The following is a 72089-nucleotide window of genomic DNA, read 5'->3' on the forward strand; positions in this document are numbered from 1 at the left end:
GTCACCAACTTTCTGCAGAGTCAATAGCTACAGACCTCCAAACTTTGTGTGGCCTTCAGATTAGATCAAGAACAGTGCGGAGAGAGCTTCATGGAATGGGCTTCCATTCGAATGGCTGAGCAGCTGCATCCAAGCCTTACCTCACCAAGTGCAATGCAAAGTGTCGGATGCAGTGGTGTAAAGCACACCACCACTGGACTCTAGAGCAGTGGAGACGTGTTCTCTGGAGTGACGAATCACACTTCTCTCTCTGGCAATCCGATGGATGAGTTTGGGTTGGGCAGTTGCCAGGAGAACAGTATTGGCCATTGTGCCAAGTGTAAAGTTTGGTGGAGGGGGGATTATGATGTGGGGTTGTTTTTCAGGGATTTGGCTTGGCCCCTTAGTTCCAGTGAAAGGAACACTTAATGCTTCAGCATATCAGGACATTTTGGACAATTTTATGCTCCCAACTTTGTGGGAACAGTTTGGGGATGGTCCCTTCCTGTTCCAACATGACTGCGCACCAGTGCACAAAGCAAGAGCCATAAAGACATGGACGAGTGAGTTTGGTGTGGAGGAACTTGACTGGCCTGCACAGAGTCCTGACCTTAACCCGATAGAACCCCTTTGGGATGAATTAGAGCGGAGACTGCGAGCCAGGCCTTCTCGTCCAACATCAGTGCATGACTGACCTCACAAATGCGCTTCTAGAAGAATGGTCAAAATTCCCATAAACACACTCCTAAACCTGCTGGAAAGCATTCCCAGTAGAGTGGAAGCTGTTATAGTTGCAAAGGGTGAGCCAACTCCATATTAAAACCCTACGGATTAAGAATGGGATGTCACTAAAGTTCATGAGCATGTAAAGGCAGACGTCCCAAAACTTTTGGCAATATAGTGTACTCTTTCAAACATGAATCATACAAACATTGCTAACTTCACAGCCTGGCATATCTGTTTTTTTATTTTTTTTATCAGTAGCAGGCCTGGCTGAAATTTACGTCATCTGCACTGTGTGTGAGACATGGCCGCAAACAAACAGTTTCGTTTTTTCCTCAGACAGAGTGACAAACTAGATTACAAAATTGATTGCTGTGGACTGAAGAAAAATTAATAATATATTAATGTTTTTTTTCCTGCCCAAATAATAATGTATATTTGTTTAAGTATCTACATATATAGTTGTTGTTTTTTTTAATAAAGTCTACTAACAGTCTAGTCTAATATTAACTTATGCAATTATTTGTGATTTATATGATTATTTAATCAGCATATCATTTAAGTAATTTGATTATATTTTGAATCGATAGACAGGCCTATTTAAAGCTTAGAGGGTAATACTTATCAGACATTTCAGCCGAAAACATTCAGTGCCGCAAAGCCCTTTAACATGGTTATGAGAACTGACTATAGACTCCGTGAAAGGTGGGAGTGAATAGCTAGATCTGGGCTGTTCGGCGGTGACATTTACCCAGCGTTAAATCACACAAAGGGCTAAGATGACCATCCACCTGATGACTTAGCCCTGGCTCTGAGCACCTCACCCTGCGGTCCTATTCAACTCAAAGCCTCATTCGGTCGACTTTCCTTTAGCATGTACCCTAAATGGAAGAAGCGCACAATGAGAAATGAGATACTTGCCCCATTCAATGTGATCTGTGGATTATAATGTGAGATCCTTCACATGGAGGAGACAGTCGCCCAAGGCAAAATAAATGTGGGACCTCAGCACATTGATAAGAGGTATGCTCATGTAGAGATTAACATAAGCAATTTGTCATGGAAAAGTCCAGCTTTTGATAGGGTTACCCCATTCAAATGTAGGATTATCACATGCCTTCCTCGGTACAAAGGAGAAATATTAACCATTTATGCCACTGAGATTCAAGGGAGATTTACTCAAATGACATTTTATTGCTAGAAGGAGTCAAAGCATCTTTTCTAAGTGGAATGGAATACTGATTAATATATTCAACATCAACGTTTTTAAAAATGCATTTCGGATTTCATAGTTTGACTATTCAGTGAATTGAATAAACTATAAAGCAGGTTAGGCACAGCTCATACATCTCTAAACCTTTAGATTCCCCGAAGCTAGGTCAGTGATTTTCCATGCTTAAGCATTCAGATAAAAAGGGAACAAGGCCAATGAGAATTGGAAGTCCCTTTGGGAAAATTTGGGAGACTGTACATGGGTAAGATGTGAACTGTGGTGATACCACACATGGCTGCACAATGTGCACACAGTGAGGCCTTTCCTCTGTAAAACGCCAAGTCTTCCGCCCCCGCTCTCCGCTCTGCCACACAAGTGCAGAAAGCCACAGTGTGTCACAACCCTGCACATAATACACTCATGGGGTTATTTCCTTTTTTTCTGAGTCTCTTTCTCCTCCACTTCCCTCACATTTGCTCTCTTAGATACCTCAGATCTTTAACCACATTGCCAGTCCCTGAATGCAACTTCTAGCCGTTTTCAAGTCATGCATCTGTGATGTCTTGTAAACATCCGATTATGGTTCTTTGTTATGAATAATAAATGTTTTTATTTGAACTATTATTTGATAAGTTATCTTTTGCACAAAGAAGGAACAACATAATGGTCTCCTATCCACTGAGACCTTTTTTGTATGACATTTGTCTTTTATTTTCAGTGCTGTGTCTTTGGACACTGAAACCATGCCAGATCTTAAGCAGCTATAATAGCAACCTTACTTTCTCTGAAATAGTGCCGTATATGCGGGCTGCATGCATAAACAGCAGTTATTGATCTGCATCGCTCAGGGAAATAACGAGGGTTACATTATGATACAAGACCTAAATCCACAGAGTGTCTCACCTCAAACAAGCATTCATTCAAAAGGCACAGCCAAAGATGGTGAAACCAACTAAAAGCCACTGACTAAGTATTATGTTCCATTAACTAATCAGTAAAGATATTGACATACTCTAAGCAAAAACAAAAAATTGACACATTAATGGACAGGAAACACTCCAGTATATAAGAATGCCAACCACTGGCCAAAACAAGCAATTAACCCCTCTGGGCAATCTGAATGCTCTGCCAAATTAGTTTAAATGCAACATCCTCTCACTTACACAACAAGATACAGGCGAAACATGGGCAAGTTGTCACACCTTTTACTCCACTGAATATTTCTTAGAGTAGGTTTAGTTTTAAAAGTAAGTCAAATTTAGACACAAACCTTAAAATCTTGACTACAATAAGGTAATTGAACATTTACATTGTTATTGCCCATGAAAAATTAAACATGTTGATCAATGGCCAGGCATGTTGTACTACTATATGGGGCAAGTTGTTAAATTGCCGTTAAACTGCTGATCTCACATCCTACTAATACTCTAGTGAGAGTTAGACATGTAGGTGCAGTGTTACTTATAGTCCAGAGAGGGACAATCAAAATAAAGTATTACCAAAATTATTTAAAGGAACACTCCACTTTTTTTGAAAATAGGCTCATTTTCTAACTCCCCTAGAGTTAAACAGTTGAGTTTTACTGTTTTCTAATCCATTCAGCCGATCTCCGGTTCCACTTTTAGCATAGCTTAGCATAGTTCATTGAATCTGATTAGACCGTTAGCATTGCGCTTAAAAATGACCAAAGAGTTTTGATATTTTTCCTATTTAAAACTTGACTCTTCTGTAGTTACATCATGTACTAAGACCGGCGGAAAATGAAAAGTTGTGATTTTCTAGGCCGATATGGCTAGGAACTATACTCTCATTCAGGCGTAATAATCAAGGAACTTTGCTGCCGTTCCATGGCTGCAAAACTGTTTAACTGTTTAACTCTAGGGGAGTTGGAAAATTAGCCTATTTTCAAAAAAAGTGGAGTGTTCCTTTAATACCATTTTAAAGTGTCTGAAACCTACGTACAAAACCACTGCTAGAAAAAACAAAGATTTGTGCAATTGTACTTTTAACTCAAATCTGTATAGTTTCTCACACTGTGACAACTAGCCCCTAACTATAGGGCCCTATTTTAACGATCTAAGCACATGGTCTGAAGTGCATGGCGCAGGTGCACTTAGGGCGTGTCTGAATCCACTTTTACTAGTTTAACGACAGAAAAAATGGTCAGCACACCAGGCGCATAGTCCAAAAGGGTTGTACCCGGTTGTACCTCGTTTCTTAATGAGTCATGTGTGTGTTTTGACTGTGCAATAAACCAATCAGAGTCTCATCTCCCACTCTCTTTAAAAGCCAGTTGCGCTTGCACCATGGCGGAATTCGCTATTTACAAGGTGAAGTTTGTAAGCGAAAAGACTGAATGCTTCTCCATGAAGAAATCCCTTTATTTTGAATTTTTGGCATGTTTTCGTGCTGCTGCGTGTCCCTGTGTGTGTAACAAGCAGAGTGTACGCGCACTGTGCACCCGCCTATAGGCGCATATTACTAACGCGTCCTTTAAATAACAAAAAAAAAAAAAAAAAATACTGCGTCATTGACTTTAGACCAGGTTTTTGTTGGTCAATGGCGCAGTCGTTTTCAGTTACCTCAAAATAGCAATGCGCCAACAATGCGCCTGAACACACCTCATTTTCAGACCATCATGCCCATGGGCGAACAGATGGGCGAGAGTGCATTTGCTATTTAAACAACGTGCTGCGGGACGTGAAAATGATAACTGCATCGGGCTGAAAATAGCAAAAAACACTTGCATTGCACTTGGCGTCGCATTGCACTGGGTATATGATAGAGCCCATAGTCTTTGTTTGACACAGTTGTAGTTCATTAAAAAAGCTTAGCATGACAAAACATCTGCGACAGACAGTAACAGGCTGCTCAATAACTTTTTGATAGCTTTACTGAACTGTTTTTAAAGTTATGCTCTGAGACCTTTGAACAAATTACTTGAGGAAATGAACATTGTCAAATGAACATAAAGTGACAACACCTCATCATCAGAAGTTAAACACAACCCTAGACTCACAGACTAGACTTCTTCTTCTTTTTTTTTTTTCTTTTTTTTGCAAGTCGATATTCTAATCATATATTTTTTTCCCCCAAGGCACATTTTATCAATTCCAAACCACACCAACCTTAAAGGGTTAGTTCACCCAAAAATGAAAATTCTGTCATTTATTAGGCTACTTACCCTCGTGCCGTTCCACACCCGTAAGACCTTCATTAATCTTCGGAGCACAAATTAAAATATTTTAGTTGAAATCCGATGGCTCTGTAAGGCCTCCATAGGAAGCAATGGACACTTCCTCTCTCAGTCTCTAGATCCATAAAGGTAATAAAAACATATTTAAATCAGTTCATGTGAGTAGGCTACAGTGGTTCAATATTAATATTATAAAGCGACGAGAATATTTTGGAGCGCCAAAAATAACAAAAAAAACCCGACTTATTTAGTGATGGCCGATTTCAAAACACTGCTTCAGGAAGCCTCAGAACACAGATGAATCAGTGTGTCGAATCTGCTGTTCGGAGCGCCAAAGTCACGTGATTTCAGCCGTTGGCAGTTTGACCTGACACGCGATCTGAATCATGATTCGACACACTGATTCATTTATGCTCCGAATCTTCCTGAAGCAGTGTTTTGAAATCGGCCACCACTAAATAAGTCGTTATTTTGTTTTTTTGGCGCTCTAAAAATATTCTCGTCGCTTTATAATATATTGAACCACTGTGCTCACATGAACCGATTTAAATATGTTTTTAGTACCTTTATGGATCTTAAGAGAGGAAGTGTCATTGCTCCCTATTAAGGCCTCATGGAGCCATCTGATTTCAACTGAAATATCTTATAAATTTGTGTTCCGAAGATTAACAAAGGTCTTACGGGTGTGGAACGGCATGAGGGTAAGTAATAAATGACAGAATTTTGAAATTTTTGGGTGAAGTAACCCTTTAACAATACTATTATTAATTTTGTATATAATCATTTATAAGCAGTGTTGGGGGTAAAACATTTCAAGTAACGTGAGTTACGTAATCCGATTACTTTTTTCAAGTAACAAAAAAATTTGCCTACGCTGTTGTTCACATAGTAAAACCACTGCAGCACTTCTGGGTTCTGGTTCTACATCAGGACGCCGCCTCAGTATTGGCCGACGCTGTACACAATGCATGTGTGTGATGCTGATGCAAGAACCGGCCAATAACGAGCCGGCATTCTGATGTAAAACACAGAAGCACTGCACTGATTTCACTACATGAGCAGCATAGGAGACTGACATGGAAGAGAAGAAATGTTGAATAAAGCTGTTACTTTTATTTGTTTTTTTGTGCACAGAAAGTATTCTTGTTGCTTCAAAACAGTAAGGTTGAACCACTGTAGTCACATGGATTATTTTAACAATGTCTTCAATACCTTTTTGGGCCTTGAAAGTGATAATAACGTTGCAGTCTTTTGGAAGCCAGAAAGCTCTCAGATTTCATCAAAAATATCTTAATTTGTGTTCAGAAGATGAACGAAGGTCTTACGGGTGTGGAATGACATGATGGTGAGTAATTAATAACAGAATTTCCATTTTTGGGTGAACTAACCCTTTAATAATTTTTGACTTTTCAGTGTGTTCAATCTTCTGTAAAAGAAATCCTGCTGAATAATTACGTACATCTGAATATAAGGCATTTTTCACTTCCAACCCTTGTTAACAATTATATATCACTTAGAAATGATTATATACAAAATTAATAGTAGTTATTAAGATTGATGTGGTTTGAAATTGGTAAAATGTGCTTGGAAAATAATATGATCAGAATATCGACTTCCCTAATAATTATGCACACGCTTTATTAAATTACATTATTTTGTCTGATACTACAAATCATATTTATATTTTAATGCAGCTACCTATGCAGTCAGCATTCATCTCGCTCTGACTTCACCATGCCTATTTTCAGTGACTGTGTCAATATTGTGTTAAACAGTAATTTTCCTCTCTATGGTGGCCTCTTTGGCAAGAACAGCAACCTTTGTATTTGAGTCCAAAGGGGAGATGGCAGTTTGTGCTTCTCACCCCATATCCTTGTTTGCACCTGCCTGCCCAGAGAGCCTTTGCTCTTCCTGGCCATTGAAGGTTCAAGGGAAATCAGTGGAATCAAAGGTCATTGTCTCCTGGCAGACCTAATGTTTTCCTTTGTGACCGTCATATGCTGAGGCCAAAGTCCCTTTGTTTTTGCCTCTGCTCTCTGATCTGGGATCAGTGTTTGAACTGCTATCCGTTTCTAGAGGCACACAGAGGAAAAAGATGTGCTATTTAAACTGATATTGTCTTTCTTTTTTTCAGTCAAAAAGAAATTAAGGTTTTTGAGGAAAACATTCCAGGATTTTACTCCATTTAGTGGACTTCAATGGGGTACAACGGGTTGAAGGTCCAAATTGCTGTTTCAATGCAGCTTCGAAGGGCTCTACATGATCCCAGCCGAGGAACAAGTGTCAGAATTAAAATTATCAGGAAATTTTAATTCTGAAGTGAACTAATCATATAATTTTCTAAACAAATAATACTACTATATTGGTTTTACACTCTAGTACACAATAGGATGGACTATTTTTTTCCTTGAAAAAGGAAACTGTTATCACTCTGCAATATGTTAAAAGTTGAATATATAGTACATCCTACTTACCTGCATATACTCACATAAAGCAATATAGCAAATCACAAACTATATTATCAGCCAGGGCTTTATATAAAGTTGGATATATAAGTATGTCCAACTTTATCTGCATACATACTTGTGTAGGGTGATATATTGCATATCTCAACTGCTTGATTGCTTGAACCATTGCACAATATAATCAATATTAATCAGTATTATTATCAGCCAGCTCGAATCTGCTAAATGTGACTATGAATATGTTAATATATTATTAATATTAATATCATGATTGTCTGTGAAGCTGCTTTAAAACAATGTGCATTGTGAAAAGTGCTACACAAATAGATTTGACTTGACATGATTTGAGTAACTGAACATTTCACTTTAAACCTTACACATATTTAGTCAGAGCATTTAAAAAAATGTGTAAACATCACACAAGAGCAAAAGGTTTTTCTCACAGCTTGTCACATAGTAGTGAAACATGTGACTATCTTGGGAGGGAGAGGGAATCAACTGTAGTAAGGAGGGGCAGCTGGGATGTTAACATCTCTTTGTATGCAAGAGAAAGCTGTGAAAAACTTGATGGCTGATACTATGTCCCATCAGGATATAGCCCATCTGTAACCTCAGCGGGGCATGTTTACTCCAGCCAGAACCGTTGACTGGTCATATGGGGTCCCAAAAGGTGTGAACTTGGTGTAAAAACTGAGACTTCTTAAAGGCTGAACTAGGCAGGCAAGTCAAAGTGTAATGTTTTTGCATTCATTTTAACAACAGCAAATAAAATAGAGTATTTCTTATTATAATAACATTACCAATAAGTATGTAGAAATGAATTCAAAATAATAAAAAATCTAAATAAAGTTACGTGTTCTAATATATTTATGATATATAGATAGATAGATAGATAGATAGATAGATAGATAGATAGATAGATAGATAGATAGATAGATAGATAGATAGATAGATAGATAGATAGATAGATAGATAGATAGATAGATCTTTTGTTTTATGGAGAAAAAAAAAAAAGGCAAGGAACGACCTCTTGAATCTGAGAGTCATGTGTGCACCTCCTCTGTGCTGGTTACCTTTGATCATAAAGTCATGATCTTATTTAAAGTCCAGGGTTAGGAAGAGGACAGATCTGTGGCTTTAAGGGTGGCGTCCATCAGCATTGTGAAGTCCGATTCTTCTTAGCGATTCGATTTGCGCGGTGATTCAGTGAACCGATTAAAATGATTCAATGACTCGAATCATTACTCAAAAGTCATTTTACACTTCTTTGATTTGTTATTGTTGTAAAATACAGTTAAATATGGGCAAAAAAAAAAAAAATGTATAACCAAATTTATGATTAATTCTAGACTATTTAATTTAGGCTATCAAATGTTGTGTTAACATGTCTCCCACCCCACAGATTTTTCAATGGTGACCACTGTTGCAACAGGCCACTATTGTTACTTTAATAAAGTTAAGTTAAATTGGTGTCAGCAACCAGCTATTATCAAACATGCAAGCAAATAAAAAGAAAAACTTATCCGAAATAAGATAGGTTACTGCATTTGAGGAAGATCCCATCTCAGCTGTTAAATCCAGTTTAAACTGGTAGGCCTATGTTTTAACTTGTTTTTAGCTTTTTCCAATCTAGCTTTAAGCTGGCCCTGTCTTGCTATCTTTAAAACTAGCTATCCTGAGATAATTTATTATAGTGTTAGTGGTTATTATTGTTGTAATTATGGTGTTTTGGTGTAAATGTGGTTACCATAGTGTGTGGTGATTTACAAACGCTTTGCGAATCGGTTCGGCTGAATCATTACAAGAATGATTCGTTTTCGAATCGAATCTCACTAGCGTCCATGAGGGTAGGAGGAGTGAGCATGGCATTGCAGAGTGCCGGGGATACCTTGAATAAACAATTCAGTCAAGCGACTGACTGCAGGACTCAAGAGCACTAGAAAACCGCGCATGTGGGGAATAGACGCTGTCAGCCCCAGTCATCTTCCCGTTTTTACATCTGAATTGTTCGTACAGAGAAATATCATATGCGCGTCTCTGACTATTCCCTAAATGCAGCATAATTTTCAACTGGATTCTCTTCATCCGAACAGGTAAGGCTGTGTGTGAAAATACGATTTCTGGTTTATTTTTTCGTCAACAATGCATTTGCAGCAAAGCCAGAATCCGCTATGTATTTTATTGGCTTGTGCGTACTATATAATATAACCAGGGAATATAGGGTGGTGGGAGCTGACGTTTCCATTTTGAGTCTTCATTTATTTCATTGAATGTTTACATGCAGACATGCACGTATAATGTGTGCGGTTGTTTTAAAAAATGCATGTGATCAAACGATTACATGAAAGCGACCAGGACTATACGCATCCTATATCAGAATATAGTTACACATGCACATTTTTAGAGGGTTCGCCGGCAAGCACGTGAAATGTGATATAAAAGAGTGTTGTTGTGCTAATAGTAGCCGAGCTCAGTTAAAGTACTAGATACATTGTTACTGTGGTTGTGATAAGAGGATGACTCTGGCACCTTGCTTACCTCATAGTTTATGTTTAGTCTAACCGAGACTCTTCAAGTGCTTGTGTGGAATCTTTAAAGTGCTTCAAGACCTTGCACTGAGAAACAAAACATCTAACGTGCTATAAAAATCTTTTTTCTGAAATTCAGCGTTTATGCTTACTGAAAATAATGTTTTGTTCGGTGTTGCGGTTTGTTCGGATAGTAGTTTATAATATTTGTAAGAAGAACATTACAATATCCATATTAATTCGTTGAACATGTGGGTAGTTTTACAAATTAAACCACACTGTTGAAATAGCATTACAATTACTTACACTAATATGAGACTTCAGCCGTCTTTATTTTTATTCTATGTGGAGGTGGTCGCCCCCTTATGGGCGCAGACATGTTGCTGTCACATGACCAGTTGGGTCATGCAATTGATCAATTTGATACTTTACTATTAGATTTTGTTAACATTTTTAAAAAGTAGGTTATTTACAAAGCATAAACATTAAAGGAAATTTGTCAGCCACTGTTCCACCGAGAGAAATCGTAACAGTCTGTCAGCTGCGTAACAGCATGTACCACCAACAACGCATGCAATGCGATGCAATTGAATCCAAGAATATGTATTTGTGTAGTTTGTATGAGACAGAAAAAAAAAGATAAACAGATTTGGTCTGTAGTGGCAGCAGTTAGTAAACATACTACATGCCTCCAGGCCAGTAGGTGTCAGTATAAAGTTACTGAATGCACCTTTATTTATTATGTTTAGGCTTCTGGCCTTTGTTGCTTTTCTCAAATCAGTGTGGAGCTGTTTAACAACATGACCTGAAGTATATAATGTTCGCTTTGTTGACTCATAGGTATTTTAGCATAAATATACCTTATGATATAATTAGACAGTATTGAATGAGCATAGTGTTGTCATTAGCTCAGCTGTAATAAATAATAAAACCTACTGTATATTATGATCCGTATGGACACTCTCTTTTTTAAGCACATAATGCACTGTATGTGGGAAGTTGTGTTGATGTTTATTTTTGTGTTAAGCATGACTAAATCAAAACCGCCGAGGTGGTTCTCTTCTTACATCAGATTTTACTCTGTTTGTTCTAGTTTAAAAAAAGTACCAAATGTTTGCATTTTGGGAGGATCAGCTTGCTTAAGATCATGATGACATGTAACCCAAAAACCTGAATACCCACTCACATAATGTTAAAGTGTACTTTGTTTATAGTGTGGTTTTGTTTAAAATAATGCTCTTAGGCTTTCTTAAAGAGCTGTGAAGTAAGCTTTTGTAAACAATCTTGTCACCGAAGTCTATATTAAAGTGGATATCTTGGATAGTGATAACCAGTTAACAGTAATATTTGTAGACTCTGTTTTCTGTATTTGTAAATGGATGATTTCATGTAGCATTTCTTATTATTAAAGGGGTAGTTCACACAAAGATTAAAGTTCAACATTTACAACACCCCGATTTTGCTTCAAACCTGTATGACTTTCTTTTTTCTGGGGAACACTTTTTTTTTTTTTTTTTAACATACATTGAAAATCAGTGGCATCCCTCGTTGTTCTTGACCCCAGTTCGTTCATTGTATGGACAAAAGCAGTTTTTAAAAATGTCTTCTTTTTAAGGCTTAAATACCAAGAATCAATCTTTTAGTCTATGCTGTTTTCAGTTGATGAATGAATGAATGAATGGAATTGTAATGTGCATCCCATCCATTAAATTGCAATAAGCTTTGTGCTTTGTTACTTCGATATGAAACAAAGTCCCAGATTTCAAATTCTGTCAGTTTTATTGTGAAACTCCAACAATACTGTTTTGGCACTGTTTAATGTGATGTGATCAAGCAGATCATGTCTTTCGCTTTACTACTAGTTACGGCACAAAATAAACATGAATGAACATCAGAAGGTATGTTAAAAAATACAGCTTAGAGAAATCATTATGTCTCGTGTAATCGCTTGTAAACAAGCAATTTTTCATTTACCTCAGAAAAGCCGTTCTGTGACCATAAATTTGTTGTAAATGAACTATAGAGAGGAGCATTCCGTTAAATATATGCACTATATTACATATTCATTATATTTTTACTGTTTTTCAATATTTCATGTATGTTTAAATGTGAAGTTTTTATGATGGCCACTATTTTAAAAAAATGAATTGAAGTAAAAAACATAACTATGTAATTATAAAGTTAGTATTGTAACTTTATTATTAAAAAAAATCCTTATGTGTAATATAATTGTTTGTTTACAAATCAGTTAACTTGATCCTTTTAGTAATGTAGTAACAACTAGCATTAGTTGAGAGATTTTTTTTCTTTGAGAAAATTTGCTATGTACCTGATATATCTAAAATAATTGCAATCGAATCAGAATGGAGTCGAATCACAAGCGTGTGAATCGAAATCGAATCAAATTGTGAAATTTGTGTCAATACCAAGCTCTCTTGTGTTCACAGAAGAAAATGTCATACAGGTTTGGAATAATTGGAGATTTGAGAGCGAATAAATTATGACACAATTTTAATTTAATTCATTAGACGGTTAGAGTCATGCAAGTCAAAAGATATGGATATCTAAGTTGATTTTTGTTTATTTAAATTTGTTTTTGATTATGCATAGAAGTGCCAGAAGTTTTCTTATGTATTTGGTTGGACTCCCAAATGATGCTCACATAGTCCTACAGAGATGTTTGCCAACTTTTGCTTTGTTTTTTTCGTTGTTCTGAATAATATTATGTCAGTTCATCATATTACAAATTGAATTTCAAAGCTCATGTAACTGGGCTTTGACAGAGTATGGTTGGCGTAGAGAGACAAAAATACTGTCATTTTACACAGGGTGGAACAGTAAATGCCATCTGATCATGTGGAAAGAAAGCCAGGATGAGGAAATGGAGGGATGAAGTGAAAAGCTGAAATGGTTTGTGTGTGTGTGTGTATGTGTGTATGCATATGGATGGCTGGAAGGGGTTCATTGTTCATGAGATAATGGCAGGATCATCTACCAGACAGGAGGTCACCACGCCCCTCAATCATAACCCATAATTGATTGACCATAATGGAGATTGAAGTACATTATTCATAGTTTGCGAGAAAAAAATTACAGCCAGCCCACTGCGAGATCAGGGTCAGATAAATCAGGAGGAGAGGTGCGCATGCAAGCAACGGCTTGTTGAAGAGACAACCGGCTGAACGTGATCTTGTAAACATCAGGGATCAATGAGATCTCAGCAGCGCACCAGCTTTTAAGAAAAAGACATTTACAGTGCCTCTTAAATTGGCTTGTGTTGTGGTCCGTGAGGAGGGGGGTGGTAAAAAAAAAGACAAATGCAAGCAAAGAGTCCTGTATTAAACTAATGGCGTAAGCAAAAGTGGAGGGCAAAAGGAAAGAAGCATCTTAAATCATGTCTCCGTGTGCCAGCTCATCTATCAGCAGTACACCACAGAAATGATTTTTCCATCTGTAGAATAGAAATGTCAGCCCGAGGCAAGCGATGTGTATCAGTGATGTTTTTATAGAGTAGGCCAATATTAGGTATGCGATTTATGGCAACTATCCTTAACTTCGCATGCTTAAGACTCTAAGCAATCAGAAGCCAAACTTAATGGGTTGGTAGTCAATGCTTTTTTAATCCGTTTTTACAATATCTCAGTCCATAATCTACTTTTTTATTTACAGATTGTTATGAAGTTTTATAACCAAGTCCATATGGAATATGTGACCCACAGAAAGTTCCATATTTCTGTAGAATTGGAATGCCTGTCATTCATAAAATTCTACACATATAATGTTATATAATAATTGGACAATGCTTTTTTTTTTTTTTTAAGTTGGCCTGAAATAAAAAGTAATCTGCTTACTAAATGTATGTTCGCATTCATTTTTGAGTGCAGTGGCCATATCTTAATCCAATCATCAACCCATACATATATCCAAGTCACTGCCCAACACTTTCACTTGGATATATGTCACAATACAAAAGAAAAAACATCACTTCTGTTTCAATGTGAGTTTTAGAGGTAGTTTAGCATTTCACACCGTACGACATGTTAACATCCCAGAAGTATTTCATATCAGCTCCATTTACCATATTCATATCCATAGCACAGATTTTCCTCAAATCAGCATAGAATATGTGAAAATTGGCTGCAGATTCTGTCTGGGGCTGCTTATAATTTACTACAGTAAATGTCATAGTGACCTTTTGAAACTTTCAAACCAGTCTTTTAGTTGCTTAAGATATTGGCTGATTCTGCAAATATTTTCCAGAAATATTCACCAAAACCACTTCATTTTAGCTCTGTACTGTAGCCATCACGTTCTAGATCAGTTTTGAATGAGGACCGCGGGGTGAGGCGATCATTTCTAACATGTATTGCCCTGGCTTCTGCGTCTATGTCTCTAGACAGCTTTAATGGCTGTAGGGATAAAGGTTTTCGTAGGTCACCATGTGGCAGGATCAGCATAATTGAAGGCTTGAGAGGACGCAGTAGGGGCGATAGTTAAATTGGACTTAAGACTGTTATTCAATGGTGTCTTAATTTAACCACCCTGGGTTATATGAAGCAAATCCCACTGAGAAAAGTGGCTCACTCGAATGCCAATCATTCCTCACCGATCCTGAGACTTTTGAAGGTTACAGGGCTGTCTGTGGCTGGGCTGACGGATTGATGTATGTCCCCCGTTGAGCAGAGAATTCAGAGTCCAAGGCCGCCGCAGTGCTGTCCTATTAGGGGGGATTGTCCTTCACAACTTCTTAGCCGCCTGTCCTTTCTGGAGCCTACAGAGCTCAGGCAAGGGCATTGTGTCTGCTACAATAAGCCGAGCCGTGGAGTGCTTCACCCACACATAATTATATGGCTTTAATGCAAGCATCTTTCACCGTTCATCCGCTCACACCAGCAAGCGCGGTGTTGTCAGAGGGAGTCGGTGGATGTATCCCTCCTTCATTATGACTTGCTCTTCGGAGGGCTTTTTTAGAAATTAAATTGGTTCAGCAATTAACTAAAAGGGGATTTTTAGAATTTATGAATGACTGAGAAGATTGATATATTGCAAGAGTGGAGAGCAGCATGTGCAATGGATGTGAGGCAGAGGTAATGGATTTATTGTCACATTGAGAGGCACATGAAACGCGGTTAGGTGCGAGAATGACCATTTCCACGTTTTAGGACCATAACGGTTAGGTGATCAGACTTGGTGGCATTGTCTTTTTGTTTGAGACTGGTTTTTGCCAGGTACTGTGAAAGAAAAGGCTTTTCAAGGAGCTCTGTGGTGGCATTACGACACGAGTGATTTCCCCGGCTGCATTTTTGTGTACCCAGTACGATAAGATATGAGGTCATGCTTGCTAGATGTTGTTAGGAAAATCTAATCCAACGGTTGCCTGCCGAGACAAAGACGGCTCTATGCCGAGCAGATCAAGAAAAAAATGCACAGCTTGAACTTAGACCTTCGAGGTGTTTCTTAAGAGTTAATTAAACAGAATTCATTACCAGGTAATCTATAACATATGGTGAGAAAAGATTATTGTGCCACCACTTTGAATACAAACGCTGGGTATTACCGTCTGCTCATGAACTGAGTATTGGGCTTTTTAGAGTTTGGATGCAGCAGGGCGGTTTGATGATATATTCTTTGTCACAGTGGAAATGTGTCAACTGGTAGATATTTTTCTGGCCTGTTTATACTGCTCTATATTTTTGTGGCTGTATATATGTGCTTATGTATTTTATTTTATTTTATTTTATTATATTTTAACAGCTTCAAATGTTGCTTATTATTTAGTCATGTATTTTTAATGTATTACTCTTTTAGTCTTTCTAACTGTTGTTAGTCTACATGATGAAAAACATATTTATTATCTAAACTATATAGTGCTTAAATAACTAATTTATGTAGTTATATACATGCACCAATAAAACCTTTAAGCATAAAGAGATTACAACAAAAAAAAAATTACACAAAGCACAAAATATTGAATGTCATCACTGTTGGGTGAGAAACCTTGTATCTCCAAAATGCTTTTTGTTTTTTTTAATTTTGTGGCTTTATCTATGGTAAGACACTTGCATGAGCCATTATAATATTATCATTTTACCAAAACCAAGCTGAAATGGAGTTACACGGTTTTTGACCAGCACATTTCTGAGAGTTTAGGATGTGCTTGTTTTGTCCATCATTAGAACGGCCGCATCTGAGGTAGTAAGTGCAGTGCATTAGATTACGTTTTCATCAACTTACAGGTTATAGCTATGAGGGCACTTAGTTTTTTCTGTCATTTGGAAAAGAATGTCATGATATTAAAGATGATGTGCTACGCACAGGATATTTAAGGCAATCAGACTCTGACAAATGCTAGACTAAAACACTCTTCTCCACTTCTCAAATACATAAAACATTAGGGCTGGGACATTAAATGTATTAATCTCGATTCGTGAATTGATTCTGAGATTTTCAGAATGTATCGTGATTCTCTCTTGAATCGATTCTGAGCTTAGTTTTGTTCACCCAAAAATGAAAATTCTGTCATTAATTACTCACCCTCATGTCATTCCACACCCGTAAGTCCTTCGTTTATCTTCACAACACAAATTAAGATATGTTTGTAAAATCTGATGGCTCAGTGAGGCCTGCATTGCCAGCAATAACACTCCCTTTTTCAATGCCCAGAAAACTACTAGAGACATATTTAAAACAGTTCATGTGACTACAGTGGTTCAACCTTAATATTATTATTAATATTAAGTGACTAGAATACTTTTTGTGCACCAAAAATAACAAAATAGCTACTTTATTTAACAATATCTAGTGATGGGCGATTTCAGAAAACTGCTTCATGAAGCTTCTAAGCTTAATGAATCTTTTGTTTCGAATCAGTGGTTCGGCGCACTTATCAAAGAGCCACGTGCACTATTGAAGTTTCAAAACACTTATGACGCAACAAAGCCTCGTTTACTGAAATCTTAGGATATTGGCGCTCTGAACCACTGATTCGAAACAAATGATTCGTAAAGCTTTGAAGTTTCATGAAGCAGTGTTTTTGAAATCGCCCATCACTAGATATTGTTGAATAAAGTCATTATTTTGTTATTTTTGGCGCACAAAAAGTATTCTCATCGCTTTATAACATTAAGGTTGAACCACTGTAGTCACATGAACTGTTTTAAATATGTCTTTAGTAACTTTCTGGGCATTGAAAGTGTTAATTATCTTGCTGTCAATGGAGGCCTCTCTGAGTCAATCGGATTTGATCGAAAATTGTGTTCTGAAGATGAACGAAGGTCTTACGGGTGTAGAACGACATGAGGATGAGTAATTAATGACAGAATTTTCATTTTTGGGTGAACTAACCCTTTAACAGCAGATTGCACTCTATGCTAGTTTTTAACCGCACGCTCAAATGCAAACGAAGAAGAGTGTTTTTGGATCCAATTTTTTTTTTTCAGTTTGAGGATCCAATGGAGATACAAAGTTTAGTCACAAGCTCTTTTTAATACTTTTTATTGGTTAAATATTTGCAAAACCCACAGACAGACATAAAGGGTAACGAATAGTAATTATTTATGAAAAAAAAAAGATGAAATGTGGAGATACAAGGTTTCCACCAGACAGCGACGATATATCATAAAATACTTCCTGCTATAATAACTACATGTTGTTATATATTATCTGATATATACTGTTACTTTGTGGTTGGGCCTTTGGCACAGAGTATGAAGATCTTTAATGGCAACATTGTTTCACTATGTTTTGGAGTCACCCATTTCATCAAATGGGTCTCTACAGCTAGTAAATGAACCTCTTATGGCCACAGGCGCTGAGAATAAGAGGGAACAACATGTTCAGCCAAATAATATGTTCTTTAAAGACATTTAATATTTTCTTGTATGCTACGCTCTGTTTTTTCTAAAGGTGGCTGGAACCAAAAGATTGTGCCGTAAAATGTGGTTGTATTGGCATCACAGAGAGGTGTTCAAGGTTTTTGAAAATGTTGAACCGTCAGAGAGTTCATGGTCAAGGGCTATTTAGCGTGAGTGTCTGGAAAGTCCTCTGGCCATGATTTGGCAGAGAGCGAGTGGTGATGGCCAGCAGATCCACTGCACTAAAGCATAAACTGGACTAATCTGTTTCCGAGCAACAGCAGGCACCCCTTCACAACACGTTCTGGGTGTGTAGTTCATGCCGTTACCCGGGGGATGCGGTTTTGTTGAGTTCAGCTCGTGGCACATTTTTTTGGAGTAGTCTGGTTGCCCTCCGTGTTTGGTCTGTGGAAGGAATCTGCGGTGTTGGAGAGACAGAAACACCAGGGACAGCTGGGTAAACATTACAGTTCTGTGTTTTCAACATGCCACTTTGATATGTTAATTCTTAGTGCTTTTGAGGTGAGATATGTAGTCTTTTTTTGTTGTGGTCATGTGTGCTTTTTTTGTTTTGTTTAAAGGTTTTATTGCCGCCTTTGCGCTTTGAGCGAAAATTGTCACCTCATTCATCACAAAGAGGCAGCTGTTTTTCCATTTGATAGTCATCAGTAAATCAGAACATTACCCTTCCCCCAAGTAGCACATAGTCGCATACTAAAGAGAGCAGCTTTCCGAGACCTTGGAAGTGGTGGACGTGGCTCGGTCAAACCATTGAGGATGACGCTATCGTCACCTTTTGTGCATGGCGTTAGACCTGACCCAGAGGGCCAGATTGTTTCCCACCAGGGTGAGATAATTATCATCCAGGCTGCTTTGGAACAGCACTTTACTGTTCGTTGTTGTATTTTTAGTGGGCATCTCCAATAATGGGGACCGAAACCTGATCCAGCTTGCTCTGTTGAGTGGATTAAGGCAGTTTATCGGTAGTGTGCCATCCACAGTTCAAGGTTGACATCCACTTTAGGAGTCAAACCAAGGTCAAGCGTGGTTTAATGAGCTGTTTTGTCAGGTCAGGACACATGATCTTCCCTCGACCAGTGATTTGGGTTAATTATGACCAATGATCTCTCTGGAGCTGAGAAAACAAGGCTCCAGGAAGAAAGCTTTGTGTCAGACGACCTGAACACATGATTTGTTATTTGTGGAAGGTAACAGCCTCAAGTAATGTGTTAGTCACTTTAAGGTGAACTGTGGTGAAAGTGATCATTATTTTCACTTGGGGTGGGTTTTATATATTATATATATATATATATATCCATTCAGACTTTTTATTTTACAAATGCAGTTCTTCTGAACTTTCTATTCCTCATAGAATCACTATGAATATTATGTATATTATTGGATTTCTTAGAAGATCCTAACTACATATTCAGGGTTGGGCTGACCAAATGTAAAAATTATGAATAAAAAATCAAAAAGCAAGAAAATAAGCTGAATATTGGGTGGACAATTCCTCCATGCATGATGAGAGCCTGGCTATTTTAATTTCTTTGCCTCAAGACAAATTAATATGACCTTAAAGTGTTTTGTGATGTACCCCACCACCAAAGTTCTGTCCTAAAATGTTCTTATGGAAAGAGGATTTTCTAAAACCCACCATTGAAAACTTCAAAAGCTTTAAAAAGGATTTTTTTTCCAAATGCTAGATGGGCAGACTGATGTGATTGTTCTTAGCACAGACCTCATGGCATTTTTTTTTTTTTTTTTTTTGCTGTGCTGTGTTCATTTGTGGCATCAGCAGAAAGGAACTAGAACACAGAATCAGAACTGCTACGGTAGGGTAGAATTATTTGGGCCAAAGTGCATAAAATGGAGGCCACTTGTTGGATAGTTAAATCTTGCTGATAGCAGAACCTTATTGTTTTAATCTGTACATAGGCTATTTTTGTAGATGTAAACATCTACAAGTTCTAGTCCAGTGATCTCACTAGCACAGTATGCGTTACATAAGATAGGATAACTTGTATTAGGAGTCCACTTACAGGCAAATCGATCTGTTTTCAAAGTGAATCTAAGGGGATTTGTGATAATCTAAAACGACAGTTACGACCTTAATACCCTTTTGATACACGTCGACGTGACCCTGTGCAAACCAGACCTCAACTCCAGTCAACTGCAGTGACACAGTTTCACAGTTAACCTCCATTTTATGCACAGCAGGCCAACAATTTTCAGCTTTTATGTGCCATTTTGTTGTTTATGTAACTGTGGTTTGTCTGACATTCATAGCTAGACGTCTCTGATTTAGCTGGCCTGTTTTTTGAAAAGATATGCACTTTTTGTGGTTTGACCTCGCTGATTAGGAGGAGATTAGAGCTGACCTGAAAACATTTGAATGGCGTAAATAAGGGCAATGATATAATTGGAGCTCGGGTCTGCTCATCCACTATCCGCCTGCTCGGTTCGTGTGGGTGGCGAGGCCAGCAAGGAGAGCTGAAGGTGATAAAACATCCAAGTTGCCTGTAAATGAGATGAAGACTGGAGCAGCACCGGGTTCAGCCATTAAAGATGTTTTATAGCAGCCCTGCGTACTCTTCCCCTCCTGAGGTGCACACACGTAAACCTATCTATCAAAGGGAATTGACCTGCCTTTGAGTGATCACGTCACAAGACCTGCTGTTGTCATGAAAACATTCGCATGTCCTTCATGTACACAGCAACACCACTCGATTAGGGTACAAAAGATATCTGATGTGTTATTTGAAAAATATAGTTCCATAAAATGTGATTGCGATCACTCAGATTTTGAAATTTTGAACAAATGTGGAGCTTCAGTAACAACACTGAAAACGATACTAATAAGTCCCCGATACAGATGCGAAATGTGTGAACTGGTGTGACTTTTTTTTTTTAACAAAATTAGGCCAAAACTAAGTTTTGGGAGTTTGAAACCTCTTGCAAAAGTGGGAAACTACCATTGGTCTGTGGCAATTGTATAATGGGTAGGTTTTGTCTGGGGCAAGTGGAAATTTTCTCCGGTTAATTTCTTCTGTTCAGTCCGTCGAGGTCAGACGTCTGCGACTAAAAACGTGAACACACTTTAGAGTTGCTTTATACTAGAAATTACAGTTGTAATTCTAATTGAAAGCTCTTATTTATGTTTAATACTGTAACGCTGCTTGTTTTATCGGAATCTGTTGTAAAATTTGATACATAAACATGACGCGACTTTACTGAAGTGTCAAATTGAAGCACTCATGCAGACATATCCACATCCCTATGATTGGATGCTTTCTTAACAGCTGTTTTCTCACCGCTGTCATTTTTGTTGTTTATTTTGTTATTGAACGGAAAGCACATAGTTACATATTCATCTAAATGCCATTCGCTGCAGTGTGGGCTGCCATTGGGATGCATGCTAACGGTAAACCGCTGCTTAGGTCTTTCAAACTTCTTTTTACCCCTAAGTAAAGAACGAAAAATTACTTTGTTGTGAGTATATCAAGGCCTTTTTAGTGTTTAAAACCGGAATTAGGTTCGCAAAAAATGTTGTTGTGGGCTAGCATCCAACAAGTTATTAGCACACAGAGCTGTCGTATTTCTCTTTGAGTGATATTTATTTCTCTATCAATCTTCCACACTGTTCCCAACCAATCTGCCTGTATTCGGCGGATGCCCTTGTATGCCCTCGGTAACAGCGGATAGTGAAGCTGCCCTCTGAGCTCGTGGAACAAAGCAGAAAATAAAGTTGCTGCCTGCAAAGTGCTGCAGTGGGTGGCTTTAACATTCCCATCCACTTTCAGCTCCCGCTAACCTTGCTGAGCTCTGACATCATCCTGGAACAATGTCAGATCCATGTAGATGAATATAATTAAACAAGTGCTTATCATCCAGCCGGGAAAAGTTTAGTGGCAGGTCAACCATGTTTGCCTCTCTTTCCGCTGAAGGTCGGATGAGGGTTAGACAGGCAGTTTGCAGGCTGGAAGGTATGTGAAAGACATAAAACATACACTGTAGACCAACACAAGTATCTTTTTCAGAGCACAAAAAAATCTATTTTTACACTAGCTTGTTATTTACATTGAGCTCTGTCGGGCCAGACTATATTGGAAAAATTGAGTACCAATGTAAAATTTACCACAGTAACCACAGTTTCCTCATATTCCACAGTTAAAACTGTAAAACAAAAATGAATTAATATGTGATCTCTTTTTTGGATCATTTGATGGCTAACAGAAGTAACTATGTATTTTAGTGAAAACTATGGTGGCAAATAAAAAAAGAGTAAGGATTAATGAATTATATGGCAAATTGTGAATATATCAGTATGTAGCATATATATCAATATGTAAATATATATCACATATATCAATATGCTAAAAAAAAAGTCCAGATAATTTAATACCAGACAAAAGCGTTGAATAGATATTACACAATGTAGATGACAATATTTTTTTATTTCCATATCGGTGAACATAAACCAATCACTGTCAACAGTTCACAGTAATGTTTTGCAATTGATTTTGTCATTCTGTCTGTGGTAGACCTGGGCTGTTTACATTAGACATGTTTGTGGTATTCAGTCTGCAATGTTTTAAAATTGATGGTCTATGTAAAGTACTGTCTTTGGTTGTTTGTCAGCATCTCATGCCATTAGAGTCACGTTTAATACATTTTGTTGAAGTTGAGAGTAGTTAAATTTAAAATAGTTAAAGTAACAAGTCGTTAAAAAAACAACATTTGGCTTTTGTTACATTCTCCGCACTCCATGAATGTGTCCTGTGTGAACAAAAAATTACCTTTTCATTACCTAAAAACATGAGATGCAAAATTGTTACATTTTTGTATACAATGTATTGAAATGATATTATAATCATAATTATTTTTTAAAATTGAAATACTGTTGATTTTGCCACAAATATAGCCATTGCTTGTGATATCACGTTAAATCATAAATGAATAACTAAATAAATGCTCTATATTAACGTCAAATGTATAGCCTTACTATTTACACAAGATTTTAAAGGGTTAGTTCACCCAAAAATGAAATTTCTGTCATTTATTACTCACCCTCATGTCATTCCACACCTGTAAGACCTTCATTCATCTTCGGAACACAAATTAAGATATTTTGATGAAAAGTTTTTTCTATCCTCCATTGAAAGCAACGAAATTAGTACATTAATTTGTCCAGAAAGGTACTAAAGACATAATTTAAACCGTCAGTGTGACTACAGTGGTTCAACCTTAATGTTATGAAGCGACGAGAATACTTTTTGTGCGTAAAAACAAAACAAAAATAATGACTTTATTCAATTAAGGTTGAACCACTGCAGTCACGTTGACTATTTTAACAATGTTTTTACTACTTTTCTGGACATTGAATGTGCTAATTTCGTTGCTTTCAGTGGAGGATAAGAAAACCTCTTGGATTTCATCAAAAATATCTTAATTTGTGTTCTGAAGATGAACAAAGGTCTTACCGGTGTGGAACGACATGAGGGTGAGTAATAAATGACAGAAATTTCATTTTTGGGTGAACTAACCTTTTAACGTGCATTAGAAAGAAAAACATTAACATGCAGTTGACTTGTAATAATTGATGAGTTGAAATCGAAAATTGTTACAACTAGGATTTGCAACCTAACCAGTGAGTAAACGTGGCTCCAAAATGAGGCAACCTGCCACGGCTAAAGCCGTGGTGTTAGGTCTCAGCTTTGAATTCTAGCGAGTTCCAGCGAAACCATTTGCTTAAGATAGCATGAGGCACAATATGTTACTTAATAAGGCAAGGGATTTTTAGAGTCCTCCGCCATTAGCTGCTGAAATAATCTCCTCCCTGAATGGGAAAAGGCAGCAGTGAAGGGAGTAAAAACGAGTGCACTGCATAGCCTTTGGATAGGAGCAGTATTTAATTAAGATCAGCCTGTCTCACATACATGCTGGCTGATAAGGGCTCCAAAGCACATCTGGCAATATGAGAGCTTGATCTCTCTTCGCTGGGGTTAATGAAGGTGGTCTCTGCTGAGTTATGTGATAAAACTCAGCTGAACTTTTCTTTTGTCCAGTAAAAAAAGTGGAAGACTATATGTGACCTATTTTCTCCAGCACAAAGCAAAGAGTCCCAATGAAATAAGTTTAAAGGGCTTGGAATGGAATCTTGTGGAAATAGAATTACATTGATCTGAAAGGTTATTACAAATATAAATATGGCATTGATTCAGTACTCTCTGTATGAAACATTTCTACATAGTAAATCACTATGGCAATAGTGGAAGATATATTTAATATTCTTCATATATTTGCAAGCAATGCAAATTATGATTTTGCAATGATTTTAATGTGCTTTTTATAAGAGGGTGAATGACATGACGTGCATATTTTTGTGTCCAAGTGCATTATTTTCTTTTAAAATAATTTGATAAATTCATGACTTGTATCACTTTATTCTATAAAACTTATTTAGTTTGAATTTATCTTCAGTAGATTTTGATAATAAATATTATTCTATGTTTTGGTATGTTTAAATCCCCAAAATGTCAGGTGGCGCAACCATTCTCACAAATGAACAGACTAAGAAAACTATTTATAATTGTATTTTATGGCATTATTTTATGTTTGAAACCTTTCATAAACAAATTTCATGAATATGACATCCAAGTAGAAGCCTGTTCAGTCAGTCAGGTGGTGCAACTGCAATGAATGTCCCTAAATAAATAATGCATTTAAGCTAGGATTGTCTATTTCTATTCTATTTTTTTTTTATTATTATTGTTCTAAAATGTTGGCTTTAAGATATTTTACACTCAATTATGATAATTTTTTAAAAATAATTTTAGATGCCACTATCGTATGAAGTAAAGGAAAATCAGTCACACTTTATATTAAGTGTCTTTAACTACTATGTACTTAGATAAAGAGACAGTTAGGTATGATGTACTTGTTTATGTTGTTTTGCAAAACAATAATTGCATTGTATCAAGTGCTGCTACTGAGGTGGGATACGGGTAAGGTTAGGAGACGAGACGTTTGGTGGGTTTAAGGGTGGGTTAAGGGGTAAGGGAAGGGTCAACATTGTATTAATTATAGATGTCATTACAGAAATTAATTACAGATTTAATATTGCAGATGTTTTAACTTTAAATCAACAAATAATAATTCAAAATGAACAAATGGCTGAAAACTAGAGTGTGATTAGTTATTGTATTGAATGCATTTACTGATATACTTGAATTATTTTTTAAAAGTAAAATTGGATGCTAGATACTAAATACCTGGCCACTTTTAATGCAATAATTATAAATTAATATGAATAAAATACACAACCACAAAATAATAATGTGTAAGGCACTGGAGACACTTTGAAGAGTTACTTTGCTTATATTTCACTTATATGTATTTTAGAGTTAATATTCAGCAACATTACTTTTTTTAATTAAAATTTAAATTTAAATAGTCATTTAATATTCTGATCATAGAGAAAATGCATAAAAGAATGTATATGAAATATGTAATAAATATTTTTTTAAATTCTCAGATGCCTTAAAAAATAATAATTCCATAAAAAGTTATTTTTATTTGTTATTCTACTCAATTTCTTTACTTTTTATTTAAGCCATGTCACCCCGCTCTCTGGATCGCCTCTTATGGCCCGTGATGTTGACCTTAGTCTTAAAGAAGAAGACAGGCTAACTAATCAGCCTTTCCATTTTGCCCATGAACGTAACCTCTGATCTCAGGGTCACCTCATCTCGGTCCTTATCAGGACCCCTGGCAGTTGTTCAACATGTTGCCTTATAAGAAATGGATACCACTCTTCTCAGATATCCCTACGGAGTATTAAGGGGTAAGAACAAGGATTTGTCACGGTATATACCTGCACTTGAGTGATGTGAAAGGCAAATGTGTCCTAGCATTCCACTGACTTGTGTAAACTTAGCTTTGCAGGCCAACCTGCATGTGTTGTATTTTCAGATAAGATATCTGGCAACATGTTTTCAGCCATACCAGGCTGGGATGGTGAACAACGCTGAATCCCGTCCCCTCCTGATCACCCTCCTGAGGTTAATCTAAAAACCGCTCTGTGCAGGCTAAAGCACACCCAAGTGCAGGACAAGAACAGCTGGGTATCAGTGGAGCCGCGATTGGCAGGGTGTTGGGTTTCATCTGCCGAGGGGGTCAATTCTACTTCCTCGGAAGGGGGCCCGGGCCTCTGAGAATCTGTCATCGTTCACGTTGTAAACGCTCTGCATGTATCTGTTTTTGACCTGCCAGAAAAAGATCCCTATCAAGGGTGGACATCCAAGAAGTGTTAATGCAATAGCATTCGGAGTAGTTCAACCATGCATTGAGGTGGCAAGTTGTAATTACATAAAGCGGTGTATATTTAATTAGTGAAAAAAAGATACAAATTGTATTTCTTAGCTGAATTTTTAAATGTTATATTTTTACACAATATTTTTAATTAACTTATTTTTAGTTTAACAACTTTTTGTACTTGAATTCATTTTTTATTTTATTTTTTGTAATGCCAATCAATCTGATTGATGTTTTGATGTATTTGATGTAAGTGATCAATTTCTTTCGAAAACCAGAAATAATATTTTTAGGCCAAAATTTTTGTGGTGGAAAGGGATACACTGCAAAATTCATGTGCATCCTTTTGTAATAGCTTTATATGGCATGCATGTGGCATGCGACTGTTATGGATGGCGTTCAAATTGGTGCAGCGCTACATCAGTGTGCAAAAGCTATCTGACCTCCTTTTAAGCATCCTTATTCTTCTGTTCCCCCCCCGTTTCATCTCTTAGAGTAGACGATGCACTGCCTTCATATTGCAAATCATATCTTTGGCTTGACAAGCAGATAACTGTGCGATTCCACTGTGGTGTGAGGTTAGAGGTACACGGCTCTATGAAATTTTTCATCACTGGGAATGATAACACAGGCGGCCATTGAAGAAAGGCAGGATATTTGAGATATCTATCAGGGTACCGTGAAGGATTTTTTTTTTTTGTCTTGCAGCTTCAGTTCAAGGACGCCTGCAGGCAGCACGACCCTCGCTGTGCTTCTGACGTGACTCAAGGTCACGCACACTCACCCTCTGACATTCACTCACTACAGACAGAGAGGAAGAGTGTGTGTTACTGAGCGAGAGAGTGGGGGAAGGGAGGGAGCGAGGATGGGGTTGCAGTAAAAGTCATCTTCCCCTGTGTGCTCTGAGTAAACAGTTCACTTTGCTCTGTGTGAGCGCAGCCAGGGCCTCATTTGCTCAGCCGTTTTTACTCATCTCTCCCATTTGCAGACAACTTGAGACATGCTGTTCTCTGGCTGCCTCTCGGTAGGACCGTTTGTCATGTCAGGGGGTTTTATTTGACTTAAGTATGAGTTATCTCAAACTCGGCTCTGAAATTAATGCACCTTTAAATTCTGTGCCGTTTCAAGCCTTTATAGTTCTTTTATGTGATCAGTTCTGAGCACTCAGGATATTGAGACGGCATACGCTTCCATTCTCTGCTAAACGGATGCTGTTGTTATAATATAAGTAGATACATTACGACATATTGTATATTGATGATCTACCCAAAACTACATATTTTCATAATCGACTCGTCAGAACAAAGCTTTATATTATTAGCCTGGTTTAGCATGTCTGCCATAAGCATTTCTTAAAGGGTTAGTTCACCCAAAAATGAAAATAATGTCATTTATCCCTCATGTTGTTTTACTCCCGTAAGACCTTTGTTCATCTTCGGAGCACAAATTAAGATATTTTTGATTAAATCCATTGGCTCAGTGAGGCCTCCATAGACAGCAATGCCACTGAAAATCTCAAGAAAGATACTAAAACATATTTTAAAACAGTTCATGTAAGTTCAGTGGTTCTACATTAATATTATAAAGTGACAAGAATAGTGACAAAATAGTGACTTTAACAAAATCTCGTGATGGCCGATTTCAAAACAATGCTTCGAAGCTTTATGAATCTATTGTTTTCAAAACAGCTGAAATCACGTGACTTTGGTACTCTGAACTACTGATTCGATTCGTAAAGCTCCGGAACAGTGTTTTCTGTTCGACCATCATGAGATATTGTTAAAGTCGTTATTTTGTTTTGTTTTTTTGGCGTTTTAAATATGTTTTAGTACCTTTTATGGATCTTGAGATTTTCAGTGGCATTGCTGTCTATGGAGGCCTCACTGAGCCATCGGATCTAATCAAAATATCTTAATTTGTGTTCCGGAGATGAACGAAGGTCTTACGGGTGTAGAACGGCATGAGGGTAGGTAATAAACTACATTATTATCATTTTTGAGTGAACTAACCCTTTAATGGTTGTTCACATGTGTACTTGTGGACCAATCGATGTAATTGTAGTATTATTTATATACTTATATAGTGTTTATTAATAGTTTGAATTATTTTTACTTTTTAGTTTTCATTTTTAGAATTTTATAGAATCTTTTTAATATTTATATTTAGCTTTAATTTATTTTTATTTCAGTTTTAGTTAGTAATTTTAGCATGTCAGCTTAGTTATTTCAGTTCAGGCAACATTTCTAAATTTCATTTAAGTTATTCATTTAATGTTTACATTTTATTTCAGCTTTATTTCAATTACTGAAAACATTTTTAATAGTTTTAGTTAACAATAACAATACTTGAATTGTAGACTCAACTGCTAGAAAAGAATAATTTTAGATTCAATTTTTCTTACAAAGAAGTAGCAAATTACTTTAAACAACATTTTTAAAACCAATTGGAAGCTTCTGTCACCCAGTTGAATGAACATGCAACTGGTAAATGGTAATCGTATCATGGCTAGCACCAACTTAATTCTGTTTGGAAAATGTGTTAGGACAAGCAAGTGATCTTTGTCATCCAATTAATATTCATGAGGCAAGCTAAATGTTTATATTATTTCCTCACCACTTTTCAGATCATTTCTACTCCCCTTACTATTAGCATGCCAAAGCACACTAAAACCCCTCTCAAGGAAGTTTGAGGTTTCCATCCTTCGAAGTTATCATTGTAAAAAAAAAATATAAATGCTAATTGATTAGCATAGCATCAAAGTTGCTGATGACTAGCCAACCAAAGCTATCTGATTCAACCCCTCTAAGTACAGAACATCGATTAACGGCAGGCATGACAAGGACATGTTATTGTTCATAAGTGTTTCTGCTACTGTTTGACGCTCATTAATAAATAACAAAACAGAAAATAGGACAAGAGGATAGAGGGAGGGAGAACAACTGTGTAAACGTAGCTTTTAAAGAGACAGGCCTGTCAAAGGTTTGCTGACTCGTTTAGCTTTGTGTCTTGACTGTTATCACCTCCCCATTAAGTTTTTAATCCAACTTCATTTCTGCTAATTAGCAACTGTAGGACTGACAGGCCTTGCCATGTCCATCCGTCTGTGTCAGGACAACGATTTGCCTCTCCTGAGTTGTGTTCATTACTTTTGTCTTTTTCAAGTCCTTCAAAAGTGCTTATTATTATTTAAGTCAAACCAATGGAAAGTGTACCGTCAGCTCTTTTGGGAGCGCGCCGTAGTAAAGAGAGCAGGCCAGGAACACAGGAGAGACAGTTGGAGGTACATAAAAAGCCCATGTGCTGTGGAGGCCTACCGCTAGCTGCTCTGTGGGTAGCCAATGCACATTTTAGATGTTGAGTTACAGTGACGATCGGAAAAAGTATTGCTGCTTCCCGAGGCTTTATGATGATTTAATTTAAGAGTGGTTTGTTATTATTTAACCTAAAAAGTGGTGTGGTGATACCATCTGTGGTACTTTTACTCTATACTGTATATTATGTACTAGGGTACAGAACTATTATCATATTCATATACCATTGTATTTATATTAGACTTCAAAGCACTTATATAGAGTATATAAGATTACCATGTCATTACTAGTGTCAACTACAATCAAGTTGCTCTTAAATTAGTTATATTATATGTATTATATATATATATATATATATATATATATATATATATATATATATATATATATATATATAATCGGTGCATCCATTTAACATTTGATATTGCATGAAGAATGTCATGAAGAAAGCTGGCACCTAGCAGGAATGAGTTTTTAAATTTAGCAGATGGTTGGTAGTGTATTATTCATGGCACCTCCATGACACAAAAATGAAAGAAACCTGCTTATGTAACTTGTCAACACATCTACATCCAGTTTCACTAACAGTGTCGACTTTTAGCCCTCACAGAATTCCTTACGTGAGGTAGGGGTGGGCGATATGACCAAAATCATATATCACGATATGAGAAATTTTATTTTCATGATAACGATATATATTATGATATACGTATTTTTGCTTTAAATAAGGTTTTTCTCAATTCCTCAGTTCTTTTTCATCTGTTTATTTTGACTTAATACATAAATGACTCTGATTACTTGCAAATACATGTCCCTTTGACACGTAGGTATGTGTATTTAACGGTTCAATCCCAATACGGCGGCAAAAAGCACTGTTTAGTTCTCACACGCTCTATGAGCAGCGATAGAGACGATAGTCCAACATCTCTATTGGTTGACAAATTTCTACCGGTTAATCGTGTCTATATTGCCCACCCCTAACGTGAGGACCTATATTTGATGAACCCCTGGATCTTTGGAAATATGAACAAGTGAAATGGCAGATAGGGATTTGTTTTTATGTTGATGAAATGCCTGTAAAGGATTTACTGCCCATTTAGTAGTATAACGTGGTGTGTTGACATGCTTTTAAATTAAACATATGGTCATAAGGGATTAAATGTATTGCTCAGATTGGAAATATTACAGCATTGGTATTGCATTGTTTCGATGTACTGGTTGCATATTGAATCATTTTGAAGTTTCGCAATAATAGATGCAGTTTCAAGTTTGTTCTTATAAGGACTCAAGGAGTTTCTTCTAGTCTTAAGTTGACAGTTGACTCTGTCCGGTCACATCCTTGAAAACTCTCTGCTCCTTTCCTCTAGACTTATGCATTTGGCTCTGATGACTGCAGAGACTTTACTGTGTTAATAACTTCTCTCTCATCTAGGGAAAAGGCAGGGGACCCAGGCACTGTCTTCCTTTTAATGTGCTGGCTTTTCTTCAATCATTTAATTAAGAAAAGGAGCGATTATTCAGCCTCGAGTCAGCTCCTTCTCCCTTCCAGCGCCTCATTCATCTCTGATTAAACTTGTAGCATTCGGTAACTGTGCTTGCCTGTTCTTTCTGGGGCATGTGAAACAGGAGGAGATTGTGACAGTAGAGAAAAGAGGAACCTGAGGTCTTTAAACAAGTTGCAGGATAAGAAAATGGTCCCCTTTGGTCTCTTCGTCTTGATAAAGGCTGGGCTTGCAGCTGTGTTATCTCTTTATGCGTTTAAGTTTGGGTTGTATCTTTTCATGCAGCATAACCTGTCTGAGGGGTTTGACACATAGTTTAACCCTCCTAATTAAGGGCTGCCCTCCGCCTCATAGGAATTCACTAAAAAAGACTGGGGTCGTTTCTGTAATAACAAAAGTTAGTTAACAAGATTATGTAAAAGTACAAGTTTACATTAATTTTCACCTGGTGCTTAAATAGATGTTCACAAACAGAAGAATCATTTACCCGAGAGGGTAGTCGGCTGTGTTTTCTGTAATGTTCAGTATCAGATGGTACAAAACATTGACCAAACATTAATAGTCATTATTTACAGTAGAGTTGAAAACTGAAGTGTTGCTTAAACACCAAATAAGCATATTAGAATGATTTCTAAAGGATCATGTGACACTAAAGTCTGGAGTTTAGTTTTCTGGAGTTTATTTCATTACAGGAATATATTGTTTTAAAATATTTTAAAATGTTACTATTTTACTGTATTTTGATCAAAAGGTAGCCTTAGTGAGCACCGACCTCAAACTTATGAACTTATGGATTGGTGTATGATTTTATTATAGATTTAATGATCAAGTTTAACACAAAATTGACTGCTTAAGACATCTTTAAGATATAATGGATGTTTGCCTAACTGTGCTAGGGATGGAAAAGAAACTCAAAAGATTTCCCTGTTTTCTATCCACCTTATTCCTGACGAACCTACTGCGTTTTGAATTGTGGGTGACACTTCCGGTTTGGGGTACTTCCATTCAAAAAGACTAAAACGAATCATTTCAAATCATAAGGTTGCACTACAAATAACGCTTATCCCTTAGTTTCCTTCATGTCTTATTTTCAGACATCATGAGATTAACGTAACGCTTGGTATTTTAACATAACGTTATAACAAGAATATCTATGGCAAGAGCTCTTTTCAGTCGCTGCGTTCTTTTCCTCATGATTATTTTCTTTTGCATTCCGCTGTAACAGTATGAAAAAGGACAACATATACTGCACATTTGTGGTCTGTTCTCCCGATTTAATGTACGATATGTCCCATTAATAATTCATTGGAATGCACAAAGAATCTCTTGTGTTTCTCCTCAAATCCTCACGTCTCTTTCCATGTTTGTTTTCACAGGTAAATACAATTTATTATCTTTCAAAATGGCGGAAATCACTTTTAAATAGTATCACGCAATGCTGAAGTTCATGAACATATTTGATTAAGGCAACATAGTTACATAATACAGATATATATTACTACAGTGATATTTAACCCATCCGTTATTGCTGTGGAAGTGCGCTTTTGGGGTTATTCATGGTCTGTTGAAAGTACCTTGTTAATGCTTTTACACTTTTAAATGTCCTTTTAATGTTTGATGTTTGAAGGGTGAGTAGAATAATGTACCCAGTTAAAAAAAAAAAAAAAAAACGTATTATTGCGTTCATAGCAAGGCTTTCACTGACTGTTTACATCTTAACGGAAGTTACACCCATAATTTGCGCAAAGAGTCATGGGCGGAGGAATGAAGTGGAATAAATTGACCTCCTGAAAGTCACTGAATAGTTAGCTCTTAGTGAAAGTAGATGGTAGTTAATATTACACAAATGAAAATGAGCTGGTGAAAGATTCTGAGGATTTTTTTTAATATTATTATTATTATTATTTATTTGATTGTTTTTTGGTTGTTGTGAAATTTAATTTGACATCACATATTTAAAATGACATTTGAACTTGATCACCATTCATTTTCGCTGTATGGAAAATATTTTTGAGTAAGGCTGAGGTTGAGTGGTTCCATCGAATATCCACTTGGCATGAATGACCATGACGCTTCCATTGACAGTCTTGTTTTCATTATGTAGATGTGTAGCAGTACCTCTATGAACTATTGCTAAATGCATTCCTGTATCATTAACAGACCCAAGCACACAAATGCAGAAGGTATATAGGGATGCTTTTCCAGCTAAGCACTATTAACAGTTGAGGTGCTATAATTCGAGTCAAGTTCCTCAGCCGAATGTGACAGCGGTTGTAAACGGACCCCACGAGAGGAATTCCTCCGGGAACAAAGTAAGGGTTAGAGAGCCTTGCTCCCGTCTCCCTCTGCTCTAGGGTGGAAATGGTTAACATATCACTGTAATTGGCACCCGCAGCTGCTTGTCCTCTCCACAAACAGGAGGGGATGATTTTTCCCCCTGGCCTCCCCCTCTCTTTCTCCCCTCTCCTCTCTCACTCTCTTTCTGCAGCCTCTGCTTTGTGTGACAGCTGCCTAATTGGGCATTCTCCCCTCGTAGCGAGGCTGCCTCCTCCGGCCTCAACTGCTGACGAATGGCAGCGGATTACAGATGAGGACACGATGACCCGTTCGACCTTCCCGCAGCAGGGGGAGCAGAGGGAGGGGCCTGACTGGCCGGGCCCGTGCCCAGAGCCTCAGGTCACTGGAGGATGAGGTCGTGAGAAGGTGGAGGATCTGCCAGGTGGCCAGTGACAGAGTGTCACATGACAGTAGCTTGATGTCAATGTGTCAAGGGTAGACCGGTGGCACTGCATCCTCAATAACACTTGCACGGGTGCATGCATGCACGGTAGATTTCGTGTTAATCCCCAGCTCTCAAACCGATCGAAAGCATCAGACGGAGAGGCAGTGATATTTTTCATTCTCTCACTCTCATTTACATCCGTTTTTTCTTCTGCTGGGCTCGTAATCATGCTCATTATGCTCAGAATGGTCTCCTGGGTGGGGTTTATAATTATATACAGCAGAAAGATATATTAGATAAAAATATATCTAATGCTGTTGTGCCTTAAATCTTATCTGTGTGTGTAACCTATGCATGTTAGTAGTAGAAATTTTGGGATTTTTGGATGTTAAAATTCCATCCATCCATCCATCCATCCATCCATCCATCCATCCATCCATCCATCCATCCATCCATCCATCCATCCATCCATCCATCCATCCATCCATCCATCCATCCATCCATCCATCCATCCATCCATCCATCCATCCATCCATCCATCCATCCATCCATCCTTCCATCCTTCCATCCTCAGATTTATTTGTATCAGTGACCATATCCTCAAATATTAGCATTTTTTATTTTATTATTATTATTATTATTATTATCTGTATCAATCTGATTTGGATATTTTAAAGCAGGCTTATATTGTGGCCTATTTTTTCCACTTCAAACGGAATACTTTTCTCCCCCCTAGTATTGTGGCCGGTGAATTTTTTTTACCGGCTGTAAATATTTTTTACCGGCCATGAAACGGCAGTTGTGGCACCAACATTTTAGATACCAGTGAAAATTCACAATCTTCAGGTACAGAAATTGAATAAAGTAATCAAATGTATAGTCTTCACTGTATAAATTAAACATCTTTATTAAAGTAAAAAAAAAAAAAGTTATTTAGATAAAAGTAGTGTAGGATTTTTATATTTGTCTTTTGTTGTTTGATTAACATTAACGACACAGACAGCAGTGGGATAATTAGGCTGTTGTCACTTTAAAGGTGCCCTAGAATCAAAAATTTAATTTACTTTGGCATAGTGGAATAACAAGAGTTCAGTACATGGAAAAGACATACGTTGAGTTTCAAACTCCATTGCTTCCCCCTACTTATATAAATCTCATTTGTTTAAAAGACCTCCAAAGAACAGGCGAATCTCAACATAACACCGACTGTTACGTAACAGTTGGGATCATTAATATGTTCAAGCATTAGACAAGGGCAGCCAGTATAACGTCTGGATCTGTGCACAGCTGAATCATCAGACTAGGTAAGCAAGCAAGAACAATAGCGAAAAATGGCAGATGGAGCAATAATAACTGACATGATCCATGATATCATGATATTTTTAGTGATATTTGTAAATTGTCTTCCTAAATTTCGTTAGCATGTTGCTAATGTACTGTTAAATGTGGTTAAAGTTGCCATCGTTTCATACTGTATTCACGGAGACAAGACTGTCATTATTTTCATTTTTAAACACTTGCAGTCTGTATAATGCATAAACACAACTTCATTCTTTATAAATCTCTCCAACAGTGTAGCATTAGCCGTTAGCCAAAGAGCATAGCCGCAAACTCATTCAGAATCAAATGCAAACATCCAAATAAATACTATACTCACATGATCCGATCCATGCATGCAGCATGCATGACGAACAACTTGTAAAGATCCATTTGAGGGTTATATTAGTTGTGTTAACTTTGTAAATGCACTGTATTATAGTCGAGAGCTCGGGAGGGGGCAGGGAGCGCAAGATTTAAAGGGGCCGCAACCTGAATCGGTGCATAGTTAATGATGCCCCAAAATAGGCAGTTAAAAAAAATGTATAAAAAAAAAATCTATGGGGTATTTTGAGCTGAAACTTCACAGACACATTCAGGGGACACCTTAGACTTATTATATATTACAAAATATTACATATTTTGAAAAGACGTTCTACGTAGGGCTGGGCGATATATCGAATGCTTTTGTCACGCGCATTTTGTCAGTAAAGCCGGTTCCCTGATTACCGCTAAATCGCCATCACCTGCTTTCAAATGAAGCGGCATTTAATAGACAGAGCCGCTCCATTTGAAAGCAGGTGATGGCGATTTAGCGGCAATCAGGGAACCGGCTTTACTGACGAAATGTGCGTGACAAAAGCATTCGATATATCGCCCAGCCCTAGTTCTACGGCACCTTTAAGACCTGCATGGATCCAATATAGGCTACTGATACTGTACATGCGTTTTCTTTCTCAACTATTACGTTCACTTAAGACATAACCGACCAGCGCAAGAAGACATGAAAGAGAGCTCAATTCAGTATTCACGCGCTATCTGAAGTGCAACTTTATGGGCGCGCGCTTCAGATGTTCTTCTTGCACTTGAATATTTAAATTGACAAAGTTTTAACTTTCGTGATGATACAGCACTGTTCCGAGCATGTGATCACGTTCATGTTCTCACAACATTGCATTGTTAATTCATAGAAATGTTACCGGCCAACTGGTGACTGATACGGTTTCATATACTCACCAACACCAATTTTTAATACATTTTAGGCCCTATGTGCATATATTTTGTGCTGTACATGGTTTTGATGCCTGATCTTACTTGGCATATAAAAACAGTCAGAACAATAGATTAGATTTATAATATACAGTCAAACCAAAATTTATTCAGACACCTTGAACATTTCATTCATTAATACAGTTTATTCACTATAGTTTATAAAAATGATAATAAAATATGACAAGATCTCAGAGTTAAACTGAAAGACTTATCTTAATTATGTCAGATAACACTTAAGCAAAACATTGTCAGGTCAAAGTGTCTGGTTACTGGTTACTCCACTGTATGAAGAATTTTTTGGGTATAATATGTCACAGTTTGCTTTATTTTGCTTTCCCCACTTACATAAATGAACTATAGTGTCCTGCACCCACTAGTAAAAATATATAAAGATATCAAAAATGTCTGAATAATTTTTGGTTTGACTGTATAATCATCATCTTAAAAAAATCTGTCGGTTATCAGCATTTTTGAAAAATCTTGTTTTTATTTATTTTATTCAATACCTGCGGCATGTTGCTGATGCAACAAGATTCGTTTTGTTCCATTTCTCGTTTTTTCTCTTTGAAATGTGCCAAAACAAAACTCTTAAAATAAAGTTAAAATAGCTGTGTGTATAAATAGCAAAACAACAGCTGGTATTTAAAGACACTAGGCTAATGACTGTATTTTTCTTAATGCCAGCACCTTGAGAATTTCACAGGATATGTGCAGCAGACTAATGATCCAAATGAGCCCTTTCCTTTCCAGATCATTTGCTGCACACATTGGAAAGCTATTGGTTAGACTTTCCTCTGTTAATAAAAAGGTGGAAAAAAGAGGAAATTCTATCACTAACCACTGCAAGGCAAGTTCAAGCTGTAAAGGTCTTGTCTGCTGAAGCATTTCAGCTTGGCTTAGCATTCTTAGCGGACTGTAGTAGTCATGAAGCCACGACCAGTCTCTGCTCCACTTTACCCACACACACACACACACACACTCTCTCACACTATAAAAGCCAGTGTGCGGTGACAGAGCGCAGCATCTTCTAAGACACAAAATGCAGGCTGTCAGAAGGGCTGGCGGTGCCTTGTTTCTGTCACGCTGCCAAGATGCAATATCACTCAGCTGAGGAAGAAAGCCGTCAGTTGTAAAATATGATGAATTATCCCTATTCGGCAAAGAGTGGGCTGTCTGTGGGCGTGTGGCTTTCTGTGTGTACGCGAAAGTACGTGAGGGTGTATAAAGAAGAGGCTACGCTTGTGTGTGTCAGTGTGTATTGTGTGACTGCGCACCGACGGCGTGGTTGCGGCACACATAAGAGTGTGTGGGCGAGAAAAAGAGTGAGAGAGACCAGCCACGGGGTTACTACAGGTTTAATGGCGACCTTGTTGTGCACGCACTTAGCTGCTTTCAGTGTTGAGTTGCTCAGAGCGAGTGTCTAATCCCCCACCCGGGTGCTCGCACACTTGATTAGTGGCCTTGGTTATCTGCCTAGAGGACAAGCCGCTGCCCCCCCTCCTTCACTGGTCAGGGCCAGGGCACTGAAGGGTGTCAACCCAAAAGAAAGAAGAAGGGAGAGACAGAAGGAGAGAGAAGAGAGGGGCAGGATGTTGTTGAGGTGTATTAGTATTCAGACAAAGCCTTACAGCCCGTAGAGCAAATTGATTACTACACTGTACCTGTTCTTGGTGTCACTGCTCCGTAAGAAGGTAAGATTGTATATTGTATATGAGTTTGGGCATTGCAGAAATATCTCTTCCACATTGTTGGGACCCTTGTGAATTTGTGAAGTTGTTGATGAGTTTGATAACTTAATATTTTCTTATTTTTCTGCTTTTATAGATTCATTTGTGTGAAAAGTTTAAAATGTTTCCATGGTTTTAGGTTGTTGAAAATGAACTTCTAACCCCTAAAAGAAATAGGTTAAATGTGTTTATGAACACTCCAGCCATATCTGTGCTGCAGGGATGACATTTTTTTTTGCAGGCCAATAGGATATTTTTAAAGAATTAGTTCACTTTCAAATAAAATTTTCCTGATAATTTGCTCACCACCATGTCATCCAAGATGTCCACGTCTTTTTTTTTCTTCAGTCAAAAAGAAATGAAGGTTTTTGATGAAAACATTCCAGGATTTTTCTCCTTATAGTGGACTTCAATGGCCTTAAGACGGTTGAAGGTCAAAATTACAGTTTCAGTGCAGCTTCAAAGGGCTTTAAACAATACCAGATGAGGAATAAAGGTTATCTAGCGAAACGATCGGTCATTTAAAAAAAAAAAAATGTAAATGTATATGCTTTATATAAACAAATGATCGCCTTTGTAAGTGCTTCTGCCAAAACCGTATTTCTGTATTCTTCTAAAAGTTTACGCTGTATGTCCTACGCCTTCACTATTCTACTTACAAAACAAACGCAGCACCAGTTACCAACGCCAGTGTAAGCTTTTTGAAGAATACGGAAAGCGGAAGCACTTACAAAAGCGATCATTTGTTTATATAAAGCATATAAATTTACATTTTTTTTTCTAAAATGACCGATCGTTTCACTAGATAAGACCCTTATTCCTTGTCTGGTATTGTTTAAAGCCCTTTGAAGCTGCACTGAAACTGTCATTTTGACCTTCAACCAATTGGAGGCCATTGAAGTCACTATAAGGAGAATAATCCTGGAATGTTTTCATCAAAAACCTTAATTTCCTTTCGACTGAAGAAAGAAAGACATGAACATCTTGGATGAAATGGGGGTGAGTAAAGTATGAGAGAAATTTTATTTGAAAGTGGACTAATCCTTTAAGTTTAAGTTTTTTTTTTTTTTTAAGTATTTTCTACTCATTTAAAAAGTTTTCCACAAAGAAATCATTGAAATATATTTAACATCATGAAGTCTCCAGCCATATCAGTATCTTCACAGAGTGCTGCTATGATGATGTAATTTTGTTGGCCAACCCAAAAGTTAGCATCACCCTGGTTACCTCGACAAAACAACAAGATTTTTTTTCTCCATGGGCTTTTGGATTATTGCAGAAAATAAGCTCTGTGAAAAACAAAAGTTTAGGATTCTTGCACATTTTGCTCATAAAGATTACATTTTATAAGTCTTGATGCCTAAATGCAATCACTAGAAGTAAAAGGCTGAAGTTAGGCTAAACCAGGGTTGCACGACTTCATTAAGCCAGTGACAGCTCTTTTTTAATATTTATTTAAAATCTACAAGTTCTAAAGTTTGAGTTGAATAGTTTACAGGAGTACAAATATATTGTCAAATTAAGCCAATTTAGCCGCAGCAGCCTTTTTCAAGACATGCTTAAAAAACACTGTAACGAGGTCAGTAGATGTGGGAAGAAGGAGGCGGGAACCGCGGACGTCTGCCAGCCACACAAACATAATAAAACATAAAATAAAGTCCAGGCCTGGTCCTCTCTCGTCGCTCCTCCTTTTATGCCTCCGGAGCTCCTCCGTGAGAGACTCGAGGCCGGCACGCCTCGCAGGCCTGCTCGTCACATGCCCCCAACGCCACTCGCAGGCCGGGGGGTACTGCGCTTACTGGACGCTCGGTGGACGGCCCGACTGAGGGCAGCCAGCAGCGAGTCCCCCATTCCCTGCTCCTCCCCTTTATGGCGGACGGCAGCAGGCTCCGGCCCACGTCGAACGGCGGCGACTCCTCCGCTCCCTCTTGGATGGCAGCCACCCCACCTTGTCCCAGGAGCACGGCATCCGGGTCTCCGTCCCACCTTTCACTAGGCTCCAGCACCACCGCCTCGGGCAGCCTCTTGCGGTCTTCACTCCCGCGCTGCCCGAACTCCGCAGCACCGCGATCCCCCTCAGCAGCGAGGGCTCTCCGACAGCATGTCCCTCCTTCCTCCCGGGTTTCGGCACCAATGTAATGAGGTCAGTAGGTGTGGGAAGGAGGCGGGAACCGGCGAACATTCAACAAACTTTAATCTCAAAATACACAAACAAAACGAAAGTAATGCCGGCAGACCCTCGCGGACGTCTGCCGGCCACACAAACATAATAAAAAATAAAATAATCCTTCACTGTAGTCGCTCCTCCTTTTATGCCTCCGGAGCTCCTCCGTGAGAGACGCTCATTATCACTCACGTCACCGGCCTCGTGCCGTTCCCTCACGGCTCTCACCCGCCCTGCTCGTCACAAACACGTAACTGGGGTATAACTGAGATATTTTAATTGTAGAATAAACACGAAAAATTATTTAGCTTTATTTAACCACAGACCTTATTTCAGGCATTTAACCAAAAATCTATTTAAAAAACCCCATCGACTTTGGGACGATGTGACTTTTTCTTTTTTTATCCAGTAAATTACAAATAAATGGAAAAATGGTGGGGTCATGAATATTGTTGTGGACAGTGGTGGGCCTTTGAGACAAAGGACAAATTCCAAACAGTTATGACACACAAGTGCCCTGCTCCCTCAAAAGTCCTCACTTCAGAGTGAGTAGGGCATAGGGATGCTCACTTCCAATTGGAATTTGCCCAAAAAGGTTGAGAACCACTGGCCCAGGGCACCCACACACTACAAGATAATCGGGGCGATTTTGGGCCCAAATTCACCCTTTCCAACAATCCTAGGTAAAGTCCTGAATATCTTGATGGTTCTACAGATTTTTTTATCAGATTTTCCTGTGGTGTGAGGTTGTGATAAGAGTGATTGAATCTGTGCAGATCTCAAATATCCAGCATGTTGAATATTTATGATCAGAAGTCCTGTTGTGTGATGGGAACCCAGAGACAAACTCACACGCACTCTGTAGATTGCCACGTGGAACGAAGCAGTGACAGAAGACTGAAGCATAACACGACTTCATCCAAACCTTTTTCTTTTTTCTGCAAATTTTTCTGTAAAAAGCAGTCCAAGCACTATCATCGCCATTTCTTCTTACCCGTCGTCCACCATGTTTGTTTACTCTAAAGTCACGTTTAACCACAAGAGATTTTGCGAGATTTCCCATCTGTGACTCTGATTGTTGGTGAATGTAATTTGTTAGTGTGTGGTCTGCTTTCCTGGCCACATTGTAGCAATCCACACACAATAGAAACAAAACTGCTAAATTTATTATTGTCATCTTTTGGTCTCTCAAATTTTGAAAATCTGATGAGATTTTAAAAATATTTAGGGTGGGCCAATCTCTACGCTCATCGTGCCTGACATATACCATGTACTGCCAGTGACTTGTAATGAGATCACATCCTGGAAAAAGTGGAAGCTGTCTGTATTGGATGAGGTCATTGCTTAGTTATCTCAAAAGACTCAAGGAGATGACATGAGGTTCATGACGCACATGCTGTCCCTTCATCTGACCCTTAAGGCAACGGTGCAGTGTATGTTTATTTTATTTATAATAAAAAATCTCATTGGTTCCCTCTCGATTTGGACTTTCAGATTACTGATATAGGCTATTGCACTTTAGTCCGCACCATGTGACTTCTGTTTATTTTGTCATGCACTTTTTGTGTTTGATTTTGCAAATACAGTTGCACTTTGCAGCACTGTCAGTCGATATGCTATACTTGGTCAGAGCTGTTTACATAATGACTGGCATAAACTATGATCCTGATAAACATGATCTTTTGAGTTAGGGCGAAGGGTGACTTTTAAAGAGCCATGGGCTCTCGCTGTATAGCCATTAGTTTTTATCATCCTTTTTCTCACAACGTCCACAAATGCAAATTTGTTCTTTTCCCTGTGTGGAGTCTAAAAAAGGTCACAGCTTTCTGAAGGTTGGGTACAAGTTCACACAGCCAAAAACTTCCTGCAAAGTACTTAGTGTTTTTTGGTATTTTTATGATCTGTTTTTCACAGGCTGATTCCCATGCTCACTAATTTCCAACCCCGGAAACTGGGCCATTTACCACAGTCAATTAAGAGTACAAATATTTTGTTTGTTCTCATTTCCTGGTTGTGGGCAGTAATTAAATTTTTTTTCCTTGACGAGCTTTAGCGCACTCAGTATCACTGCTGTATGTCATTTGTTTTTGGGCTGAAAGAGAACCGACAAAGATACATATTATTCTGTAGTCGAAGATGAACCAGCTTGGTCTTCTCTAAGTGTTCCTGTTAACATTACTCTGCCGTCATATAAATCTACAAGTCTAAGGTCAAGACTATTACTTGTGTCAGGACTCTGGAATTATGTTTGTAGTCTTGTGACGGTACACGCAGGGGCCCCTGTTTATATTTCTGCTGTCTACTTGGGAAAGGGTTCCTTCAGCTTGGCTAAAACATGCTGGTATTGCCCCGTGCTTGCCCATGTGAAAGTGTAGCTCATCATAGGGTCATCATAATGTAGGTCAGACCATGCTTTTACTAGGAGTCAGAGATTGCACTTGGCAAAGCCCTAACTAAAGGGGTTTGCCCCAGCTGGGAAATGTCAATGCGTGATGCCCATAATGCTTGTTTGGAAGTAGGTCACAGTGACCTAGTTTGAATGATGCATGGCCCTGATTGACTGAGTCACCCAACGCTATCTTAGGAATGTGTTGTTGTAGTTCCACAGGCTTTTGTGCCTATGTGTGCAACCCAGAGGATAACAACAACTTAGCAGTTGTAGAGGCACAACTATGTCCGAGATTCCTTTTTATTTAGAGAACAAATGAGCTAGACGCCAGGTACGAGTGCACATCGCAAGGGCAGCTTTGTCGCTTTTTATTAGGACCTAATGCTTTGTATGGATGCCAGCTGTTGCATCAACTCAAACAGCCCCAGCGGGGGAAATGACCTTGACTTCAAACGGGGCATGCAGCAGGTTTTGCTCCTTTTGCCTCATCATGCATTTTAAATAGCCTAAATGGATTACAGTTTCTGGACTGTGGATGTAATTTATGATCTGGTATTTTTTGGGGGGTCAATTAATCTTCCAAACTTGCAGTTGAGAAATGAGGGATCCAGTCCAGATATCAGATCTTCTCCATTTATTATCAGGCCACTCATTTTACAGGGACTTTTATTTCTCAGGTAACTCATTCAGGAGCGTCTTCAACCTGCATTGATGGTGATAATATTGTGATGACAAACCCCTAAATAGAACTGACACTGACTTATATATAACTAAGTTTTTGTCAAAGATGGGCTACTATAATCACTTCTTACAGTTATTCTTTTTTTTTTTTTTTTTTTTTTTTTTTGCACTGTTCTTTAAATATAATTTCTTTTTTAAAATGTAGGATACTAATTATATCTTCCTATGTTAAAGTAATTGTTTATCTGTTTAACAGGGTGGAGGAGTTGTCTGTATTGTGTTTCCACTTTTCATTGGATTAGGACAACAGTGGCCTATTGACAGAAGTATAGGATGAAGTGTTGTTGTTGTTGGCCCAAATCAATTTCCCTCTTCCACTCTTTGCCACATTTGATATAACGCTCGGTCAAGAGCGGACAAAACTTTAATTTTCGCAATCTGATTCACCTTCCAACCAATTGCCATAGAATTCCTCAACTATTTCTTTGACAAAAAGTATTATCCCATACCATATATCTCATAAAGTCTCACTAAGACTTACATTCAGTATTTTGTCTCTAGCAGTAGCTTTATTCCAAATTAGAGGTATTTAGTGTGGTGGCATAGTAGTTTCTCAGGCCTGTCACTCTGACATCTCTGTGACCGATATCTTGATAAGGTCATCCTGTACTGTCCACTCCCTGTCAGCCCTAGCAAAGTAGAACAACCAGAGGTGCCAATTATTAGCAGAACAAATCAACCATAGCCATTGACCTTCACTCTGATCATAGAGCACTGATAAGGTCAGTCTTGTGTGCATTCCATGGTTAAGTGCTTACAGTTCCATCTCAATTTATGTTTTCATTTTCTTATGTGTGGACATTATTTTGGTACTGGTGTAGAGTCTTGTGTGTTACTTTCACTGTACGTCAGTGAGTTGTGTGGTGAGTTTAGTGTTTAGCAGGCTTCCACATATACATAAGCGTGTCATTCTACAGAGCCAATGGCACTGTGTGATCCAGAGGTGGTATATTATGAGATAATGTAGTGAGAGCAACTGTGGTGACATGGAAGTGAAGGACTCGGTTGGATCATATGGGTGTTTCTTCTCCAGGCACTGACACTAACTGCATGAGAGGGAGATACATTACACAGGTGTCTGATCACAAGAAATTTTAGCTATTTCTTTAAACCTATAAGCGATTAACTGGTCTGTCAAAGCAACTAGAAAAATGAAGTAGCCTAAATGTTTGCTGCAAATCAGCAATAAGTTAAGAGATTTTTTTTTGACTGCATTTTTTTTTTGCACTTTCTGTGGCATTTTTTTCTTTGAGCCCTGTTTAATTTCTAAACCTGTCAGTGATTATAGATGATATGGAAAGACCGTTCCCAAGTACCTGTTAGCTGTCTGTTGTTGTCTTACAAAGAATTGAGTTCTTAACTGGCAGTTCTGTGGGTCTATCTTGGCAAGAATTCTGTCAAAACATTTAATCCTCTACAGGATACTATGCTTTGTTTTTTTTGTTGTTTTTTTTTACCTAATATCAGTCAAATCAATCAAGTAGTCTTAAAAGCTGTGTGTATTCAGTTTTAATGAGATTCAGCAAGCTAATTCCTACTGCTTAGAGTCCGGAGAAGGAAAAAAAAACTCAGGCAAGAAACATAGATTGTAATTGCTGTAATGGGAGAGAATGAGTCTTGAATGAATCTTTCAGTATATGAGTGAGGCCCATCTTTGGTCATGACCTTTTTGCATGTGAAATGGCTGTCAAAACACTTGCATTTGGATTTTTTTGGCCTTGCTTGCATATCATTTTCATTTTTCATCATAAATAACCTTGTTTAGTCACGTTTACAATGTCTTTTGCCTCTAAAACTGATCAACATATGACATGCTAAATATGATTCTAATTGTTAGATATGTCATTCTAACTCTAATTGTTGAATACAATAATGTGTGGTGTGCATTTTAGTAGTGATGTGAGGTAAGCTAATAATTTTAATAATTCATGTTTCTCTCTCTCTTGTGCAGGACAGTCACCAGCAGCCCTTGTGGACAGATGTGGCAGTGATTTTTATCCACAACCCTTGAGCTTTGAAGTACAGATTCAGTGCCATGGAATCCCACAAGACTGACTGCATTATGATCCTGTACTTTTCGTAACAATGGCAAACATGATTATAAAAAACAGTCATGCTTAGCTCTTGCCTCCTGTATGGGGGAATGGCTTGTGAAGCTACATTAGACCTTTCTTTTACCTAAAGACCAAGGTTTGGAAGCTAAAAACTGTAAGGTCTCTTGGAAAAACATAACAGAACGATTTTCCCCTCTATTGTAGTGGCCAAACATACAAAGGACTATAGTATTGAACATGACTCATGGGGAAGAGCCTGGCCCTGAAACACACCAGGATTCTGCTGTATTAACATATCTGGAAGGCTTACTCATGCATCAGGTAGCAGGAGGACAGGGTGCGGCAGCAACACAGAGTGGAAGCCAAGAGCAGAGGAACAAGGATGGGACAGAGCATGCACAGCCTAATCATGGCACTCGACAGGAGCAGAACCGAACAAATTCCCACTGTGGAGCCTCACAGCACCTCAGAAAGGCTCGTCTACTGAACTCAGAGGCCTGGACAGAGAGTGAGAGTCAACGGAGGACAGCACCCTCCGTTTCACTCAATGGGCAAAGTGAAGACCACCACAGTGGCCAGAATGGCTCCTCCCAGGATAAAGGAGAGAGTACACTTCTAGCTAGTTTGCTGCAATCTTTCAGTTCTCGACTTCAAAATGTGACCCTGCCACAGCAGATTATTCAAGGCTTGAGGCCACCTGATGCCCCATGCCAGATAAGCAAGCCTGCACAAGAGGACAGGGCAGATGTACCCTGCCACAGACCTGCCTCGAGCCATCTCAAAGGGTTAGTGAGCAAGAGCAAAATGCAGAATCACAGCAACAATGTGCCTTATCAACATCGACGGTCTAGCCAGGAAAGTTTTTCAGAATCTCCTAAGGCGCTGCAGAACAGTACTCCCTCCCCATCTCCTGAGTCTCTATCTTGTACCGAGCGCCTAAAAGCCGTGGCAAACCTGGTAAACATTAGATCAAGCCCTGCTCCATCTCCCAAACCAAGTGTGGCATGCAGTCAACTGGCTCTTTTGCTCTCCAGTGAGGCCCACCTGCAACAGTACTCACGAGAACATGCCCTGAAAACCCAACTCTCTGGACGATCAGCCAGTGAAAGACTGTCAGCCATGGCCACACAGCAGACACAAGATAAACAACCTACAACTTCCAGCCAGAATCATGGACTAAGCCTCTTACACACCAAGAACGGAATACCTTCACAAATGTCAACAAGCTCCAGCAGACAGAGTCCAAGCCTAACTTCAGGGCAAAGAAGGACGGAAGGTTCCATGCGAACAGGACATCGCTTTAGAGAGCGTCGACCTTTTGAGAAACAGGGCAGACCATCACAGAACTGCAGCAGTCTCCTACTTCAGCTTCTCAACAGTCACAACACCTCACAACGAATTAATGGGCAGGGTCACTTGAAAGATGACCTCTGTACCTTTGGAACTCTGGCCTCTCCACTTTTTTCAGACAGCGAGCACTCAAACCCTGACAGCAGTCTCACAAAAGACAGTAGTGATGCTGAGAGCACTTACTCTAGTTGCTCTCCTATTGACCTTTCTTTGAAGAGCAGAACAAATGTACAAACACCAGCATCTACTTCTTCCTCACCTGTACTGGTCCCAGAGTCTTCGTTAAATAGGTGGAAGCCTGAGAGTCCACCTGTCAGAGTTAGCACAGATCACCGGGAGGTGGATGCATGTTCAGAGATGAAACCTCATCACAAGGTCACTCTATTACAGTTGCTCTTGGATCACAAAAATAACGAGAGAGCAAACAAAGGTCTGGATAATCCAGATTTGCTGCGAGATGTAATCCCTAAGGTCACTAGTGCATCTACAAGTAGCCAGAGTGTTTTCAGTACAGCTAGGTGTAAAGACACAAGTGAACTTAGTGGCCACTGTGGATTAAGTTGTAGAAGTCCCAAACCTTTGCCAACATACTCCCAAAGCCGAGACTCCAACAGCAGTGCATCTCCATATACACATTATGGGTCTCCCCATTCTCAGTCTGTCCCCTTGGATCTTTGTAAAGCAAAACAATCTACAAGTGATGTAAGAGTAAAAGAACCTGCCTTTAGTGCTAGCAAATTGTTACAGAATTTAGCTCAGTGTGGAAAACAAAACCCTGATGTTTCTCCTGCAGCGAAGGCACCTTTACCCCCTATCAAACTCATGACCCAAGAGCTGAAAGTTAACCATCCTCCAACTTTACTTGAAAGACTCACTTCGCCAATTCAGATAAATAACCCACTGTGGGAAGAGGCCAAGGCAAAAACTTCAACTGTGCCTGAAGCAGCACAGCATGTCTCAGAAATTGAGAATCTGCTTGAAAGACGTACAGTTCTTCAGCTTCTTTTGGGCAATGCTCCTCAGAATGAAAAAGTAGGCAGTAAACGAAAACGAGAACATGGCAAGGCCAAATCTGTGGAGAAACGAACACATCAGGCAATAGGCCAAGCAAATGGTCCTCCTTTGGATATTACAATAAAAACTGAGCCAGTTGATGAGGGTCATACATATGACCATAACAAAATGTCAAAGCAATGCCAGAATTCAGTGTTGGAGCCTAGAAAAAGCAGTTATCATTCTCACAAAAACATCAAGCAAGAACCACTGTCCCCAGAGGCTCCCACCAGAGATGGTCTTCTCTGTCATCTTCTAAAGAAACGACCCAACAAAAACCTTCAGCCGAACAAATTAGAGGACCTAAACAAGGGTTGTGTCAAAGAAGAATCAGTTGAAACCCAGGGACCAACAATCCCAAAGAAGCGGAAATTTTCGATAGAACTAGAATATCATAACTCCTCGAGTCACCAGGCCAGGGATTTGGAACATTCTGGTATCATAGAAGAAGACAACAGTAGTTGTTTTGCTGCCGGAGATCTAGAGACCAGGGAGACTAGAGAGGCCAGAGACCCATCTAGCCCCCCAGAGGCAGACAGTCCACCAGCTAAGTTTCCACCAAATGAGTCTAACGAAAACCGAAGTTTCAATGTTCTAAAGCAGCTGCTTCTTTCAGACAACTGCTTGAAAGAATTGTCTCAGCCCAGGGGTACATTTAGTTCACCGTCACATGCTGTGCTGAATGGGAATACAATCAAGCAACCATGTAATGAAGGTGAGCTTCAAAACTTTCACCAGAGCCTGAGCCCCAGCAATGCATCTTCTAAAAAAGCAAGCATTCAAAGGCAAGATTCTCCCCATATTACACAGCAGGAGCCTGCAAGGTCAAAAATCGATTACAGCATCATGAAGGATTTGAAGGGCCCTGCAAGGATGGTTAATGGAGATGATCAAACACAAAAGTATGGGCCGGACTCACCTCGATTTACCAAGACTAACCCTATTTTGTATTATATGCTCCAGAGGAGCAATGCACAACTGGTTAAAGAGGGGGAGGGACTGGAGGCAGGCTCGGGACAAATGCAGACAAAGGTCAAAAACGAGTCGTCGGGTAATACTGAGGCCTTTGAACTTTGAAACAAAATTCACAGAATTACAATGGAACACTTAGTTGTGTCTCACCACGGCTAAACGGGTCATTGAAGAAATACTAGTTTTGAGACTGTGAACCAGCATCTGTGCTTGAACTAGAAATGTGTTTATTCTCTCAACTTACCTGATTGCTACTTTTGTTTCTATTGAGGCATCTCACATTTTTCCCTTGAATTACATGTCATTTAGTTCACAAAAAGACCATGAAACCAAAGTTCATTTGATTAAGCACTACTTTCTGGCTGATTTCTCTCTTACATTCTAAACAGTAATGGAAACAAGTTTTCTGAAAGGTGTGTGACAGATTTGCCCTCATGTATTTGTAACAATATCAGTTCCCACTCCGTTTTCCACACGTTAGACTTTTGGCCTCAGGCAGTGAGTTATGATGCAACAATGCACATGACAATCTGTATAAACAGATTGTGCCTCAGCAGTTGTTAGTGAATATTCTTCAATTTACCATGCTGAAATGAAGAAATAACTATGTATTGTTACTTTTGTCTTTGCCTGGAAGGCTTTAAATGTCACCGTATTTATACATTGAAATAAATGAAACCGGTTGCCTTTTAAAAAAATATAGGCATCTCTCATTGGTTATGTATTGTTCAGATAAACTAACAGCAGTTTTAAAGCTGTATATCTTCATGTTTGGATAATATGGAATATGAATCCATCAGTATTAAAACATGGTGTCTTGATATCTATATGGTATGTGAAGTGTTTATCTCCTCTTTAATTTCTCCCTCTCTCCCATTGAAAACAATGTTGTGATGTGCTTTATTCTTTATTCTGCATTCTCAGCATTTACCTGTCAAGACAGCAATGGATTTTTACAATACTCTAGAAGATGATGAATGAAAATCACAAGAGTTACTACAAATGACTGCTTTTTTTTTCCTCATATGTTTTGTATTTGTGTATTTTATGAACAGGTCTTGGTATTAGCATGTCATAAAATGTTGTTCTATTATGCAAGATATTGTTGCATCGACTTGAGACAAATCAGCCCAATTTCAGCTGTCCGTCATGTTAATATAGACATGTTGATCTAATAAAGGGAGTGTTTGTGATATTAAGGCCATTCCCATAAAAATGTTTGCTCATGTGATGTTTTACAGTCTTACATTTGACATGTTGTTTTTCATCAATTTAAAGACTCGTTATAAACTATATTTATGTACATAGCATAATCTTTATGAAAGACAGCTATTTTGTATGAATGAAAAGCATTTTAGTTTTGAAATTTCTTAAAGAGACTTCAAAGTAAATGCCATGTGAATATGTACTTTAGAGGATGATTTTTGTCCTTCTTTTGCATGTGTCTCCTGATTAAACTATGATAATCTGTTCTGCAATATCTTGTGTTATGTCAGATATTTAAGAGTACACTGCTGCCTGTTGCATGCAGATGCATGAGAAGGTTCCTATGTATTACTGGACATGGGGAAATTCAAAGTCTTAAGCATATATATATCTATATATATATATATATATATTTTGTCATGGAGCCCAATACAAAAATGTGATCTGTATGTTTGTCATGAGAAATAGACCACCGGGCAAAATGTTTGAACTTTTGAAACAAATGTGCATATGAAGATATTTATTTTGTTTTTACTCAATTTTATTTTTTACAAGGAGAAAACCAAACAAACAGGTAAACAATCATGTTCCGTACTGTACAGTACAAAGATGGATTTCACTGATTCTTCAAAGACTTCTATTGGTTTTGAAATATTGTTTTGATGCAGGCTAACTGCAATACATTTGAGTATTATTGTGTATCATTATTTCTAAAAAAATACATTTCATTTGGGTGTTTACTTGCACAGATTTTGAATAAAGTTCTGAAATGCACAATCAGAATAAACCTGTCGTTTGTCTTGCAAAGGTTTTTTTTTTCCTTACTATATTGTCTTAATTTATGTCTCTAGTAGTGTAGGACCTGTGCTTGACCTCTGGCTGCACAAAAACGGTATCATACATGCAAAAAAGTAAGTTAGGAGGAATCCGTTGAGAGTATGTTTGTTGTACATAGAACCTTGTCTTTGGCTGACTAAACCTTGCTGTTGACCTAAATTTTTTTCTGCTGGGCCCTGAGTCATGACCTTAATTCCTGCCGGTTGCAGTGACATAGATGTGAGAGGAAGTGATAGGACCGAGATGACCTCGTGCATCACTGGGGCCAACATCAAGACAGATCAGTGGCCTGTAAAAAGGTATTCTGGAAGAAAGAGACACTCTGCAACAAAGAACAACCTGCCTCGGGCCTACAGGGTTGCTTCTTCTCAGGAAACGGAGGAGAGAAATACTATTCCCTCACCTTTTTCTCACTCGCATCTAAATACTTTAGTTTTTAAAAGCTCAAAAATGACATGCAGACATATTTTGGTGACAGACAGCAGAGCACGAGGGGTTTTAATACTCAAAGCAGGGAGAAGAATGCAAGCCTGTTTTTGAAAATGAGCTTTCTTTTATGTTTTCCTCCAAAACTAGGTCATATAATGTAGGCCTACACCTCCTTTTATGTGTCAAAGTGAGGGGGTAGGGGGTGGCTGAAGTGAGAGCTGATGGGATTAACTTAAAGAAAAAGCAGGTTTGTGCTGTACATGAGGGTGAATAAAAAATGCTTTTGGAGTTTCAGGGTATGCTAACAGATCCGGAAATCAAATTATCATCTACAGTGCTTTGAATGTTAAAAAGCATAATAAATGGCATCATTTTGCTTGTAAGGGAAGGGATGATAAACCTCTGAACAACTGGAAAGTGCTGTCGGGAGGGTCAGTAAAGCAGCGGCGCCGCTGATTAAGTGGAGGACACTCTTCACATTCCTGCTGAGTTTCTTTTACAGATCCTCTCCCTCGTAATTGGACAAGAGCTTGTGTGCATTTTTGATGGATCAAAGAAAGTTGCACAGTTGGCATGAATCTGCCGATGTGGAACAATACATAAAAAGTATGCTGTGCTTGGCTGATGATAGCTAATGCCCCTTGTGCTTAAGCGGGATATTCTAAATCATACCTGTAATTTATGGCTCTCTGAACTCCTCACATGGAATATGACTTCTTGGCTCCTTTACAGCTCATGCATGCCCCCTATCCCTGAAGTCTCCACTTAAACAGGCCATGTGACCTTAAGCACAGGACTTCTCAGTATGTGTCTAGGAGTGCCTCCATCTTTACTACGAATATTTCTGCAAATTTAGCAGTGAAATTGATCACATTTTCACATATCTCATCATGTGGCTTATTTTGTAATTCATAACAAGGAAATGTGTATGATCATGCATATTCCATGTTTGATCAAACAGAAAAGTCAAAGAGATTTCATGTGACCCAGTTATGCCTATGAAAATGACATGAACATATATATATATCTCACATTAGATATGCTAGATTACTTCTAGGAGAGAGAGCACAGAAATGAACCGCTGAGAAGGCTTTCAGCCTTTTTTTAGGCCAATGATTACACAGACACACACAATGCAATGCTTGTTTTGCATAATATATATATATATATATATATATATATATATATATATATATATATATATATATATATATATATATATATATGAAGAGTTTCGTTGCAAAACGAGATAACTCCGTTTTTTTAATTTTTCAAAAATCTTGCTTTTTGGTTGTGCATTCCAATTAATATCAATGGACTATATGCACGGGTTACTTCCTGGTTGTAGTTAAGCCAGCTCGAGCACTTCCGGTGAACTGTTAGCTGTTCATTCTGTAGTCGTTGTACATCGACAGAAAACCATCTATGGTTGACTTTTTAATGTTGTATTTATATTTTAATGTAGTTATCACATTTACCTAATTTGCCAATAAACCAGTTTTATTGATTGCAATAAAGACGAAGCTATTGGGACTGTTTAAAAATGCCCTGTCTGTAATTAGACACGCACACACATTTTTTCCCCAGCGCTTCAAATGTTATTTTTAATGTGATGACCACAAACATTATTTGTTCATCCTTCTGAGATTGTCCCCATTGTAAAACCGAACGTTTAAAATGTAGGAAATTTAACATTTGATAGAAAACACTTATCTAAAAATAAAAAAGACAGTACTTAGCATTTTAACCACCAGATGGCGGCAAAGTAGCATTTATTTGCGCACATAGCCATTTCCTCTAAACGTTTTTCACTTCGTTTTTGACTAAATATTAAACATTAAAAAATTAACTAGGTTTAAAATACATTTTGTCAATGTGAAGTATGAAATACTCACAAAATCTTATGAAAAACAATAACTTTTATTGTGAATTACACAGAAAGCGAGCACCGTGCTCTCCTTTTGTAATCACAGCAGCTGTCAGTCAGTGCAGTGCAAGATCAATGATTTCAGCACACTTGTGAAAACACACATTTATTCAATTAATCTAACTGAAGTGCACAATAATTATTTAATTTTTGAAGATTTTTTTCCACATAAAAGTGTGAAAACTAATGGTCGAATTGAATTTAGCCGAGGAGGAACATTGAGGTACGTCTTTATTTATTTATTTTTTATGCTGTCTTGCGTTTGAATAACTAAATTAATGCTATGCCACACTATTTAAGTGACTATATTCTGATTATAAACTAAGTATTACACTACTGATGCTCAACACACCAGCAAATGACATCTCACCGGAAGTTTTCGAGCTGGCTTATATTAATGCGGAAGTTCTAAAGAAAGCTCCGTGCATATAGTCCATTCAACTGCAGTTGGTTTGTTTTGATTTAAACCTTCATAACTTAAAAAAATACAGCTAAGTAGCACCATAAAACAAAATAATAACATGATAACATAATAATAAACATGTTTTTACAAAAATGTTAAAAACTGAGTTTTATATATATATATATATATATATATATATATATATATATATATATATATATATATATATATATATATATATATATATTGGGATTACACACTCTCAATTTAATGCTTGTTTTGCATTTTATATATAATGGGTATATATACTTGGGTATATATCATTTATATATATATATCGTATATAATTTTTATACAGCCCATGCTGACCCCTGTCCACCACCGAAAGCGCCAACAGTGGGCACACGAGCATCAGAACTGGACCACAGAGCAATGGAAGAAGGTGGCCTGGTCTGATGAAGCAATTCTTTTACATCACGTGGATGGCCGGGTGCGTGTGCGCCACTTACCTGGGGAACACATGGCACCAGGATGCACTATGTGAAGAAGACAAGCTGGTGATCTGTGTATATATATATATATATATATATATATATATATAATAACCTTTTCCCTAAAACTGACTCTTAACCCTCAAACAGGCCTTTAAAGGGGTCTCAGAGAGTGAGGACTGGCCAAAATGCTGATGGTCTGATGGTCTAAAACTCAGACTGGTCCTTACAAAAATAGTTGTACACACACGCACACATCCACACCTGATCGTGTAATTCATCTGTGAACATCCACAGTAAGTCATCACAGCAGGATCTGATGCATTCCCGGTATACATTGTTCTTGTGGTGAAAGGGAAATAACTAACCTTGAATGGTTGCAATAGCTTGCTTTAACTAGATGGTCTGAGGGGTTCAAAAGGGCAGCAGAGGTTAAAAAAGACCTCAGAGACTGTATGTGTGCATGTGAGTAAGACAGAAAGTGGAACAGTGGGGTTTTGTTTGCAGAGGAAAAGGCAGACTGTGTGACACTGTACACATTCCCCTCCTCTGACTTCCACTTTATTTGATCTTCCAAAGATTACCCTTTCCTTCAACTTCTCATAACCTTTAGTCTGGCAGTGAACCCTTCCCAGCATAGATGTTTGTCAGGCATGAACTGACAATAACCTCTTGCTTGCCTTGACTACAAAAAAAGGAACAGAAATTAAACAAATAAGTCTGAGACCAAGACCGAGGTCAAGTTTTGGAGCTTGACAACTATTCGTTTGTCAGAGAACACAGAGGGGGGTGGAAATGCCGTACGGAGAACACTGGCTTTGATGTCTTGGTTGCGGTACAGTGGTCATGGACTTACAAAGGGTCACGGATTAAAAAAACAGAGCTTTAATAAACAGTCAGGTTAAATTAGTAATCAAATCAGATGGTATGCATTTGAATGTATGCAAATAGCGTACAATTCCTTTAATAGGCTTGAAATAATCTGCATTTATGCATGTAGGCAAGTTAATTTATATAGAACATACACAATGGTTATTCATAGCGCTTTACATTGACATTAACAAGCATTTAAGAACAGGAATGAGTAAGAAAATAAATATTTACATTATTTTTATTCATTTTAATATTTATTTAGAAATGTATTTATGCATTACATATGCATTAGTTATAGTGTGTACCATTTATGTTATTGATTTTCAAAGGTCAAAGTACTATAAAAACCTACACTAGCAAACATTAAAATGAATTGGAGACTCATGACAGAGAATGTCTCATCTTTGACAACAAAGACCTTTCAGACTCGTCCCACAGATATTTGCTTACAAGAGGGTGAAACCAGACATACTTGGACCACCCTTAATCAAAGTACAGGCTGTTGTTTGGTAAAAGACTCAGGACTCTGAGGGCAGAGTAAGGTCACAGCTGACTGATTCTGCTTAATGTCAAGCAGGACATTGTGGGAAGAGTTTTCCAGTTCCATGCACACACAAGGGAGTGTAACAATGTCTGCATTCATCACAGCATGTCAGACCTCTTCTTTACACTACTGTCTTTTAACTGTGCCAAGACATCATACTACCACCCCCATCCACAATTTACTCTAGATACACACTTTAGAATTACAGATGTTTGTCCTGGACATTATATTTGACAAATCATCACAGACTTATTCGAGGTTATTAGTTCAAAGTCTTACTATAAAGGAGAAATATTCCACAATTGTCTGGAAGATATTTAAAGGGAGAAGCAAATAGACAACGAATAACTAGTGATAAATCGCTAGACATGTATGGTCATTACAGAAAGGTGTACCATGAAAATATGGGCGAGGCGCGCCCTCTAGTGGTTAGTAGTGCGTTGATCATTCATTTCTGTAGGATCAGTTGGACTTTACCCCTGAAGTTGGATACATATTATTAAAGTTCACTCCGTCTTACTCTTTATAAGACACTAATCCGTTAGATTTTTGGACAGTTATTTAACTAAAAGCACAAACTCGAAGACGTTAACAAAACTACAACTACATTCCGTTTGATTTGCGTTCATGAAATACGTCCACGTCTCCGGACTCTGTTTTTTCAGCATAAAGCACAAACCCTCAGCATGTCTTCTGCTGTTCACGAAAACGTGAAGGTAAGCGCCAACAACGGGCTTTTACACCCTGTTTAGGCTAGACTGCAAATGACGACGACGGCATCAGTTACTCCTATGATCTAAATGTACTTTTTCGAGTGGTCTCAGGGGAGTTGACGATGTATTTTTGCATAGTTGTGCACCGTAAAAGAAATTTCAAACTGTTGATTTCATGTGAACATTTGTACACGACATAGTGTAGTCACATGACCAGAGCTGTTTGATGCCAGTCTGAAAGATGTCTGAATCATGTTCCTCATTAAAGGATTATTAAAGGAAAGTTTTCCTGATAATTTACTCACCCCCATGTCATCCAAGATGTTCATGTCTTTCTTTCTTCAGTCGAAAAGAAATGAAGGTTTTTGATGAAAACATTCCAGGATTATTCTCTTATACCGGACTTAAATGGCCTCAAGACGGTTGAAGGTCAAAATTACAGTTTCAGTGCAGCTTCAAAGGGCTTTAAACGATACCAGACGAGGAATAAGGGTCTTATCTAGAGAAACGATAGGTCATTTTCGAAAAAAATATAACTGTATATGCTTTATAAACACAAATTATCGCTTTGCACGTGCTTCCACTTTCCGTATTCTTCAAAAAGCTTACGCTGTATGTCCTACGCCTTCCCTATTCTACTTAAGGAAAAAAGAGAAACTGGCGCCGCATTCATTCCGTAAGTATAGGGAAGGCGTAGTACGTACAGTGTAAGCTTTTTGAAGAATACAGAAAGCGGAAGCACATGCAAGGTTTATAAAGCATATACAGTTGTATTTTTTTTCAAAAATGGCCGATCGTTTTACTAGATAAGACCCTTATTCCTCGTCTGGTATCGTTTAAAGCCCTTTGAAGCTGCACTGAAACTAATTTTGACCTTCTTTGAAAGTGGACTAATCCTTTAAGTACTACTGTATTGTTACATTAAATGAGGAATATTAAAAATAAATATTCCTTTATAATATTTAACTAGTGGTTTTGCAATACCAATACATAGAAGTAGCCTGCACTCCAAAAACATAAAAAATAAAATAAAAAATGATCAAGCATAACTTCTGTTGGATTCTTGATGACCAACTGAGCAATATTTGACTCTGTCTGTAGTTCCCCCCTGGATTACAGAAATATATATCTATATTTGCATATGTATAAATATTATATTATTCATAAATAAATATTTGCATATGTATATTTAAATGTTTCTACCAGCAAAAACTTCAAGCATGCAATGTGCTTTTATTGGATTGTTCTACTGTGGTCATCGTGTTTACGCTTAAGCTTTCAAATTAAACCACCACAACATTGCTTGGAAAAGCTCACTCTTTATTACTTCCAGAATTATTATGGCTCTCGGCTGGAGACTTCAGATGATTTGCAGACCAATGCTGCGTGTGTCATGCCCTCCAGACCTGTGGCCAAGAGTGCATGCGAAGCCCTGAAACAAGTCCACCCGGATGTTTGCAAGAGGTACAGCATCACTGAGATTGTGCCTTAACTTTAGTTTTGCCTGATTTGTTTTGAGTAATGCACAGAATATAAATCTGCAGGTATTTTGGCTGTGGCCTGGTGATTCCAGAGAAGCTGGATGGATGTACGGTTCTTGATCTGGGCAGTGGATCGGGGAGAGACTGCTTCGTCATCAGTAAACTGGTGGGGGAGAGCGGTCAAGTCATTGGACTGGATATGACGGATGAAATGGTACTTCACAGATTGATCTTTAACCCGTATTGATAAAGTTGAGTAAAAAAAGACTTGAGAAAGGTCTTTAAATATCCAAATGAATAAGTGTTAACCAAGTTATAAGTGAAATAATTGAAAGGTGTAAATTATTATGAAAGAAAGCACAAACTTTAACCTTTGTGTTTGCTCCATAATTAGATCGTTGCCTCGCAGAAATATGTGCAGTACCATCAGGAGAAGTTTGGATACTCAAAACCAAACACTGTGTTTGTGAAAGGATACATGGAGAAGCTCAGTGATGCAGGGATACAGAACAACTCTTTGGATGTAGTTGTGTATGCACATCCTTAGGTCATTTGTGATGTTTTCCATGATTTGTAGGCCATTAATCTGCCTGTGCAAAAGTATTAAAAAAGGCCACTTATTCTTTCTAGGTCAAATTGTGTAATATGTCTGTGCCCAGATAAGAGAACTGTGATAAGTGAAGCTTACAAAGTTCTAAAGGTGAGTTATTTCCATCACATAATTCAGCAAAGCCATTTACAAAGTTTTGCACTTTACAAATACTATAATTCATGTGCGAATGATCTCATAGGAGGGTGGAGAGTTGTACTACAGTGACATGTATGCAAGCAAAGTAGTTCCAGACTCTTTCAAGGAAGATCCGGTTCTGTGGGGTAAAATGGATTTCTTTTTTTGTTTTCTGACATTCTTTTATCTGTTCCATTTTAGAACTTGCATTCCTTTTTTTTCTGTTGACAGAATTACATCATTTTGTCAAAAGAAATGACAAAATGATGTCAAAATTTTGTTCTCACTGGGTTCACACCAGTGTTATTTTTAGTATAGTTCAGAAACTATTATAGTTTTAATTAATGTTTATTTTTAAAATTTTTTATATTTTTCATTCTAGTTAATTTTAGTAATTTTGTTGCGTTTTTGACATTTACATAGTATTTGACATAGTATTTTCTTAACGTCTATTTATTTATTTTATTTCAGTTTTAGTTTATTTTAGTACATCAAGTAAACTAAATGCAAATGAGAAAAGTTTATATATATATATATACATATATATATACACACTACCATTCAAAAGTTTGGGGTCAGTAAGTTTTTTTTAATGTTTTAAAGGAAGTATCATCTGCTCACCAAGCCTGCATTTATTTGATTAAAAATACAAACAAAAACAGTCCAATTTAAAAATGTTTTCTATGTCAATATACAGTAAAGTGTAATTTATTTTCTGAATCAAAGCTGAATTTTCAGCATCATTACTCCAGTCTTCAGTGTCACATGATCTTTCAGAAATCAATCTAATATGATGATTTGATGCTCAAGAATCATTTATGATTATTATCAATGTTGAAAACAGTTATTTACATTTTTATTTCATGATGCTACGATGAATAGAAAGTTCAAAAGAACAGCATTTGTCTGAAATCTAAATCTTTTGTAACATTAAACACTACCGTTCAAAAGTTTGGGGTCAGTAAGAATTTTAATTTTATTTCTGGGGGATAGAAATAAAATTAATCAATACTTTTATTCATCAAGGATGAGTTAAACTGATCAAAAGTTACAGTAAAGACAATTATAATGTTAGAAAATAGTCTATTTTAAATAAATGCTGTTCTTTTGAACTTTCTGTTCATCAAAGAATTTTGAAAAAAAAATTGTACACAACTGTTTTTAACATTGATAATGATAATGAATGTTTCTTGAGCATCAAATCATCATATTAGAATGATTTCTGAAGGATCATGTGACACTGAAGACTGTAGTAATGATGCTGAAAATTCATCTTTGATCACAGGAATAAATTACACTTTACTGTATATTGACATAGAAAACAGCTGTTTTAAATTGGAATAATATTTCACAATATTACTGTTTTTGTTTGTATTTTTAATCAAATAAATGCAGGCTTGGTGAGCAGAAAATACTTCTTTTAATACAGAAAAAAATCTTTCTGACCCCAAACTTTTGAACAGTAGAGTGTGTGTATATCTATCTATCTATATATATCTATATATATATATATATATATATATATATATATATATATATATATATATATATATATATATAAAATGTTAACATTATTATTTTTTATTATTTATTAACGTTTATTATTATTATTTTTATGGTTGTAGTTAACTATAATACGTAGAAACAAAGAAAGCAATAGTTTCCAAATGAAATGTTGTCATTGAAATTGCATTCTTAAGTAACATAAGAAATGTGTCACATCCATACGAAAGTGAATTAATTTGATTTGGAACAAAGAAGTGGATTTAAATGAGTGCATGTTACTATCAGGTGAGGGAATGGCTGGCGCCCTCTACTGGCAAGATCTCATCGCTCTGATGAAGGACATAGGGTTCAGCACTCCTCACATGGTTGCAGGCAGTCACATTGTGGTTCACAACCCAGAACTTAAAAAAAAGACTGGTAACTTATTTGTTGAACTATTTTTTTTTTTTTTAAATTCTTGTTTTTACCACTTTGTTAGAAGCATTATAGCTAAACTGCATTTATGTGTCATTGTGCTTTTATATAACATGGATGCAGGCAGATGCTTTAAATTGTAACTAGTGATGCTTTGACCTGCGATGTATCATTTTAGGTGATGTTAAATATGCATCTGGAACTTACCGGATCTTTAAACTGCCTCAAAACTCCATAAAGAGCAAAGCTCTGGTCACATATAAAGGCACTGTGCCTGACTCTGCTGACTGTTTTGAGTTTGATGCCTCTCATTCCTTCAAGGTAAACTTCTACTATTTCTTTTTTAGAATGTCAGTATGACTTATTCAGTGGTCAGTTTAGCTAATTCTATTCCAGACGAATGTCCCAGTGGAGGTGGATGCAGAGATGGCCGCCATCCTCAAGAACACGCGTTTCTCTACAGATTTCAATATTACGATGTTAGACACTCCAGATCCAAACCAGAGCGAAACTCCACAGGTAAATGTGCTCTTAGATTCATTATCTTTTGGTAAATAAGGCTTACTTTACAAGTTATGATTTTTCTATAGAAGCTATAGAAAGAGTGAGAACTCAAAAAGTTTCTTTTATTAAAAACTAAAATTACTTTTAATCATAATTTTTTATTTTTCCAGTATTGCCACCTTAGCCCGTTCCTTCTTGCGGATAAACTGGGCTCTTCAGTCAAACAGTGCTCAAAGACAGGACACTAAGGTAAATGCGGAGAGTCTGGTGGATCATGTGATGTCTGGATCACTTGAGAAAATGTGGTGGGAAGTGAGAGTACATGGTGTCTGTAGTGCTCAAATGATCATTCCATATGTTTTCTTTAGACTCAAGAAAGCTATTTGTCCTGCTAATTGTAAATTTACTTTTAAAGATGGTAGTCACAGTAAGATCAGTCTCAATGACAAAACAATAGAAATAATTATTAAAATATTAATTACATTAATATGTGGCAACCACGTGCAAAGTTACCCACTTTTTATTCAAGAAAGAACAAAATCATGATCTTTGTCAGTGCATTTGTATTTTGACTTTTTTTGATTAAACTTTAAAATTTTCATTTCAGCATAGTTCTCTTTACTACTTCTTCTTTTTGTGCTATAGTTGTAAAATGTAAAGCAAATCTTACTAGCCACCATTTTTTGTCCTTTGTAAGATAGTAAACCAACTGAAAGTACTGGCACTTGCTTTCCGTTCTACATAAAATATGGCAATGCTGATATTGATATTAGTACACAATCTCTGTTAAATTTATTTTTACATTTATGTTATTTTTGCCTTAAAAAAAGTAAGCGTATTTGTTTACCAAGGAGACAACTCTGTCAGTGAAGTGAATTCTTTAGATGGCATATTGTATGAGACATTGATTTTTTTTTTTACCACATATCACATGTAAAAAGCACTTGTGTACAGAATATTTTTACTGTGCATCATTACAAGCTGTAATTGTGTCAAATATGAAAAATGTGTGAAAATATTATTTCATTCTGTATTTAGGTTGCATAAAATACTACCTTTGAAATTAGCCGTAACATACAGTTGGTTAAGAAGTTTTATTTAAAAAATGTTTAAAATGTCATTTCCACCATAATTTTATTGATCAAAATTAGTGCTGTCAAATCGCTTAATTGGGATGAATCTCATCTAACGTAAGTTTGTGTTTACATAATACATGTGTGTGTATGCAACCCCTCCTGTTCGAACTGCCCGCTCTAAGCAGGACTCGAACCCGGCATGGGAGTCGGGCGCTCTAGCAAGGAGGCTAAAGACCGCAGTCTCTAACGTCAGTTGCTACATGCACAACTCTTACCGGCCTACGTCCATTACACTTATATATATTGTATATATAGTATGTGTGTGTCTGTATATCACGCACATTATATATATATATATATATATATATATATATATATATATATATATATATATATATATATATATATATATATATATATATATACAGTACAGTCCAAAAGTTTGGAACCACTAAGATTTTTAATGTTTTTAAAAGAAGTTTCGTCTGCTCACCAAGGCTACATTTATTTAATTAAAAATACAGTAAAAAACAGTAATTGGACTTTTGGACTGTGTATATATATATATATATATATAATATAAAATATATATATATATATATATATATATATATATATATATATATATATATATATATATATATACACAAAGATACACACACTCAAACACATATTGTAAAGAAACTTATGTCAAATGCGATTAACAAGATTTTATATATATAAAAAAAGACTAAATGTAGATTAAAATCGTGTCTAAAGTGTGTTTTAAGGAAATTCTATTTTTAGTATCCAAAAGAGCCCAGAGTAGAAGAAACACCCATTACATTTATAAGCAACATCACATTGACGTTGATTCTGAGAAGGGACGGATGTTAACTTCACTTTTTGATTTCCCTTATTCCTAATAATCATGTGTTATTTTTAATAGCAGGATGTAGAGATGTCACTTTCCCTGTAAATCTCTTGAGAAAGGTTTCATTGCCAGTAATAGGAATTTCATCATACTTTTCAACAACCACGTATTACATACTGCATTTTACCTAATAACAGTGCTGTTATAATGAGTAATATTAGATTAAAGATTGTGTTATCTCAGTATTCTTGTTCAGTATGGTTAAATTGTGTCTCATTTTATTGAATTATAGCCTTTCAGTTTGTCACATGGTTTAATAAAAAAAAAAGTCTTTATGTATGTAATTGGACTGTAGGTGGCGCCAAAATCCTCAAAGTGTTCCCTCATTTTCTCCATATTCTGTGCTCACTGTTATTGCATTTTATGGTTTTGCAGTTTGCAGTGCAGAACCAATATGATTAGTCACTGATAAGGGCATAAAGCGGTCATAATTCAGTCATTTGAAGAGGCAAATTACCTGCAGGACAATTCATCCCAAGCAATCAATGAGCATTTCTGAATCTCTAATAGTAGGCTAATTTACTGAGAGTCTTTATTTGCTGATAATAGCCTGTAAGAACAAAGAAAAATGTTCAAAATGACAAACAAAAATGCTCCTTTGGATAAGCCTTATTCAGGACTGTGTTATTTGAAACACTGCACATGACAAATTGAGTGTGCACAGGTTTATTTCACCTAGATTTTTGGTGTTGAGTAAGTCTCAGGCATATATCTCTAGAAAATGCTTATATTGGACTATCCTACCAGAAATTGGCCAAATAAACTCTCTGACTTCTTCTCCTCAGTGCTCTGAGAAGGAGTGCTGTGACATTCCGAGTTGTGTGGAGGAAGCAGGTGTGGTTTAAATGTAAACACAGTACTGAGGAATGGCTCTCATTGTCCTGGTTTCACCTCTCCTAAAGTGCTGGGCTTCTACCGCGTGCCCAGAATGTATCCCATTACTCTCAGCCACTTAATGCTTGACGATATCCAGAGCTAAAAAGCCTCTACTGTCAAGAGACACAGTGAAGGGAAGAGTAAGCTTCAATGTATAAGACCACACACTGATTCCAGCATGATGCTTGTCTTCTGAACTTGTTCATGTATTAGTTTTCATTAACGTAAGCTGGTGTATGTAGTAGAGGATTGATAAATAGGAACTGTGCCAGTTTTGTCTGCAAAAGTGAATTTCACGTTAATGACCAACTTCCTTTATTAAAGACCCCATCAAATCAAAATGTGAGGTTGGATACTAGTCCAAATCATACTAAATGCACTACTGTTTAAAAGTTTAGGGTTGATTTTAATGTTTTTAAAAGAAGTCTTTTATGCTTACCAAGGCTGCATTTATTAGATCAAAAATAAAAACAATATAATGTTACAATTTAAAATACATTTTTCTAAAAAAAAAATCCGAAATTAGTTACATTTAAAGGTGCCCTAAAACTTTTTTTTAAAAGATGTAATATAAGTCTAAGGTGTCCCCTGAATGTGTCTGTGAAGTTTCAGCTCAAAATAGATTTTTTTAAATTAATTTAAATTAAAATAAATTAACTGCCTATTTTGGGGTATAATTAGAAATGAGCCGATTCAGGGTGTGCGGCCCTTTAAATCTGGTGCTCCACGCCCCAAGAGCTCGCGCTTGCCTTAAACAACATAAAAAAAGTTCAAACAGCTAATATAACCCTCAAAATGGATCTTTACAAAGTGTTCGTCATGCAGCATGTCTAATTGCGTAAGTACAGTGTTTATTTTGATGTTTACATTTGATTCTGAATGAATTTGAGGCTGTCCTCCGTGGCTAACGGCTAATGCTACACTGTTGGAGAGTGTTTAAAAATGAAAATAGCGATGGCTCCTGTCTCCGTGAATACAGTAAGAAACGATGGCAACTTTAACCACATTTAACAGTACATTAGCAATATGCTAACAAACATTTAGAAAGGCAATTTACAAATATCACAAAAAATATCATGATATCATGAATCATGTCAGTTATTGTTGCTCCATCTGCCATTTTTCGCTATTGTTCTTGTTGACTTACCTAGTCTGATGATTCAGCTGTGCACAGATCCAGACGTTACTGGCTGCCCTTGTGTAATGCCTCAGTCATGGGCTGGCATATGCAGATATTGGGGGCGTACACCCCGACTGTTACGTAACAGTCGGTTTTATGTTGAGATTCGCCTGTTCTTCGGAGGTCTTTTAAACAAATGAGATTTATATAAGAAGGAGGAAACAATGGAGTTTGAGACTCACTGTATGTAATTTCCATGTACTGAACTCTTGTTATTTAACTATGCCGAGGTAAATTCAATTTTTGAATCTAGGGTACCTTTAAATAATCGAATGTGTTTTTTGTCTTACTCTGATTCACTAAGGTAAGCCTATTATAAGTTTTTATATTTTAGACTTCTGGGTGGTTTTCACGAGAAATTGCGTACATGTGTCACTCGCCCGTGCATCCTTAAATAGAGAAAAGTTGCTCCAGCTGTGTTGACGCGTGTATGGAGTGGGATTGGTTAGTTGTTACAACATGTGAGAAAGGTTGACATGGAGCAACTAATGGTGTGTGAATTTTATGTCGGAAAGATTGTATTTATGTCGTAATGTCGTAAACGTGAGTGGGAAGTTCAGGATTTTCTTTTAGTCGATCTTTACGAGTTGATGGCGTGTCAGTGAGAAACATGGCGGCATACCACAATATTATATTTAGCAGTGACATCGTCAGGCTTTTCTACAACGAAGTAAGCTAATTGGCTGCCCAAAATATGGTAGCATTATAATATATTACAATTTAATAGGCAAAGTTTACAGTGGCTTCATAAATTAATTAAGAACATAAAAAGCTAAACACACCTGATGCTAATTCTTTGTTCTTCATTTTCTTTAAGTAGAAGTGCTGTAATTTTGTGTAATTAATTAAGAGAAGGCACACCGCCATCTTACTCCGACCATAGTGACTTGAACGCACCTGCCGTTGTAAACACGACTTTCCACCTCATAAATATATGAACTTCCCAGGAGGTCATGAACACATCACAGAAGTCTCGAATCCTCGAGGAATCACCCCTTTTTAAAAAATGCCGAACAGAGGAAGGAGAGTGAGTCTTTGGCAAAAAGAGAACACAATGTTTTTATTATTCGACAGGTGAGTAAGTATCTTATTAAATAGATAAATTACCATATGTAGCTCTCTAACATAATTAATTGTAAAGCATTATCTATTGTGAAAGGGCATTTAATTATGGGTTGTTTTAACCATATGTGTATACATAGATGCCACATTTGACCGCTCCAGACTTTTTGATATCTCCACCATCTTGGAATAGTTAACATGATGCTGTTCATCACTTACACTGACAAATCAATGAATTTTCATTGAAAATTATTATTAATATAACCTTTATTTTACCAGGAAAAGAAGCACATTGAGATTAAGAATCTCTTTTACAAGAGCGAAGAGCCAAGAGTGACAGCAACACATCTCACGTGGGTTTAACAGATAACATCCATACATACATATTTAAAAATACATACATAACTAATCAAAGCATCTACAAACCGATGTTTCTGTCTCCAAATCATTTAACATCACTTTAAAAATCTCCAGTGAAACCAACTCCTCAAGTTTCGTTGTTAATTGCAAGTTATTCCAAGCAGAGGGAGCAGCAAATTTAAATGCCTTCTTCCCTAATTCTATGCATTCCAGATGAAATGGGATAACCTTTCAGATGTGAGAATGTGCTGGTTTGTGTTTATGTATATCTCAATATGCAGAATTATCACATTAATCATGAACTAAATGCAGTGAAAATAATCTGCTAATGTCTATTGCAGCTATAGATATTCATACATGTGAATAAAGAGGTTGCATGTGAACAGTAAACTTGCTTTAAAGTGGTCATGGACCGGATTTGACTGTTCCAACATGGCGTATGGCTTACAGAGGCATCTATGCATATATGGTTGTGGAGCTGTGCTGGAATTTTTTTTAAGGAAGTAATGTCTTCAGCTAGTCAGCTTGAGAACCTTTCCATCTAAACTGGTTGCCGCTTTAAGGCTAGTAGTGAATGTTTTATAAGCACAACCAAAACAATTTTCTAACGCAAAATACATGTTTGTTTACTTTTTTAACTGCTAGAGGGTTAAAAGTTACATAGTTTAGGCCTAACTTTAATACATTTTAAAATGTAATTTTTCCCTGTGATGCAAAACTGAATTTTCAGCATCATTACTCCAGTTTTCAGTGTCACATGATCCTTCAGAAATCATTTGATTATGCTAATTTGGTTCTTTAGAAACATTTCTTCTTACTTTTCTGAGACTTTAGGTCACTACATTAGAGATTGAGTAGTAGTGGAGGTAGACATTAAAACATATTATACAGTTAAAAGCACATTAGAATGGTGAATGCTTGTTGTGTTATGAACTGCCATTCACAACCAGCTTGGAAAACGTATCTCAAATGAAGCACAATTTTTTAGTTTAACAGCTTGGAAACAACACAATGGTGAAAGTGAAAGTAAAGCTCAATGAAAGTAAACAACTTAACCAAAATGTGGCTTTATAATTTGTTTTTATATATTTTTCACTTATAACAGATATATTACAGATTCATAATTTCTGAACAGTTTGAATGTGTAAGTGCTTACACCATAAATAATATATGAAAACACATTTGGAAATGTTACTTGTGGTGTTCGTACACTAGTGCTCCTTTGGTTCATTGTTCAGCTTCTCTCAGTTTAAGGAATCTTGTACTTGTTCCAGTTAAGTCCAGTTAAACTTTTTAATTGGCTATAGTGCTTTAACAATACAAATCATTTCAGAACTGCATTACAGAGGGCCATACTGTTATGTTATCCCTTAATGCTTTAATATTTAGAAATCAGGGCGATATTTATGATCTATGTTGATTAAATAATTGATCCACTGGCTAATATCAAGCTATTATATTTATTATATCATCTAGCAGATATAGTGCAATGCACTTTTTATTTTATTAAAAAAATAAACTGCAAAAGAGAAATCCATTTGGTTTTTTTGTGTGGTCCAATAGAAGGCGACCAGATAATTTCTATAATTGTATGAAATGTGATTAATATGTGCAGTGTCTTGGCTGATGTAAGAGATTCAAATATTAATCAATTTTTTCTAAATTAGTGCAAGCAGTTCTTAAAAAAGTATTAACGTAAATGTTCTGGCGATTGTATTTTATACGCATCTGAGTGTGTCCTAAAACATGGCGACGACTACCCAGTATGCAATGCGCAATTCTATAGCAAGTAAAAGAATATCCCTCATCAAGCCATTTCCTGTGGTCCTCCATGGGCGCTACACTGACCAAGTTACTCTGGATGCATAAATGGACACTTTCCAAATACATAGCCAAGCGTACATGTCTGAGGCATCACTTGAAGCTACAGGAGCTCAACAGAGTCTCAGTGAAGAGGAAAAATAGAGCGGTGCTCTTGACCTGCCCTCAGCCCCGCTCCCACAGAGCCTGACCTGCAGGATATCTTACCCATGCTGCTTGACTAGCCAACCGAGATCAAAAGCGCTCACGGCTCCCCTCCCCTCCTGTCCCAGCAAGGAGCTGATTGAAGCGATTCATGACCAGGTCATGACCCCTGTGTGCCTGGCACGGCTGAGGATAGACAACCAAGCAGGTTTTGCAGACTCAAACTGAAGCAACCACATTTTTATCAGAGCATTTCACCTTTCCTGGCTATAAATCATGCTGTTTGCTTTTTCATTCACCTGCTATTCTTTTAGTTTTAAGTTTTGTGTGACAAATGAAATCTCAGTCTTGGAGTCAACATGAAACAGGATTTTCAACATGGGTAACACTTTGCAGTAAGGTCCATGATACATAAATATACAATGAGCAATACATTAAAATTAAATAAGTTGAATACATGCTTTAGAAGTAGATTTCATTATTAGTTCATGTTAACAAACGAAACCTTATTGTAAAGTGTTAATTAACAAATGCAGGAGGGGATCTTATTGTGTTTTAATATAAATTTGCATTTCATGCTCTCTTTAAAGGCACAATATATAAGGTTTTTACATCAAAATATCCAAAAATTATTAGCATAGTGTTATATATTTTGTTCTTTCATGTACTTATTTGTACATTATCCTAAATGTTTCAAATTCGACAAATTTGCAAACCCGTGTAACATCCCTTCTCATTGCATCTACCGTCAATGTCTGCATTATCCTCAGTTTCCGCTTTAGCAACACAGTGAGTCTCATGAAAATTGCAGAAGTAGTAGTTGTAGAGTCTAGCACGCCACTCTGTTGTTATTTTTTTTTTTTTCTCACTGTTTTTTTCACACAGTCATCGTCATGGACCACAATTATTTGTTATCCTTTGCAGCAGGTTCTGTCGCCAAAGATAACTCCAAGAAATGTAAACGTACGGGTGAATCAAATGACCCAAGAAGAGTTTTGGACAAGAGGAGAAATAAAATGAGAATCAGTATCGGTATGGCATTTCCTAACACTGTCTGGTGAACAAGTCTATGGCAGTGTAAATAAATACAGTATGTTATACATAAATAGTAAGTCAGCCTTTTTGCAAATGCTGTATGTATGTTCAAATATAGTTTTAATATGATTGTTTTGAACCCCACCATTTAATTCGACAAATAAAGTGACATGTATGAGTAGTAATTTGGCATTAAACGTTACTTTACTTGTGAAAAATTTATTAGAATTAAATAAAATCATGTGATCAAATGTAACAGTTATAAAACTTTATTTCATTACGTCATCCATGAACCTGAATTGTGAGTCCCGATGGATTGATTTCCATCGCCAGTGGAGGTGAAGACAACAACTCCCATCATTCCACGCTCCTTCACAGTGTCATCAAGCTACTCTTTTGTTATTGTTTTGAATATGCAACCTTTAGCGACAAAAATTACATACTGTGCCTTTAAATACATTCCACAGAATTCCGCCTGTTTTTGAATTTGAATTATGGCATTTATTTATTTATTAATTTTTTAATAAAGTGCTAAGAATGTTTTATTTGTATAGAATTCCTGAAACTCACTCAAGTTTGTTATGTCCATGTTATAAACCCAACATCTGCCTTAATATATCTATAAAACTATATCATGACAAAGGATTCACTCTAAAAAACTGATGCAGGGAGATGAGAGTATAGAGAAAGAAAGGCCCAAAAGAAGTAAGTTATATACAGAATCCAAGGAGAGGAAGAAGCCCTGAGTCTTCTGTAACTGAACATTTAATATTCTGTGCCTATGTAACAGGAAGGGACTAGGGAAAGTACCTATTGAAGTTCTTTGTAGCTCTCTTGCAATCACTTGTGACAAAATGTTCCCTAGCAGGTCTTATTAGGTCACCATGGCCCTTGTAAGGCAAACAGAATTACTGGATAAGCAGGTGTGGTTTTAACAACTTTAAGACCATTAAAGGTTAAAGGTGCCCTAGAATTAAAAATTGAATTTATCTTGGCATAGTTAAATAACAAGAGTTCAGTACATGGAAATAACATACAGTGAGTCTCAAAATCCATTGTTTCCTCCTTCTTATATATATCTCATTTGTTTAAAAGACCTCCGAAGAACAGGCAAATCTCAACATAACACCGACTGTTACGTAACAGTCGGGATCATTAATATGTACGCCCCCAATATTTGCATATGTCAGCCCATGATCAAGGCATTAGACAAGGGCAGGCAGTATTAACGTCTGGATGTGCACAGCTGAATCATCAGACTAGGTAAGCAAGCAAGAATAATAGCGAAAAATGACAGATGGAGCGATAATAACTGACATGATCCATGATAGCATGATATTTTTAGTGATATTTGTAAATTGTCTTTCTAAATGTTTCGTTAGCATGTTGTTAATTTAACTACTGCTAAATGTGGTTAAAGTTACCATCGTTTCTTACTGTATTCACGGAGACAAGACTGTCGTTATTTTCATTTTTAAACACTTGCAGTCTGTATAATTCATAAACACAACTTCATTCTTTATAAATCTCCCCAACAGTGTGTAATGTTAGCTTTAGCCACGCAGCACTATCAAACTAATTCAGAATAAGTGTAAACATCCAAATAAATACCATACTTACATGATCTGATATGCTGCATGATGAACACTTTGTAAAGATCCATTTGAGGGTTATATTAGCTGTTTGAACTTTGTTTATGCTGTTAAAGGCAAGCGTGAGCTCCGTGGGCGAGGAGCGTGAGCATTTAAAGGGGCCGCAGCCTAAATCGGCTCATATTTAATGATGCCCCAAAATAGGCAGTTAAAAAAATTAATAAAAAAAAATCTATGGGGTATTTTGAGCTGAAACTAAACAGACACATTCAGGGGACACCTTAGACTTATATTACATCTTTTAAAAAGACGTTCTGTGGCACCTTTAAGAGAATATCTTAATGGAAACAGACATATTTTGATACATCACGTAATCAATACTGATGGAAAACACACCCAGTCAAACCCCTCAATCTTACAGCACAGACACAAAAGATCTTACATTTGAGAATAATCAAACATATCAGAGTATATGTGACCCTGCACCCCAAAACAATAGACAACAATACATTGTATGGGTCAAAATTATCGATTTTTCTTTTATGCCAAAAATTAAGTAAAGATCATGTTCCATGAAGATATTTTGTAAATTTCCTCCCATAAATAAATCAAAAATGTATTTTTGTGAGTGGATATGTCTTGCTAAGGACTTCATTAGGACAACTTTAAAAGCAATTTTCTCATTCCAGATTTTAAAATAGCTGTATCTCGGCCAAATATTGTGATATCCTATCCTAACAAACCATACATCAATGGAAAGCTTATTTATTCAGATTTATTAAAAAAATTGACCCTTATGACAGGTTTTGTGGTCCAGAGTCACATATGGTATTAAAGAAATCAATAACATGTAAAAGAATAATCATGCAACATAAGGAATATAATGATTAATGATGATTAAATGAATACATATATTACAATTCAATTCAGAAAAGATTAATAGGATTCATAAAAGGAAAAATTAATAAAAGACATTAATCAGTAAAATTCGAATACACCATAAATGCTTTGATGCTTTGATTTAGCTTGGGTCTTTTCGAATCCTTTGATAAGCAAATATTTTTGTTCCTCACTATCTGCCTTTTGTGACATTGTTCACTTCACAGGGGCCTCTTTTTTTTTCTTCTC

General features: G+C 37.2%; 2 protein-coding genes across 7 annotated transcripts; both read left to right on the forward strand.

Annotated features, from left to right (window-relative positions):
* The first annotated feature begins 9461 nt into the window (after positions 1-9461).
* On the forward strand, positions 9462-50838 carry nrip1a (nuclear receptor interacting protein 1a). Of its 6 annotated transcripts, none has more exons than XM_067365552.1 (3): positions 9462-9669; positions 33575-33805; positions 45370-50838. In XM_067365552.1, exon 3 carries the CDS (start codon positions 45710-45712, stop codon positions 48950-48952), a length of 3243 nt encoding a protein of 1080 aa, XP_067221653.1. In that variant the 5' UTR covers positions 9462-9669; positions 33575-33805; positions 45370-45709; the 3' UTR covers positions 48953-50838. The 6 variants fall into 6 exon arrangements, with proteins under 6 accessions (XP_067221653.1, XP_067221651.1, XP_067221654.1 ...); XM_067365550.1 differs by having other exon boundaries at positions 33575-33789; XM_067365553.1 differs by having other exon boundaries at positions 33575-33778.
* A 5193-nt stretch (positions 50839-56031) lies between these two features.
* zgc:153372 (uncharacterized protein LOC767695 homolog) lies at positions 56032-65940 on the forward strand. Its single transcript, XM_067365589.1, has 11 exons — positions 56032-56273; positions 57604-57734; positions 57815-57965; positions 58146-58282; positions 58382-58451; positions 58543-58624; positions 60270-60401; positions 60577-60719; positions 60795-60917; positions 61073-61151; positions 65895-65940. The coding sequence occupies exons 1-10, from the start codon at positions 56244-56246 to the stop codon at positions 61148-61150; spliced, it is 1077 nt and encodes a 358-aa protein (XP_067221690.1). The 5' UTR covers positions 56032-56243; the 3' UTR covers position 61151; positions 65895-65940.
* Positions 65941-72089: the final 6149 nt, after the last annotated feature.

The sequence above is a fragment of the Chanodichthys erythropterus genome, chromosome 17 (genome assembly GCF_024489055.1).
Source record: "Chanodichthys erythropterus isolate Z2021 chromosome 17, ASM2448905v1, whole genome shotgun sequence".
Lineage (NCBI taxonomy): Eukaryota > Metazoa > Chordata > Actinopteri > Cypriniformes > Xenocyprididae > Chanodichthys > Chanodichthys erythropterus.

Coding starts and splice junctions, on each gene's coding strand:
- nrip1a (XM_067365552.1), top strand. CDS start 45,710: ATGACTCATGGGGAAGAGCCTGGCCCTGAAACACACCAGGATTCTGCT.
- zgc:153372 (XM_067365589.1), top strand. CDS start 56,244: ATGTCTTCTGCTGTTCACGAAAACGTGAAG. Junction 58,283..58,381: donor AACTCTTTGGATGTAGTTGT/GTATGCACATCC, acceptor TATTCTTTCTAG/GTCAAATTGTGTAATATGTC. Junction 60,402..60,576: donor AGAACTTAAAAAAAAGACTG/GTAACTTATTTG, acceptor GTATCATTTTAG/GTGATGTTAAATATGCATCT.